We start from the raw sequence: 72,089 nt of genomic DNA on the forward strand, positions 1-72,089 counted from the left end.
CAGCCAATCAGGTGACGGTATTAGACCCTGGATCCTGTGAACCCGGAAAGAAGACCGGGTGAAGATGGAAGCCCTGTCAACAGTGGCAGCGCGCCACTGAAGGGCTTCTTTCTGAAGTAAGTATTTTATAATGTGCTAGTATGCAATGCATTCTAGCACATTATGGCACTGCCCTGCACGGGAATTTTAATTTGCTTTTCATGCTGAGGTTTACTACCACTTTAACCTTTTTCTGACCATAAAACACATACTGTATATGCAGCAGCAAGAAGAGTGTGTCCACAATGGCCTGAGATTGTGTGCTGAGAGCACGCTCCCAGCGGGACAGGCTTCCGAACACGTGACCGCTGTGATAGCCAATCACAGTAATGACATGACAGAGAAGTCATGCCACCTCCTGGGCAATAAGGTTTAATCAAAGGGCGCTGGAAGGTAGCATTAAGGGATAAATGAGGAGCTGAACTTTGGGAGTTGTACCCAAATAAAGGTGGGCAGAAGGTGAAGAACTAGTCACTGGTACTGCCTATGGTCTCCCTGTAGCTATTTTCCCCACTACTCAATTACCATGCCTTGTTCTGCGCTGTGCCCATCAAACGCTGCCACTGTGACATCAAATACTCCCATTGTGCCCATCAAATGCTGCCACTATGCAATATAAAATGCTCCCACGGGGGCCCCATCAAATACTGCCACTGTGCCATCAAATCCTCCCACGGTGCCATCAAATGCTCCCACTGTGCCCATCAAATGCTGCCACTGTGCCATCAAACACTCCCATTGTGCCCATCAAATGCTGCCACTATGCAATATAAAATGCTCCCACGGTGCCCCATCAAATGCTGCCACTGTGCCATCAAATGCTGCCAGTGTGCCCACCCACCGTCTGCCCGGCACTTACCCTGCCTCGATGTGGCAGGAGGTGATGGGGGCGGGCGGCGAGTGGTGTCCTCCATGCTCCTCTATTGCATTCAATACCGCATGTGGCCAGAGGTGGGGGGTGCCGGAGAGACTCAGAAATACTTGGAGACATCTCGGATGCACTCAGAAACCCACGGAAAGGTGTATGGTAATGGAGTATTTCTGAGTGTTTCTGAGCAGTTCCCAACGGCTCTGAGTGTCACTAGCGCCCCCACACCTCTGGCCAAATGCGGTACTGCACACTGTAGAGGCTTAAATCTTGCTTGTTTTGCGCGACAACGAGTCAGGATTTTAACCACTTCCCATCCTGCCTACAGTCAAATGAGGTCCACAAGGTGGCTCTGCCATCCTGGGTGGACGTCATGTGACGTCCTCGGGCCACCCAGCTGCTAGGGGGGGCGCGAGCGCGGTGCTGCCGCGTCACTTGGGCGCCTAAGCGCGTGCCTGGTGGCCTGCGATGTCTGCCAGGTACCCGCGATCGGCAGTTACAGAGCCAGGGATGTGGATCTCTGTGTGTAAACACAGAGATCCACGTCCTGTCAGGGAGAGGAGACCGATGGTGTGTCCCTTGTACATAGGGGCACCGATCGGTCACCTCCCCAGTCAGTCCTCTCCCCCTACAGTTAGAATCACTCTCTAGGGCACACATTTAACCCCTTGATCGCCCCCTAGTGTTAACTCCTTCCCTGCCAGTCACATTTATACAGTAATCGGTGCATTTTTATAGCACTGTTCGCTGTATAAATATGAATTTGTCAAAAGTGTCTGATCTGTCCGCCGCAATATCGCAGGCCTGACAAAAATCGCAGATAACCGCCATTACTAGTAAAAAAAATAAAAAATAATACAGATAAATGTCCGAAATCTATCGCCTATTTTGTAGGCGCTATAACTTTGGCGCAAACCAAAAATATGAAGAAGAATACATATCGGCCTAAACTGAGAAAAAATATATATATTTTTTTAAATTGGGATATTTATTATAGCAAAAATTGACATTTTTTTGGTTTATAGTGCAAAAAATAAAAACCGCAGAGGTGATCAAATACTACCAAAAGAAAGCTTTATTTGTCGGAAAAAGGACGTCAATTTTGTTTGGGAGCCACATCGCACGACCACGCAATTGTCATTCAAAGCGCGACAGTGCTGAAAGCTGAAAATTGGCCTGGGCAGGAAGCTGGTGAAAATTCTCGGTATTGAAGTGGTTAAAAAAAGAATTGCTTGTGTTGCGAAACACATTTGTTAACCGCGTTACTCGCAAATCCAAGGTTCCACTGTACCACTTCATTTGCCAGCTTTTCGTTGCCCTGTCCCAACTTTTTTGAGATGTGTTGCTGCCGTCAGTTTCAAAACGACCTTATTTTTTTCTTTAAATGGTACAAATTCTTGGTTTAAATATTTCATATATTTTCTGTTTTTCTATTGTGAAAAAAATAAGGGTTTATGAGATTCGCAAATCATTGCATTCTGTTTTTATGCAATTCATTTTTAATGGCACCCCACACATCTTGCAAACGCAGACGCATTCGCAGTCACCAAAACATATGGGGCCAGATCCACGAAGCAGTTACGCTGGCGTATCTATTGATACGCCGCGTAACTTCTAGGTTGCTCCGGCATATCTTTGTTTTGTATCCACAAAACAAGATACGCCTGAAGCTGGGCTAGATCCGACTGGCGTACGTCTTAGTACGCCGTCGGATCTAAGGTGCATATTTACGCTGGCCGCTAGGTGGCGCTTCCGTCGATTTCCGCGTCAAGTATGCAAATTAGCTAGATATGCGAATCCACAAACGAATTTTTTTACGTAGTTTGCATTCTGCTTTTTGCGGCGTAAAGTTACCCCTGCTATATGAGGCGTATCCTATGTTAAGTATGGACGTCGGGCCAGCGTCGAATTTTCCGTCGTTTACGTCGTTTGCATAAAACGTTCGCGGATATGGCTTTGCGTAGAATTACGTTCACGTCTAAAGCATTGGCTTGTTGCGGGTTAATTTGGAGCATGCGCACTGGGATACCATGCATCATCCAAAAAAACGTCATTTACGTGGGGTCAAGACGTATTAACGTAAAACACGCCCACAACTTAGTGATTTGAATTGCGCGCCCTTACGCCGACACATTTACACTACATTATTTACATTATTTACATTGTTTATGGTTTGGTCACCTTTTTTCACATACTGCAGCTTTTTACATTTGATTATTAATTGTGTGGTGTAATTTTGGATCTAGTAGCGCTGTAGTTTATATATTATTAATTTTGCACATTTACACTACGCCGCCGTAACTTACGGCGCAAACTCTTTGTGGATACGGGAAATACGCTGTAAGTTACGGCGGCGTAGTGTATCTGAGATACACGACGCCGGACTTACAAATGCGCCGCGTTACGTGGATCTGGGCCGCGGTATTGTAGTACAAAGCGGTTTGGTGCTGAGTGATTTTAAAAGTCGCACCTGCAAAAACTCCCGCCCTCGCTATAGCCGAAAGACATCTACAATGCGGGCACACATTGCCAGGAGGGAGCCCTCCCGTGATCACACTTCCCGCGTGCCCCCTGCGACGTGCATCGGCACAGATCTGTGATCGCTGTGTCCTTCAGCTGATCACGGATCAGGGTAAAGAGCCAATCACAGCAACTCTTTACCTCGTGACCAGCTGTATCCAATCACAGCTGATCACAGTGTAAACAAGATTTGACGGTTATCGGCAGTCCTCTCTTCATGCGGCAAATCCACACAGGGGACATCTACACTGATAATCGGGGGAACTGATCATCAGTGTCCTGATGATCAGTGCAGCCTCAACAGTGCCCACCAGTGCTGCCAATCTGTGCCCACCAGTGCTGCCAATCAGTGTCTATCAGTAATGCCTGGCAGTGCCCATCAGTAGTGCCCATCAGGGCCCTCTATCAATGCCCACAAGTGCAGCCTAATCAGTGCCCATTAGTGTCCATAATCAGTGCACATCAGTAAAGAAGAAACATTTATTATTTACAATAAAATGTTAACAGAAAATAAGATACATTTTTTTTCAAACTTTTTGATTAAATATCACCGAAAGAAAGCTTTATCTATCTTCAAAAAATGATAAAAGTTTAGTTTGGGTACAGTGTTGCACGACTGAGTAATTGTCATTCAAAGTGTGACAGTCCTGAAAGCTGAAAATTGGTCTGAGCAGGAAGGGGGTGAAAGTGCCCGGTAGGCAAGTGGTTAATAACAGAGGGTTTTATAAATGACATGAAGACAGAGCGGAGAAGTGTACCTTGTGACATGGGGGCGGTGAGAGGGGAGGGGCTCTGTGTCTATTGGAGCACAGGCGGAGGGATGCCGGGGATGCCTGCATTCACTGTTCCTCCAATGAGGAGCTCACTTCCTGATGACGCGCCTGTTGTTGGCCTGCTCTGTGCAAGTGAAGGGGGTGTGGATGGCTGTTGTTTGTTGCCGGGGAAGAGCAATGGAGCCGTGCAGGAGTATGAGCTGTGAGGGGCAGAGAGAAGAGGAATGCACGGCGCCCATGTCGGTGCCCAATGTCAGGGATATAAAGAGAGAGCAGGAGAAGCTGTCCGGGGTGGTGAAGAGTGTACACCGGAGTCTGCGGAGGAAGTATCTGGAAGGTATGTGTGGGGCCTTCCTTCATATCACACATCCTCTCATTGGTATAGTGACAGCTCCTGTGCTGGGCCACTGTGCCAGCCCTCCTCTATCACTCTTCTCTATACACTGTGCTCGTCTGCTAGGTGTGTGGGGCTCATAGGAATGAGGTGTGATGTCAGGACTTTACTGATCACCAGATACTCACCATACAATAACCAACGCTGTACTACAAGGACCCCCAACTTTAACATATGAGGACCCCCCTTCTCTCTTCTGTAATAGGAGAACCCCCCCCCCCCTTCTCTCTTCTGTAATAGGAGGACCCCCCCCCTTTCTCTCTTCTGTAATAGGAGAACCCCCCCTTTCTCTCTTCTGTAATAGGAGAACCCCCCTTCTCTCTTCTGTAATAGGAGGACCCCCCCTTTCTCTCTTCTGTAATAGAACCCCCCTTCTCTCTTCTGTAATAGGAGGACCCCCCCTTCTCTCTTCTGTAATAGGAGAACCCCCCCCCCCTTCTCTCTTCTGTAATAGGAGAACCCCCCCCCCCCCTTCTCTCTTCTGTAATAGGAGAACCCCCCCTTTCTCTCTTCTGTAATAGGAGAACCCCCCTTCTCTCTTCTGTAATAGGAGAACCCCCTTTCTCTCTTCTGTAATAGGAGAACCCCCCCCCTTTCTCTCTTCTGTAATAGGAGGACCCCCCTTCTCTCTTCTGTAATAGGAGAACCCCCCTTCTCTCTTCTGTAATAGGAGGACCCCCTTCTCTCTTCTGTAATAGGAGAACCCCCCCTTTCTCTCTTCTGTAATAGGAGAACCCCCCCCTTCTCTCTTCTGTAATAGGAGAACCCCCCCTTTCTCTCTTCTGTAATAGGAGAACCCCCCTTCTCTCTTCTGTAATAGGAGAACCCCCCTTCTCTCTTCTGTAATAGGAGAACCCCCCCCCCTTCTCTCTTCTGTAATAGGAGAACCCCCCCCCTTCTCTCTTCTGTAATAGGAGAACCCCCCCCCCCTTCTCTCTTCTGTAATAGGAGAACCCCCCTTTCTCTCTTCTGTAATAGGAGAACCCCCCTTCTCTCTTCTGTAATAGGAGAACCCCCTTTCTCTCTTCTGTAATAGGAGAACCCCCCCCTTTCTCTCTTCTGTAATAGGAGAACCCCCCCTTTCTCTCTTCTGTAATAGGAGAACCCCCCCCCTTTCTCTCTTCTGTAATAGGAGGACCCCCCTTCTCTCTTCTGTAATAGGAGAACCCCCCTTCTCTCTTCTGTAATAGGAGGACCCCCTTCTCTCTTCTGTAATAGGAGAACCCCCCCCTTTCTCTCTTCTGTAATAGGAGAACCCCCCCCTTCTCTCTTCTGTAATAGGAGAACCCCCCCTTTCTCTCTTCTGTAATAGGAGAACCCCCCTTCTCTCTTCTGTAATAGGAGAACCCCCCTTCTCTCTTCTGTAATAGGAGAACCCCCCCTTTCTCTCTTCTGTAATAGGAGAACCCCCCTTCTCTCTTCTGTAATAGGAGAACCCCCCCTTTCTCTCTTCTGTAATAGGAGGACCCCCCTTCTCTCTTCTGTAATAGGAGAACCCCCCCTTCTCTCTTCTGTAATAGGAGAACCCCCCCTTCTCTCTTCTGTAATAGGAGAACCCCCCTTCTCTCTTCTGTAATAGGAGGACCCCCTTCTCTCTTCTGTAATAGGAGAACCCCCCCTTTCTCTCTTCTGTAATAGGAGTACCCCCCTTTCTCTCTTCTGTAATAGGAGGACCCCCCTTTCTCTCTTCTGTAATAGGAGGACCCCCCCCCTTCTCTCTTCTGTAATAGGAGGACCCCCCCCCTTCTCTCTTCTGTAATAGGAGGACCCCCCCTTTCTCTCTTCTGTAATAGGAGGACCCCCCCTTTCTCTCTTCTGTAATAGGAGGACCCCCCCTTTCTCTCTTCTGTAATAGGAGGACCCCCTCTTCCTCTCTTCTGTAATAGGAGGACCCCCTCTTCCTCTCTTCTGTAATAGGAGGACCCCCTCTTCCTCTCTTCTGTAATAGGAGGACCCCCTCTTCCTCTCTTCTGTAATAGGAGGACCCCCTCTTCCTCTCTTCTGTAATAGGAGGACCCCCTCTTCCTCTCTTCTGTAATAGGAGGACCCCCTCTTCCTCTCTTCTGTAATAGGAGGACCCCCTCTTTCCTCTCTTCTGTAATAGGAGGACCCCCTCCTTCCTCTCTTCTGTAATAGGAGGACCCCCCCCTTCCTCTCTTCTGTAATAGGAGGACCCCCCCTTCTCTACTCTGTAATACGAGGACCCCCCCCCCCCCTCTCTACTCTGTAATACGAGGACCCCCCCCTTCTCTACTATGTAATACGACCCCCCCTTCTCTACTCTGTAATACGAGAAACCCCCCCTTCTCTACTCTGTAATACGACCCCCCCCCCCTCTCTACTCTGTAATACGAGGACCCCCCCAACACACTCTAATATAGTGGCTTCTTGTACTACATAGTAGTTTGTAGCTCTAAAGGGAATTGTACAATCAGATTGTAACGTGTGGTGAGCGTTAAATCTGAGCTCAGCCCTCCAATAGTCCCCTCCTCTCCAGTCTTCTATACTGGTGCTGACATCTTCTGGGTCACAGATTTTCGGCCATCATGATGTAACATTTGCGCACACATATCTCAATGTACGATCTAAAGCAGGGGTAGGTGATCTCAGCACTCCAAGTTGTTTTGGAACTACAAGTCCCATGAGACATTGCAAGACTGGCAGCTAGGCCTACAGAGGCATGATGGGATTTGTAGTTTTATGAGTGCTGCGTTTTTCTACCCCTGTTCTAAAGGGATCATTCACACAGGTACAGAGGTCCATAAAGTACGCAGAAGTGATGTGTCGGCCAATTGAGGTGCTGCGCTGTACAGATTCACCCCCACATACAAGTTTGACAGGTACACAGGGGCGGGTACACGTCTGTCAAAGGGGCGGGTACACGTCTGTCAAAGGGGCGGGTACGCGGCCGCTGCATGTCTGTCAAACTGAAATGAGCAGCCGAGTCTGTACAGCCACCATGTCCTTATTAAAGACGAATTACAGGCTGCTTCAGAAAAAATTTACGTTGACAGCTACAAATACTGTAGCTGCTGGCTTTTAATATTGGGGCACTTACCTGTCCAGAGATCCAGCAGTGCCCTCACCGGAGCCGATAATTCAATCGGGTACTGGTGCTGCCATCCTGACTAAGGTAAATCAGCCATGAAGCTGTGTGGCTTCACGGCTGGTTTCTTTCTGCAATTTGGGAATGGGCCATGGTCTTCTGGGACCTGTGAAATGTCCCAGAAGGCTGCAGGGGAAAAAGGGGAAGGTGAAAATTTACAGCTGAGTTTGCTGTTGTGAAATGAGCTGGAAGGGGGTGTGGTTCCCTGTCAACCAGGTACCCGCCCCCTAAAAGGTGTCAAATTTGGGGGGAGGCAGACGGGTGGAGCTCTGCTTTAGATGCATAAATGGCTCCTGCATGGTATACTGGCCCCTGTGTCTTTGTGAAGGATCTTGTGAGAAGCCTATTGCAGGCATTGTATGTCACATCTGCAATAAAATCCTTTCTACACACAAGTTTTTCAAGTCCCACTTTAAATGATTTGCAGGTTGTGTATTTATGTGAAGTCACACCTCAGTATAGCAGAATAATTGACACACAATAAAGTATAACGCACAAACCTGGTACAAGAAAACCTTCCACTGTAGCCTATTGATTTTATTTGGGATCATCTACCAAAGAGAACCTGTATTATACAGTTAAAAATTGTACGTTTTCGCACTAAAAGTGGCGCCCCAGTGGGAAATCTTGAGTGCTTTCACACTGGAGTGGTACACTGTCAGGACGGGGGAAATAAAGTCCTGCAAGCAGCATCTTTGGGGCGGTGCGGGAGTGGTGTATACACCGCCCTGCCCATTTAAATTAATGGGCATCGCTGGCGAAGCACCCGTAAAGCGATTTGGCAGCGCCGTAACACAGGCGCTATTAACCATTTCTTCGGCCGCTAGAGGGGCGCTTTTAACCCCCACTAGGTCGAAAAGTACAACAAACTAGTGGCGCTTTACCGCTAACACCTGCACCGCCCCAGTGTGAAAGGGGTTTAAAACTTTTTCGACAAATATAAACAAAAAGAGAAAATGCGCCAAACTAAGTGCAGTAAGTGGGTATTTAATTCAAGTAATTTTTACACAATAAGAATGGCTACTCACAAAACCAGTGATAACACAGGCATGTAATGGAAGAAACGGCTGGTCCGGTGTCACAACGTGTCATCAACAGTTACAACAGGCTGGTCTCATATCCTGGATCTGATGAACCAGCGGAGGCTGAGAAACGCGTCATCCCATTGGCTGCCCGAAGTCCCTACGTCACTTCCGGTCGTACGGCGATACGTTGCGTTCCACGCTGGAACGCACGCCGCTTTTGATACAGCATCCACGGCTCCTGTACTCTCTGGGGTTCCCCAAAGGCTCCTGAACACCTTGGACCTCCATTTCCATCGCCCAGGGGACCAGGATATGAGACCAGCCTGTTGTAACTGTTGATGACACGTTGTGACACCGGACCAGCCGTTTCTTCCATTACATGCCTGTGTTATCACTGGTTTTGTGAGTAGCCATTCTTATTGTGTAACAATTACTTGAATTAAATACCCACTTACTGCACTTAGTTTGGCGCATTTTCTCTTTTTGTTTATACATATCTTTCAGAGTCTGCTTCTGCTTCAGGATTTTGCTGCCACTAAAGTGTTATTGGACTATTGATTCATTCATTTTTAGTTATTGACATGGACCTTATGATATACATACTTTTCAATTATTGACTGTGCTCTCCTGGTTATGCGCCATCTACCTATATGTATTAAAACTTTTTCGACCCCTTTCACACTGAGACTGTGCAGGCGTTAGCGGTAAAGCGCCACTAGTTTTAGCAGTGCTTTACCACTGCTATAGCCCGCTAGTGGGATGCTTTTAACTCCCGCTATCGGCCGAAGAAAGGGTTAATGGCACCCATTTCAATGGGCATGGTGGTCTGGAAACTGTGTATACACTGCTCCATACCTCCCCAAAGATGCTGCTTGCAGGAATTTTTTTCCCATCCTGCAAGTTTTCTGTCACCCTGGGACAGAAGGTCCCTTACTAGCAACATGAACAGGTCATGAATGAAAAGTTTGCAGAGAGAAAAGGATACCTTCATCACAGTCTAGGGAGGGTACACTTACTACATAAATGGCGCCAACCTTACATATGCTTATGAGAAAAACATACAGTATATCCTTTGTGACATCTGCCCCTTTTAAGTGTAAAACGCACTAATTATTGCAACCAAACAAGTAAAGTAGGATCTACTCCTCTAAACCTGCATTCATGATTTATGTTAAACATATGCATTCAATATTGCCAAATTTTCATAAAGAACATCAAACTTCTTGAAATGTGAACATGTGTCACAAATAGCAGTGAAAAAATGGTATGTGTATGTGTGTGTGTGTGTGTGTGTGTGTTATATATATATATATATACAAATGGGGGGGGGGGGGGGGGGAACGTCTTTTGTGTTTGGCAACACGGTTCAGTTATTGTGCTCTTAATATCCTTCATCCCATCCTCTGCTCTTGTATAGGTGATTCTAAAATATGCATAATCCAGATTCCAGGGCTCCACCGCTAGTGTTCCTAAGAATGCACTCACCAGAGCCCTGAGGCCACCAGGACCAATCAAGCCTTTAGTGTTATTTTTGGCTTGAAACCAACGTTACTTCTCCTCAGGGCTTTTTTTCAGGGGGAACTTGGGGGAACTCAGTTCCACCACCTCTGGCTCAGACCCTTTGGTGCCTTCTCACCACAATCGCTTGTAAACACAGAAGTCTGGTTTCTGTGTTTACAAGTGACAGCTCTGCACTCTGTGTGTAACCCCCCTGAACTCTGTACTCTGTATGTAATGCAATCCTGGTATTTAATGCCCCTTTAAGACCCTTCTACTGTTTGTGAAATCTGAAGGTTGTGGTTGAGTTCCTGCACCTATTTTCTGAGAAAAAAAGCTCTGCTTCTCCTTAAACACTCCACATAGCCTCCGCCAAAAACAAGTTCTCCCAGGAATAGATGAGCATCAATCCCAAGGAAAATGATCGTGCAACACAGTTTATTAAAATGCCCTTTTCAAATTCCGTCCCACAATCTATTCTCTAGCATATAAAAGTGCTCAGACCAGCACAAAGTTGATTAGCATATCTGGATACAGGGAAACCCAATGCTCTGTCAAACTATTTGGTGTACTCCGCCGTTCCTCTTACCCAGGTGTGGTGTGCGTTGCACTAACAGGGCCGGATGTGTATTCATTCAGCAATCTGAATCTGATCAGGAAGTGACGCTGTAACAGAAAAATGAATAGAGGTCGGAGCACACCAAATGGTTTGACGGAGCATTGGGTTTCCCTGTATCCAGATATGCCAATCACGTTTATGCTGGTCTGAGCACTTTTATATGCAAGAGCATAAATTGTGGGATGGAATTTTTAAAAGGGCATTTTAATAAACTATGTTGCACGATCATTTTGTCATTTTTCCTTTCTGGGGATTGATGCTCCTCTATACTTGGGAGAACTTGTTTTTGGCGGAGTGTTTAAGGAGAAGTAATGTTGGTTTCGAGTAGGGTTGTCCCGACACCACTTTTTTTAGGGCCGAGTACAAGTACCGATACTTTTTTTCATGTACGCGCCGATACCGATTACTTTTTTTTTTTTTTTTTTTTTTTTTTAATGCAGCCTTGTGTCCCCAAAGAGAAAGCCAAGCCCCCCCCCCCCCCGCCACTGCCGTCTAGTTGATTAGCGCTCGGGAACATAACCGCTTTCATTTCAAGCTTTATGGGCAAAAAATAACACTAAAGGCTTGATTGGTCCTGGTGGCCTTAGGGCTCTGGTGAGTGCATTCTTAGCAACACTAGCGGTGGCGACTGGATTATGCTTTTTTTTTTTTTTTTTTTTTTTTTTTAAGGGGAGGTTCACCCTAAAAACAACTTTTTCTTATTACACTGGCCCCCCACATTACAATACGATTATGCCTGTTAGTTTTTTTTTTATGCTGTACATACCTTGATACAGCATATTCACCCGTGGCTTCGGGGTTGCGAGTCCCGCGGGAGTGGGCGTTCCTATCATGCTGGTGATTGACGTTTTGCCAAAAAACGAGCTCCCCCCGTCGCGTAAGCCGCGTCACGATTGTCGAAAGGCGATGCGCAGTATAGCGCCGACTCGCCGTTCGGCTCCTTTCGCCAACCGTGACGCGGCTTACACGACGGGGGGAGCTCGTTTTTGGTCAAAACGTCAATCACAGACATGTTAGGAACGCCTACTCCCGCGGGACTCGCAACCCGGAAGCCACGGGTGAATATGCTGTACAAAGGTATGTACAGCATCAAAAAAAAAACTAATAGCCTTAATCGTATTGTAATGTGGGGGGCCAGTGTAATAAAAAAAAAAAAGTAGTTTTTAGGGTGAACCACCCCTTTTAACTGTCACTCAGGAACGGAGTGGTGCAAGATAGACCCTAAAGTGCTTCATCTTGTTTATGACACAGGAAGCCCCGTTCACTTGAGAAGCGCGATCAGGTCTGCCTATCATTTTCGGACATACCTGATTGGATTCCCCATGTAAAACCTTGTACCCCCGATAAGATTATTGGAAGAATTTTCATCAGTTTCTTGTTGCATGCTAGTCTCAAATTGAAAGAATTTTCGTACAACAGAATTTAACGTCCAAAGTGGCGTAATGTGTTGAATTGTTTTGCATGTGTTCTTTCATTTCTGAGCATGCCTAGTCTTGCTCTTCAGATTTTTTTTTTTTTTTTTTTGGCCGTAAACCATACTAATGAAAAGAAAATGGACGTTGTGGTCGCATCAGACAAAACTTTTGGAGCCTGCACATCCAGTTCTTGTCTGATGAAAATTTGTAATCGGCTGTCAAAAGCGCCGTACTAACGATCAGAAAATTGTCAGATCGTTCATTGGACAAAATTTAACTTCAGATTTTCTGATTGTGAGTACAGCCCTTTAGTATATGTGTCTGTTTTTTATATCCTATTATCTGAGTATAGAATGTCCAAAGAAATATGCCTCCTTTTTTTTTCAACTTATTACAAGTGCTGACTGACCGAGAGCTGTAAAGTCTCAAGGTTTTTCACCTTTAATGCATTAAGGTGAAAAACCTGTGGTACAGTTGCCCCCCAGAGCCCCCTTTTTACTTACCTGAACCCAATCTTTCCAGTGACGAACAAGCCCAGCAGCACCAGCTGCTGTTTCGGGTCCTCATTGATAACCGTGTGAGCCATCGGCTCCCGCTGCTGTCAATCAGATCCAGTGAAATGAGGGAGCGGGGACGAGTCCCGCTGTCTGTGTCAATGGATGCAGCAGCAGGACTCTGGAGCATGAGTGCCCCCATGGAATGTGGCTCTCCATGGGGGCACTCGATAAAGGAGGAGCCAGGTACACTGCCGGGGGAGCCCCAGTAGAGGAGGATCAAGGCCGCTCTGTGCAAAGCCCTTGCAAAGAGGAGGCAAGTATAACAAAAAAAATAATAATTTTACAATCGCTTTCAATATATGGGATCTTGTGACGCAGGCCCCCTTCCAGATAGACGTTTCCTGTCTCAGAGATGTTGTGGAACTTTCCCAGTATGTGTAATTCTAGGTTTAACAACTGGCTGTGAATGTTTAGCTACATTAGCGTACACACATACTAATTCAGCTTGATTATTAAAAGCTGTCATTTGAGGTGATAAATCTCCCTGGCACTTTTCTTCTGCATAGTAAACGATTGTGTAAATGGGTTTCAGAAGTGCGCTAAAAGCAATCGGGTGCTTCGGAGATGTCTGATTTGCAGTTGAGCTGGTTTTGTTTTGTACCCCAGTTGCACCAAGTTGCTTTTTGTGTTCACATTGACTTGTATGGGGTAGAAAACGGCAAAGACACAAACCTCATTAACCTATAGTATACACATACCATTCACACTATGCATCAAGTAAAGGCAACTATAGCAGGAGATTCCAGCAGGCTGGTTGTACCCAAGTTGATCAATTAACTTTGTACATTCAGCCTGCCCATTAACTGTTCGAATCTGTGCCGGTTCCTGCTGAGATTCGAACCGTGTATGCCCGACCTTAGCATGTGTTCCCTGCACAAGTGTAAACTTAACCCCTATTGTTCTATACCGTTAGGCGATCTACTAAATGCAGAGAGTGCAAAATCCTGGTGCAGCTCTGCATAGCAACCAATCGGCTTCCAGGTTTTATTTCCAAAGCTTAATTGAACAAGCTGAAGTTAGAAGCTGATTGACTACCATGCACAGTTGCATTGGGATCTGAGTCTCCCCCAGTGTGTTACACATAAACGCCTTACTCATCTGAGGTTTAACTAATCAGAGAGAGGTCATAGATTAGAGACTGTACTTGGAGTGTTGTAATTATCGCCACACTTGAGAAAATAGGCAAGCTCAGCAAGAAATTTAGGAAATGTAAACAGCTGATTCTGTTCACTGATGACTTCGTATTCTTTAGCCTTCCCGTGTGTGTGAGGCAACAGCTCAGTATGCAGCCAACTGACATTCGTGGTTTCATAAAGAGCTTTGTAAGTTATTTTGCCTGCGTATAGCTCTTTGTCTTATTAAATTAGAGGTGATGAGTTTACATATACATAGAAATGGTATTTCACCGTCTCAATGATACTGTAAAATAATATATAAGGCCACATTTATTTTTTATTTTATTTCTTACATAGCGTAGGAAATCTTTAGCAGACCCAGCCACTATATATATATATATATATATATATATATATAAAAAAATATATTTTATATTTAATATTTCTAGGGACTTGTAGACCCCCCTGATTTCTCCATACAGAGGATCTGTCATGCCCTATTCCAAGGAATGTTTACATTCCTTGTAATAGGAATAAAAGTGATCAAAGGGAAAGTGTAAAGATAATAAAAGTAAAGCGGTTGCACGCATAAGCGAGCGCATACGTAGGTTGCGCCTCAATATGAAAGCGGTCAAACCACACGTGAGGTATCGCCGTGATTGTTTGCGTGAGAGCAATATTTCTAGCACTAGACCTCCTTTACGCAATTTTTAAAGCTTGACATGTTGGGTATCTGTTTACTCTGTATCATATTTTACAAAAAAAGTGGGGTATATATTGTTGTGTGGTGTTTTGCATCGGTCCAGTTCCCCCAGAGGCACTGAGAACCGAGCGATCAAACACAGCTAATCAGCTGTCAGTCGCAGCTCTCTGCTCAGTCCCCCTCCTCGCTAAATTGGAGCGCTGGGCTGTGAAGGGGGGCGGTTCAGGCACCTGGCGCATCCGGACACTATTGCCGTGATGACGTGGCGCTTGGACTGACTTCTGTGACGTCAGCAAAAAGGGAACTTCAGCCCGCTCTCTGCTGAAAATGGGTCACAGGAGTGCAAAACAAATTGCACTCCTCTGATCCATAGAAGTACAGCCAAAAGAGTTTTGGCTGCACTTCTCCTTTTTTTTATTGTTTGAAGAACCGCGTCATATTGCAGCGATCGCCAGTTTGTTCCCTGCTAAAAATATATTATATTTATTTTAGAGGTTTTTAGTAGTTTTCTAGCAAAAAATACTGTTTTAAACCTGTAAACAAAGTGCCAGAAAAGGCTTGGGTCTTCGAGTGGTTAATATAGCTTTTAAGAATCTTGAGATCCCGGGGGGGTTTTATACCTAGTGTATACAGGCTACACTCTGCCGCTATTGAGGGATGGGGGGGGGAAACTGGCATGGCTGTTCTCTGGGTTGGAAATTTACAGATTATAGCTCCGTTTGCTTTCTGTATTCACAGCTGTAAAAAGAAATGTTGCCTTCATCTCTGCTAGTTTTGTTTGTGAAGGAAAAATTAGCTACAGTATCCTGGAATCTGGATGGTATTTAATTCTGCTTACTGCATGCAGAACTCTGCTGCTGCAGTACAAACTGTATAAAATGATTTCTTTGTTTAATGCCAGAGAAAGAGAGTACACAAGTAAATATCGGCTCTAGTGACGTAATAGTTTCAAGCATCCTCCGCATTTAATAAAGGATGGGATGCCGAGTGGAGTCACAATGGAGTGGGCAATGCCACACCTGTGGTGTGGATAATGATGATATCGTAACATTTTGGAATTCTCTGAAATTATTTAGCTGAGCAGTACACTAGAAACAAAAACTGGAACCCCCCATCACTGACAGGCACTGATGAGGTGGCAAGGACAGGCGGCTGTGATGGGCAGCACTGAGGTACTGATTAGTTACCGACAGGTGTTACTACTGGGCACTGGTGGGCACTGTCAATTTTTATTATTGGGGAACTGATTTCTAGATTGGCAGATCTGAGGGGGCTGTGCTGATAATCAGCACAGCCCCCCCCCAACAGGGAGAGCTCCCGATCGGCTTTTCCTGTCAGCGCGAACCGAGGAATGGTTCATGTGATGATCAGCTGTGATTGGTCAATCCATGCTTCTCTCAGGCTAGTACTAATGCAGGTGAGTTCCAAACAGCAATTGGATTTGACAGCACCACAAGCAGGCAGAGCATTCAAGGGCACACAGAGTGCTCACTAGTACAACTGGAAGATGAGGGGTATGTATATATAATTCCTCCTCCTCCTCCGAGAGAGTCGGGACGCCCACTAAGGCTCCATTCACACCTCAGCGTAGGCGATCTGCCGCGTATTGCGGTGACATCAAATAGGCATTTGTCCCGCGATGTGCGGCGACAAAACGCGACGTTTTAAACATTGTTTTTTTGCTGGAGGGGTGATTTTTTACGTGGTCGGCTATGCCCGAACGCCGAAGCCGCCCGAAAAAAAGGGTCCGGGACTTCTTTTGAGCTTCAGGCGTCTCGGCGTGGAGATGTGAACCATCTCCATAGCCGACCATGTAAAATCACCCCTCCAGCGTATGAGGGGCGGCTGCGGCGTCGCGCTTCAGGCGTATATACGCCTAGGTGTGAATGCAGCCTAACACACGGCTCCTTTCTCTATCTGCAACGTAGAGAGTGTCCTGACTCTCCCGTAGTCCAAAGGAGGGGGCGAGCACAACACTCCACACCAGGGAGAAAGCCTTGCATTACTGTGTGGAGTTACAGACAGAAGAACAGGAAGTGAGCATTTCTCAGAAGAAATAAGGACATTTTAAAAGCAAAATAGAAGGATGAAGTAAGTGAAGGAGGACTGCACTAAGGTAAAAGAAGCTATTTAGGGGAAAAAATTGTACCTTTTTTTTACAACCCCTTTAATTCCACTTTAAGGCTGTCAGCAGATCGGCCTCTACAAATTCATCAGTGACTAAAAATTGAGAGCGACTGAGCATGTGCAGAGTGATGCAGTGTATCCTGGATTTTTAACAGTATAGACACTTATTTGTAATGTTTTTACATAGCTATACCTGAAAAATGGGCCAGCCTGAAGTGATCTAGCAGGTCTTAATTTTCTGACTGAAGCTCCACTTTAACAGAACAATCTGTCGGGAAAAAGTAGTACTAGGTAAGATTATTAATAAAAAAAACAATTTAACACTGACAGGGGTGCTTAGACAATGATCGTCTTATTTATTCGTGTTAAACCTTTATCCCAAAAAGTACCGTAAATACAATTACTGTTTGCTGTAACTGCAGAGTGTGCTGGAGTTTAGCTTCAGTTGGTTATAGTTTAAACCTGTTAGTATATCTAACTTTTTTTCTCTCTTTTACTTTTACACTGCCCGCTATTTCCTCCAGCCTGTGATAATCCCTTCCAATTCTCATGGTGGACCACAAACGGGTTTACAGATGTTCACTCACTGTTGAGGCCTACTGGGATTTTGACATTTGCAGCTTTACGCTCTTCTCACACTATTCCCTTGCGAGAGCACGATCACTATATACAACGTTGCCACTTTCTTCAGAGACTTAAGTCTCAACCTACCCCTTATACTTTGACCCCCTTTGAGGGCCTCTGTAGAGCCAGACCCCATTCACCGGGCTTAATATCGCTGATATATTCAGCTGTGATATCCACAAAGACTCCCACTGAGGCCTTACCACCTCCAATGGGAGAAAGAGTTGGGGAAGTGGCTGGGCCCTGAGGACTGGCAGGTGATGACACTAACTTTGTCCAAGTGCTCATGTAATTTGTTAATTTTGGAAAATGCCTAAAAAGTATTGTACAGGTGGTACTACACACGGGCGAGATTGGCTCGCTTTATCCCAAATTATTCTCCGCTTTGTTTGAGGGGGTGCTTCCAGGAGGGCTCCATGGCACATATTTGGTGGTCTTGCCCACGGGCGTGCAGACTGTGGATTAGGGTATACACCCTTCTTCGTAATCTATTTCAGATGAACATTAAAAGAAACCCTTATGTAGCACTTTTTGGTAAGCCTGCAACCAAAAAGGCAACTAGCCCAGCATCTCTTTACTGCAGCTCGGTTGACAATTGCGAGAGCATGGAAAACCCCCTCGCTTAGCTTGGAGGCAGTCAAAAACCGCCTGAACGATGTCATGGTTAATGAAAAACTAACGGCTGTCCTTTCTGACACTCACAAGTTTCTCAGGGTTTGGCAGCCTTGGATCACATACTACCATCCTTCTAAGTTTGACACCGCATTACTATCAATATAGGACTCCTCTTGCGCGCACCCCGTGGACCTTCCACTCCCTTTTTTATTTATTTATTTATTTTTTCTCCCACTTCACCTTCCACTCTTCTCGCTCTGCTCCATTTTCCTTTTTCCATTCCTTTATAGTCTCTTCCCTGGCTGTTGACTCTTTGTACTCTTTCTAGAGGATGCTAACCTTCAGATTCTCTTTTTGTGTATTGCACACTCATTCTACAGGTTTACAGATAGCCGGGCGATGCCCGGGTTATAGACCATCTTGTTTTAAATACTTTTTTCATCTCTCTTCAATTGAGTATAGCATAAGATCCTTCTTCCTTTATGTTGATGTGGGCTTTCGGGTCCGGATTTTCTTTCTTACATTGTATGCTATAACACTGTTGTAAACCTGTACTGTCGATTTGTATGACAATAAAACTTTTGTACAAGAAAGTAAAAGATTCCAAGCTTGGGTATAGACGGTTGCAGCCCCCCTCCCCCCAATGTGCTCCCCAAGAAAAGCTCTGGTGATGTATTAAGAAATGGGGGTGGTGGTGCTACCTCTAACCTGAAGAGTAAAACAGGTCTTGCTTAATATGACTATATGTAGTAACAAGCTACATGGGGTCGCATATATAAAAAAATCCCAAAGTGAAAATAGTATGATAGTGCCGAAAGAGAGTTGCCCCCTGTGCCAAAAAAGAGAGTTGGTTGTGTCAAGTAAAAATAGTGTGGCAAATAAAGATTCCAAAACTATGGGGACAAATATTCCTAAGTGGACAGTCCTAAATAGCACAGGTCCCTAACTTCGTGATCAGTTGGTCTCCCAGTGCTACAGAAGAGCACTCCTGAAAACAGTGACTGAGTGTGCCTACTTGTACAGAATATGTTAGTTACCAGACCTCAATATTGGCACATGAGAGGTCAGTGCCCTGAATTGCATGTTTTGTTGTCCCCTTCATGGAGATCAAGCTGATCGTCTCTTCTAGCCACACACTTTGTCAGTGTGAGGCAAGGAGCACCATTTACCGGCATCTCCGTGAGGCCACTCTGGGATGCCGTCATATGATGAGAGCTGTACCGCTCCGCCGTCATTTGACGGTGGGCGGCAACTGGTTAAAGGAGTTTCAAAGGCAGAAGGGGTGGGTTTTTTTTCTTGATGCATTCTATGCATTTTGAATAAAAAGCCTTAAAAGCCTCCTGTGTGCAGCAGCCTCCCTCAGCCCCGTGATGTCCAGGAATGTCTTGGCCATCCAAGACTCTCCCTCCTGATTGGCTGAGACACAGCAGCGGTGCCATTGGCTCCTGCAGGCTGTCGATCAGGAGAGAGAGGTAGATGGGGCTAAACGGCAGCTCCATGTCTGAATGCACATTTATTACTTTATTTTATGTGCGCGATGTGACACTTTATTTTGGTCTCCACACAGCAGCTCAGTGGATTGCTGTGCCTGCCTGTGCTCTGCAGTAAAATGTCTACATTTTGCCTCCGCTTAATCCATTGCACATCTGGTGTGTGTTGCAATGCTGACGGGGCACAAAGAAAGACGTTATTTTGTTTCTTCAATATTGGTGACTGATGTTTATCTATTGCGCTGCACTATGTATGAACAAGCCTTTAACCACTTCAGCCTGGAAGGATTTACCCCCCTCCCTGACCGTGAATTTTTTTGCGATGTGGCACTGCATCACTTTAAAGCGGAGGTTCACACACAAAGTGAACCTCTGCTTTTTGGATCCCCCCCCCCCCCCCCCGGTGTCACATTTGCCACCTTTCAGGGGGGTGCAGAAACCTGTCTGACAGGTATTTGCACCTCTTCCGGGTTCTGACTCCGCGGGAGTCCAGCCTCCTCATGTCACCCCCTACCTGTCTTGTGGGAAAAACTGTTCCCAGGAGTGAGCGGGGACCAGTGACTGTGTGCCGCGATCCTTGCGCATGCTTCACTTCCTGATTCCCTCAGAGGATGGCGGTGGAAGCAGCCGAGGACCGACCGATTGCTCAGCCTCGTCTGCTGACATCGCGGGCGCGCTGGACAGGTAAGTGTCCATTTTTTAAAAGTCAGCGGCTGCAGTATTTTGTAACTGCTGGCTTTAAAAAAAAAAAAAACGGGTGCACCTCTGCTGTAACTGACCGTTGTACGGTCATGCAATGCTGTACCCAAACAAAATGTGTCCTGTTTGAAAAAAAAAAAAAAGAACTCTCTCTTTTGGTGGTATTTGATCACCTCTGCAATCAATTTTTTTTTGCGCTATAAACAAAAAAGGCCACTTTAAAAAAATGTTTTTACTTCCTGCTGTAATACATATCCCCAAACAAAAATCCCAATAAGCATATACAGATTGGTTTGCACAAAAGTTATAGCACCTACAATATTCATTTTTTTTTTTTTTGCATGATTGCAGCGGACAAATCTGATACGGAGCCCTGGTTCACACTGGTGCATTTTGACATGAGATTTGACATGTCAAATCCAATGTTAAATCTGCGGCATTTGCCGGCAATGGCACTGTCCTAATCGGTGCAAAGCTGCATCTGCGGTACTGCACCGACCAAGTAGTTTCTGTACTACTTTTTGAGATTTTGGGCCACACTTTACATTTGACATCTGTGCAGAAACATCAGATTTCTCTGAAAACACAGCCGAAATCGGGACTGATAAGCGGAAGTCAAATCGTGCGAGTTCAGCTGAACTCGCACAGCTTTATTCCCTCAGCCCAGTGTGAACCTGGGCTAAGTGACACTTTTTGGGAATCGGTGAGACCAATACAGCGATCAGTGCTGTATAAATGACACTGGTAGGGATTGGGTTAACACTAGGGGGCGATCAAGGGGGTTAAATGTGTTCCCTGGGAGGTGTTTCTAACTGGGGGGAGAGTGGATTCACTGGAGGAAAATAAATTGCAATTTCAGCTTGGCTGAAACACGATCTCTCACTCTTTCTTCCTGACAGATGTGGTGTGTTTTTTATTTACATCGGCACAAAGCTGATCTGTCTCTCTCCTGTGAATAATCGGCGGGTAGTGTTCCCACTGTGTCCAATCACAGCGGGAGCTGCACGTCTGACATCACGCGCACCCCGTAAACCGCATTCACAAAATCACGTACAGGTATGTGATTTTGCGCACCCGGGCTATCCTGCCACAGTAAATGTATGTGGGTCAGACCGGAAGCGGTTAATCTAAGTCTACCCCCCTTATACCCTCTTTGATTGAAACATAAAATTGCTTCATATAGAAGATGGGCATTCTAGCTGCAGACTGTTTTTTCCCATGTTTTATAGGACTAAAGATCGACCGATATATCGGCCGATATTTGGCCTTTTTTAAGAAATTGCTTTGGCCGTTTATTGTGCAAATTTGGTCGTTTACTAACTGTACTCCTCCCTTCCCCACACTCCACTGGCAGTTTTACACACTGAGCGGCTCTGCCGCTCAGTGTGTGAAACTGACGTTTGTAACTGAATGCAGAGAGAGAGAGAGAGAGAGAGAGAGAAGCAGCTGTCAGAATTCAGTGGTAATGTCGGGGTGGGCGGGACCCATCAGCTATCAAACACCAGCCAATGGAATGGGATCTGGGCGGGCCGCTACGTGTATGTGGCCCTGTCCCCTTAAGCAGCCCAATCATTGGCTGGTGTTTTGATACCTGCAGGGCCCTGCCCACCCCCGACATCACCGCTGAATTTTGACAGCTGGGCTCTCTGCAATCAGTTACATATAGTGAAACTGACAAATCGGCTCACTGTGAAACCTGCCAGTTCCACCTACCAATGCCAATCGGCAACCAGTGCCACCTGCCAAAGACAGGAAAAATCGGCCTAAAATATTGGCTGCAAAAATCGGCATCATATAATCGACCACCGGCCACCCCGATTTCTAAATATGTGCGTCAGCCAGAGAAAAACCCATATCGGTCAACCTCTATATAGGACTTGTACGGTTTGCTCTAAACACACAGGATAACTGCAAAATGCAGCTTTAGGCATGTTTTTTACACCGCTTTTTCCTCCCCTGGAGCATAGGCATCCTGGGGAGGTAAAAGGGGGGGGGGGGAATCCTGTTTGCATGAGGCCTAAAGTGTGTACAAAATGTTCATAGTTGCCATAGATTTTACCACCCCCCTCCTATTTCATTGCTTAGCAAACTGCATGACCAAAGTGATTTTATAAACATGTTTGCAGTTAGCAAGCGATGCCATTGTGACTGGTTTAATTGACGTCTTTTAAAAGGAAAATGCTTGGAGATCAGTAGTGTATATAATAAAATGAATTTATACTCCTAATCACCGAGGCATTTTGTTCTCCCACACACAATGGTGCAGATTCTTGAAAATCATAGGAAAAGAGGCTCGGATAACCATAATTCTGCATCAGAAGGATTGTTTCTGAGTGTACACTTTGCTGGAAAGAACTTATGTTTTTTTTTCTATTTCTCTGTTCCTCAGTGATTACCAAAAAAAAAAAACCCCTTGCTTTCATCAAAATGCACCTTCCATAGGGATAAATGGTAATGCTTGAAAAACCTACCGAATCTAAAACACCCCTGCATCATTCATGTACCGTTACATTGCAGATTGGCCAAATGCAGGCGCTCCCATGTGTCTGCAAATCTCCCTTCCTTTTTATTAAAAAAAATAAATCTTTAGGAGTCCCTTGAGAGCCTCAAGACTCTTATGCCGCATACACACCATCACTTTATGTGATGAAAAAAAACGACACTTTCTGTGAAGTAAAAAATGACGTTTTTGAAACTTCAATTTTCAAAGACGAAGTTGCCTACACACCATCGTTTTTCTCACAATGTTCTTGCAAAGTGAGGTTACGTTCCACCACGTTTTACCATTGAAGCTTGCTTCATAAGTAGCTTCTGGGCATGCGTGGATGAAAAAACGTCTTAGAAAACGACATTTTTTGCTACACACGGTCAATTTCTGTGAAGTAAAAAGTGCACTTTTGAAAAACGACACATAAAATTGAAGCATGCTTGAATTTTTTTTGGTCGTTTTTTACAAGACATAAAATGACGTTTTCCCCCACACACGGTCAATTAAAGTGACGTTTTTGAAAACGTCATTTTTTTCCATCACATAAAGTGATGGTGTGTACGCGGCATTAGAGCCGGTTCACACAGGGGTGACCTGGGATCCGACTTCAAGTTGCTCCAGGTCGTGCGGTCGAGAAAATGAATGGAGCCGTCCTAATGTACACTACTGAAGTCGCTCCGACTTCAGAAAAGGTTCATGTACTACTTCATTCCGACTTCTAGGCGACCTGTACCCATTGATTTCAATGGAAGTCGCCTCCAAGTAGGATTCCCGTTCACAGTGAGGCAACTTTACAGGAAGTCGCCCCAGTGTAAATCTGTTCGAAGGCAAGACCTCCCTCCCACAGGGGAATTCCACACCAAATTTTAAATAAAAACCGGTATGGGTTCCCCCTCTAGGAGCATACCAGGCCCTTAGGTCTGGTATGGATTTCAAGGGGAAACCCCTACGCCGAAAAAACAGCGTTGGGTTCCCCCTTATCCGAGCATGCAGACCAGCCGGTCAGAAAAGGGGGTAGGGATGGGTGAGCGGGGGGGGGGGGGGCCTTCGAGGGTGGTCTTCTCTGCTCTCTTCTTCGGTTCTTCTTTTGGCTCTTTCACCAGCGGGGGCCCGGTTTTCTGCGTCCTCTTTTCTTCTTCTCCTCTTCGATGTTGACTCAACGCTCCCTCCTGCAGTAATGCCGGGTGTGCGGTGCACAGGGTTTTATATAGGCCTCTTATGATGTCACAGTACCAGCATGGTTCAGGTGGTGTCTCCACCCGGAGCATGCTGGGACTGTGACGTCATAAGAGGCCTATATAAATCAATGCGCACCGCACACCCGGCATTACAGCGGGAGGAAGCGTCGAGTCAACATAGAAGAGGACGCAGAAGACCGGGCCCCCACTGGTGAAAGAGCTGAAAGAAGACAGCGGTGGTGCCCGGCAGAAGGGAGACGTCGGAAGACCCCCGGAGCTGCCTAATAAACTACTTTTAAAAACCTGTGTAGTGTGTGTTGGTTTTTTTTTTTTTTGACATTCTTCTACCACCAGGTGAATGGGTAGGGGTACGATGTACCCCATACTCATTCACATAGGGTGGGGGGCCGGGATCTGGGAGCCCCCTTAAAGGGAGCTCCCAGATTCCGATAAGCCCCCCCCGCGCCCGCAGACCCCGACAACAAATGACCAGGGTTGTCGGGAAGAGGCCCTTGTCCCCATCAACATTGGGGCAAGGTGCTTTGGGGCCCCAAAGCACCCCCCCCCATGTTGAGGGCATGCCGCCTGGTACGGCTCATTGGGGCGGGGGTGCTCGCCCGTCCCCGCCCCCTTTCCTGACCAGCCGGTCTGCATGCTCGGATAAGGGTCTGGTATGGATTTGGGGGGAACCTCACGCTGTTTTTTCGGTGCAGGGGTTTCCCCTTGAAATCCATACCAGACCTAAGGGCCTGGTATGCTCAGAGGGGGAACCCATGCCGTTTTTTTTATTTAAAATTTAGAGGCGACTTTAAGTCGTGTTGTGGGTCGCGTTGTGATTCATACTCAAGTCGTGTTCAAGTTGCCTCACAGTCGCGCTGAAAGTCGTGTTGCCCCTGTGTGAACCGCCTCTTACAGTTTTCTGATATACAAGTGGTTATTTGTAACAAGAACTGTAACTGCTCCTCCCACCTCTCCCATCTCCTTACCACTTCTAAACATACAGTGGATATAAAAAAAAAAAAGTCTACACACCCCTGTTTAAAAATCTCTGTGATGTACACAAATGAGACAAAGATAAATCCTTTTAGAACTTTTTCCACTTTTTTTTTTTTTTAACCACTTGAGCACCGGGCCATCGTCAAATGACAGCTCCACGGTGACTCTGAAAATTCCACAGGACGTCAATTGACGTCCTGTATTCTTGCGGCCACTGGGGGGCGCGCGAGCGCGCCCCCGAGATGCCGATGCGCGTGCCTGGCGGTCGCGATGTCCGCCAGGCACTCGGAATCGGCGGCTACAGGGATAAGACGTGGAGCTCTGTGTGTAAACACAGAGCTCCACGTCCTGTCAGGGGAGAGAGGAGACCGATCTGTGTCCCTTGTACATAGGGACATAGATCGGTCACCCCCCTTCCCCCACAGTTAGAACACAATTTAGGTATACATATTAACCCCTCCCTCACCCCTTAGTGTTAACCCCTTGAATGCCAGTCACATTTATACAGTAATTAGTGCATATTTATCGCATTAATCGCTGTATAAATGTGAATGGCGCCAAAAACGTGTCAAAAGTGTCCGATGTGTTCGCCGCAATGTCACGGTGACAGTAAAAAAATCGCAAATCGCCGCCAATACTAGTAAAAAAATTAATAAAATAAAAATGCCATAAATCTATCAGCTATTTTGTAAACGCTATAACTTTTGCGCAAACCAATCAATATATGATCATTGCGATTTTTTTTTTTTTTTTTTTTTTTTTACCAAAAATATGTAGAAGAATACATATCTGCCTAAACCGAGGAAAAAAAATGTTTTTTTTTTTTAAAATTGTGATATTTATTAAATAAAAAAGTAAAAAATAGTGTTTTTTTTTTAAATTGTCACTCTTCTTTTGTTTATAGCGCAAAAAATAAAAACCGCAGAGGTGATCAAATACCACCAAAAGAAAGCTCTATTTGTGGGAACAAAATGATAAAAAAAATTTTTGGGTACAGTGTAGCATGACCGCGCAATTGTCATTCAAAGTGCGACAGTGCTGAAAGCTGAAAATTGGCTTGGGCAGGAAGGGGCGTAAGTGCCCGGTATGGAAGTGGTTAATGTAACTTTTTTTAAAACTGTACAGCTCAGTTGAACAACAAACTCAAATCTTTTAGGCGGATCGAAGTAAAAAAAACAAAATATGGTTGCATAAGTTTACATACCCTTAAACTAATACTTTTGAAGCACCTTTTGATTTTATTACAGCACTCAGTCTTTTGGAGTATGAGTCCATTCGCATGGCACATCTTGACTTGGCAATATTTGCCCACTCTTCTTTGCAAAAACACTCCAAATCTGTCAATGTGAGGGCATCTCATGTGCACAGCCCTCTTCAGATCACCACACAGATTTTCAATGGGATTCGTGTCTGGGCCATTCCAAAACTTTAATCTTCTTCTGGTGAAGCCATTCCTTTGTTGATTTGGATGTATGCTTTGGGCCATTGTTATGCTGAAAGATGAAGTTCCTCATCTTCAGCTTTCTAGCAGAAGCCTGGAGGCTGTGTGCCAATATTGACTGGTATTTGGAACTGTTCATAATTCCCTCTACCTTAACTAAGGCCTCTGTTCCATAGGCCTATTGAGAAAGACGTACTGACGAAACACGTCTAGGCATGGCCTGATTGGAACTGTCAGATGTTAACGATCTCGACCTAGGATTTTCCTGCAGACGAGCACTTCTTCGGCTGATGAGCGAATATTGTTATAGGCTGCAAATGACACGAATATTATGAGATGCTATTTAACTTTTTATTTGATGTAAGCATATTCCTTAAAAGGGGGAATTGTTTAAAATAAACTGTTTTACGCTATGAGGATTGCTTCTTTGTTTCCTTATGGTTTGTGAGAAACAAGACCACAAATAAACACCCCTCTCTGAATGAGTAGTCCTTGTATGCTGACTGACGATGTGAACTGGCTACAGGCTAATGATACATCATTATAACAAGGTGTCTTTATAACCGTGTTCTGGTGAGTGCATTTTTTAAGGGGAGCGGTCTCACATGGTGCGGTCAAGGTTTCCAATTCTTTGGGAAAACACCATATGAATAACTTTTTAGGGTCACCTGATGTACTTTGGACTTGCTCTTCAGAGGGCTTATCATCACCACTGGACTTTGTTTTTATTTCTAGAGCGCTGCTATAGCTTGTGAATTGCATCTATGGACTTCTAGAGCTTTGTGTTTACATTTCTATTAGAGATCATCTTTCCATAAGCGCCGGATGATTTTTGTTTTGCTTAAAGGTTTCTTTATGACATTTTCCCACATGCTTTTGGGAGACTTCAGGTGTGTTTTTGCAAAATTTAGCCTGGCTTGGATGTTTTTCTTGGTAAGAAAAGGCTTCCGTCTTGTCGCTCTACACTATAGCCCGGACATATGAACAATACGGGAGATTGTTGTCACATTTACCACACAGCCAGTACATGTTAGATGTTCCTGCAGCATCTTTAATGTTGCTGTAGGGCTCTTGGCAGCCTCCCTGACCAATTTTCATCAATTTTGGAGGGATGTCCGGTTCTTGGTAATGTGGTGGAATTATTATTTTATTTTATTTTTTTCACTTGATGACTGTCTTCACTGTGTTCCCTTCTGACTGCTACCTTTTAACAATGAGATCTTTCTGATGCTTTGGAAGCTCTGAGGACCATGGCTTTTGCTGTAGGATGTAACTAAGAAAATGTCAGGAAGGACCTAGTAGAACAGCTGAACTTTATTTGGGGTTAATCGGAGGCATGCAGGTTTGTACTGACTCCTATTTAACATGAGTTTGAATGTAATTGTTTAAATCTGAACACAGCTACATCCCCAGTTATAAGAGGGTGTGCACACTTATGCAACCACATTTTATTTTATTTCTAAAAGATTTGTTTGTTTTTTTCAACTGAAATGTACAGTTTCTAGGTCATATTAAAGGTGGTAAAAGATCTGAAATCAGTTGGCTTTTTAGTTTGTTTTTTGCATCACAGAATCCTGGCATTTTAACAGGGGTGTGTAGACTTTTTATATCCACTGTATTAGCCAGCCTTAATATCCAAACTTACCATACACTCCTCAAATTTCATCCTATTTCTGCAAAATTATCCAAATTTCGATCCATAGGTGGCTCTCTTGGCACCACCCCGCTCAATAAGTCAGATGCAGTCACTGTTTGGCTACTTGGGCGACTGCAAGAGCTGCAGTTGTCTATACACTAGTCAGCAGTGTAGATTCCTCCATCCATGCTTTTTAGTGAGGATGAGGTAATCTATTTCTTTCATTGATCTGCCTGGCTGAATGAGAGAGAAATCAAAGTGTGGTATGGAGATGGCTTCAGAGCTTTAATTAAATATTTTGCTATCTATAGGCTATCTTTAATTTACAGATAAAACCTTTTAATATGCACATTCTGGGTTGTTTTAAGAAGGTGCACAACCCAGGACTGTGCTTTTTGTATTTTTTTTTTTTTTTTTTTTTTTTTTATGTAATGTTTTTGAGATACTGAATTTTGGGTTTTCACTGTAAGCCATATTCATCAAAATTAAAAAGAAAGATGCTAGAAATATCACTGTGTGTAATGCATCCTATATAAGAGCCGGTTCACACAGGGGCAACTCGTCGGGCGACTCAGCCACCTGACAAGTTGTGCTCCGCTCTATTCAATGGAATCATTCTAATAGGAGCGACTCAAGTCAACCCCCACTTAAAAGAAGGTTCTTGTATGACTTTGGGGGCGACTTGCATTGACTTCAATACAGAAGTCATTTTGCAAGTCGTCTTGAGATCGCCTTGCCGAGTCGCGCCCCCGCCAAGTCGTGCCGCCCCTGTGTGAACCGGCTCTTAAGAGCTGCACCTGTATATCTGTAGTGTTTACTTATCTCTCCAAAGCCCGATCGTGCTCTTCTGGGGTCCCACGGTGGCTCCTCCCCACAATGGATAACCCCCTCTGGGAAGCTCTCTTTCGCGAGGGGGTTACCTTGCGGGCATGCTCAAAAGAAGGCTCTAAGGTTCATTTTTTTTTTTTTTTCTAATTATTAATGGTTCAAATCCTTCTCGTTGCTGTGGTCAACAACAAAAGTCAAAGGAGCAGGATGAAAAAAAAATTCTCGAGCAAACCATTTTCTAACCGAGTATGAGGTTTTCATTCAGTAAAGTTTCCGAAAAACAAAAACGAATCTTTCGAGTGACATTCAAATGTTCAGAGAATTTTCCTACGACTTTTACTAGGAATTTGTTAAACATTCTATCCATCCATGGCCAGCTTTAGTTGAACTGCCACAGGTAAATTTGAGATTAACGGGTATTTTAGCTAACTGCCTTTTTCATTTTGGATCTGCTGATTATTATGATGGGCAGGTTTCACTGACATTTAATCTCTGCCTGTGTATGTTTTCATCATGCAATCTGTTTTTGTCCAGGACTGTCAGAGATTCACTTTTTATATGTCAAATGATTGAGAGTTTTTCCCACATTTCATTCAGAAATGTTTGGTAACGGATTTCATGTTGTGATGTCTTTTTGTTTTACCTGTATTGTTGCATTGCACAGTACTCTGAACATTAGCTTGTAAGATAAGGGTTATTATCTTTTTGTTTTGCGTATTCATTTGAAAGCATCTGTTAGTAATTTGGCAGCCATTTTAGTATTATCCATGCATCGCTGACTTCATTAATTAGTCATTTGCAAAGCAGTCTGTACCCTGATAAGACAGCAGACTTCTTTGTTGGACTGTGTTTTCTACCACAATATCATGTGATACAAAGGTCTGAATTCTGTTTTGCTATTCACTGAAACCTGAAATTGATATAATCCTTTTTTTTTATGGCCGTAATTTTGTTTTTATTCATTTTTTATAGAAAAAAATTACATGACATAACATTCAAAATCACATATACCGGTATATGTAGTACTCCTTTTGAGTATGCATACCACAAAACGTTTTAAATACACCTTAATACACATATAATTCCAGAATTCTCTCAAATCTAAAAAAAATAAAATAAATAAAAACTCCCCTTAAGGCTGCTTTCACACTGGGGCAGCATCAGCGGTAAACTGCTGCTATTTTTAGTGGCATTTTTAACCCCTGCTAGATGCCGAAAAAGGGGTTACAAACCACCCGCAAAGCCCAAAGATTTCAATGGGCAGGAGCAGTGAAGAAGCGGTGTACTCCAAAGATGCTGCTTGCAGGATTTTTTTTTTTTTTACGTCCTGCCAGCGCATCGAGACCGCAGGGGAGTTGTTTTTCAGGTGCTTTACAGACCCTATCTTTAGCCCAAAGGTGCCTGAAAAACGCCTCCAGTGCGAAAGGGGTCTAAGAGGGCTTTCACACGCTGCTCGTTTTTGCGATGTTTTAGTGGTGTTTTTTTGGACGCCAGCGGGGCTGTTTTTCCCCTTTTTTTTTTTTTTTAAGTCAAATTTTGCAGCGCTTTCGAATCGCTTTGGAAGAACTGCCTATTCAGTGCAATGAGCAGGGGTGTTTTGGGAGTGCTAAGTACAGCTCTCCAAAGATGCTGCTGGCAGGACTTTACCCAACGTCCTGCAAGTGCCCAGGTGTGAAAGACCTGAAAACCGCCTCTGTGTGAAAGGGGTCTTGATAACCAAAAATAAACTTTGGACGTATAGTAGATAATGGCCGTAATTGTGACATATTTCTGAATTGTTGCTTTTGGTATGATTTGTCTGTTAAATGTTGCACCTGTGCAAAAGCATACAGAACTGTGTAAATGTCCAGCCCAGTGTTTTTTTGTTTAAAGTAGAACTACAGTAAAACCTTGGATTGTGAGCAGAATTCGTTCCAGAAACATGCTTGTAATCCAAAACGCTTGTATATCAAATCAAATTTCTCCATAAGAAATAATGCAAACTCAAATGATTCGTTCCACAGCCATTCATAGGTCCTTCAGTTTTTTTATAGTCCATATAAAAAGATTATGGCAATGTGATTGGTCGTGTAAACATAAAATGTCCATCCACAAATGGAAGCCTCCCCAAGGGGATTAGAAGCAAAATCCAGCAGGAGCTACAGAGGATAAGGCCTCATTCACATGCATCCCTATGGAGCGTCGGATGTCAGCGGAGACATGTCCGCTGACATCCGATCCGCTAAAAACAGACGTATGGGGACACGTCCCCATCTGTCCATGCGGATCGGATCGGGTAAGATCTGATGAAAACGGACATGCTGTCCATTTTCATCAGATCGCTCCATAGGAGACAGCGGTGCCCGACAGGTCCCTCCCCGCTCAGTGAGCAGAGAGGAGCTTGTCATCCGTCGGCTCAGCGGAGATCTGCGGACAGATCTCCCACTGAGCAGGCGGACTCCGTATCGACGGAGTCCGCCTCGTGTGAATGGGGCCTTAAAGAAGAGAGGTGCCTCCTAAGTGTAGCATTATGTTGCTAAATGTTGTACCTTCATTAAATGTAATCATATTTCTACACTTAGAGGCACCTCTCTTATCTTTTATACTCGGTTGTGACATGACGCTACTTGTATATCAAGACATCGCTTGTATATCAAGTCAAAATGTATTAAAACATTTTCCTTGTCTTGCAAAACACTTTCAAACCAAGTTACTCTCAAACCAAGGTTTTACTGTAGTAGTTACTAATTTAGCACTTATTCCTTTTTATTGTGGATTTTTGATATTTGCACATTGAGTATATTGATGGCACAAAGTACTGTGTCTCACAGATTGATTATAGTGTATCAAAAATAGTCTTTGATACTCACACAGCAGCTGTCAAGTTTATTTCAACACATTTAGCACATTTCTATTTTAGCACGGACTTCTCATGTATATTTGGATGCAGCTAATTGTGCTTATGATGTATTAGTTAAATTTGGTAGCAGTACATAATCATTTTGAAGTTTGCCATAGCTTTCCCTGGGAGAACACCCAGCATTTGGCTGTATCTGTTGGCTTTTTAGGACTGTGCAGGTTTGTTTTGGAAACTCAAGGTGTTGAGAGAAAATATATATATATATATATATATATATATATATATATATATATATATATATATATATATATATATATATATATATATATATATATATATATATATATATATATATATATATATATATTTATTTTTGAACATACCCCTCCCCATTTATTTTTCTGTTCACAGCTTCTACTGTTCAGATTGTGTAGTGCGACAGCTTTCCTATGCACTGATTGGCTAATTGTCAAACTAGGCCCTTGGGTTACTATAGTTACTCCTTTTTACAGTATCTGTTAAGAGTCTTCATTTAATCAATGTATTATTCATTGTCATATCAAACTTTTTATTTATTTTGTCTTTTGTAGCTGGTGATTTTGACAAAATATGGAAAGAACATTGCCAAGATGAAGAGAAACTTTTCGAATATGCTGCTGCAATGAAAAACTTGGCAGGTTGTCACTGGGCTAAGAAGTGTGAAGGAGAAGGCCGCATCGAATGGTGTCTTGGGTAATTATTTAATCTGCACATTCTTTCGCATTATTGCAATGAGGAAATCTGAGAATCTCTCTTGTAAATTTTACATTCTTATGTTAATCTCCGACATTGGATCTTTCACCAAGTTAGCCATACATGGATCAAAATTTGGCCAGTTCAGCAGGGACCGGACAGATTTGATCCATGTATGGGTAGGCTGATTTGATCAACTTGGATAAAAACAGCCTGTTCGATGGATGTGTGTTTGTTTTTTATAACGTATGATTTAACATATGATTTAAAAATAGCGCTGCTATTCCGCCTGGCTTTCACACTGAAGCGGTGCGCTAGCAGGACCGCTCCAAAAGTCCTGCTAGCTGCATCTTTGGAGCGGTGTGTTTACCGCTCCTTCCCATTGAAATCAGTGGGAAACCGCGGTAATACGCTAGCGGCGGTTAAAACCACACCTCTAGCGGCCGAATATCACAGTAAATACATCGGTATTGTGCCGCTATACCTCCTGTGCCCAGTGTGAAAGGGGCCTTACAATAATGTTCTGACGGCTGGGAAGGCTCTCACCTGGTGGAAGGATAGAAAATTTGAATCATCTATGGGCTGCCTTAGTTTGCTCTGATTCACTTATATTCTTTGGACTTGTTTACATGGGTGTACTAGAGCATACCCCCATACAATTGGCGTGTTTACCTGCATGGGGATGTACAGGTTGTTCTGTGCCTTCCTGTTCAGGCAGTGCCATTAATGTTGGTGCCGTGCACCTGCAGGGATGTCTGACTGGGGGCAGCATCTGTCCATGCAGCTGCCGTGTCCCAAATGACCTGATCGGAACTGCCTGTACGAGGATTCATAGAACACCCGTGCATATTCCCGTGGGTAAACACTCCCCTCGCACGGGCATATGCTGTAGTAAGTCCTTTTCCTGTCATAGCACAAATGCCACTTGGCTCTAAGGCCCCAATGGAGGTTTACCCCCCCCCCCTATTTTCGGGTAGGCAGCCTAGCGCTGGAGCTCATTGGCATGCGATGCTGTGGTCAGTAAGGCCTGCAGGCAGTATTAAGATTAGAGAATAGCAGGTTAGGCACTTCCTAATGGCCCGGTCCCTAGGAACAATAATGGACATTGGACAACAAGCCCTCTTACCAGACCCAGTAAAACTGCCGAAGTGATCTAATTTCTCAAAAAATGATTATGCAGTATTTACCGCAAAATGAAAAATGTGTCGGTAAATATCGTTAATAAAACCCCCTTTAGTCCAAATCCCAAACGAACCAGATTTAAAAAAAAAAAACATGCGCTAGATATGCCACCAGGGTTTTGCTGGCGGTATCGCATGTGGTATTTGTCAAAAAATAGCATGGGGGGACCCCCCACACTGTTTTTTGACAAATGGCTGGTTGCTAAGGAGTAGGTCGAGAACAGTGTCCTTAACAGTTGACTCGTCGGCATGAATGTAAAAAAATAACATGCCGACAATTTAAATGATAAAAAGTAAAACGGTGTGAGGTCGTCCCGTCCCCCCACAATGCATACCACGCCTTGCCCCCAAAAACTATATAAGACCCTTATTTGAGCATGCACCCCCAGCAGATAGGGAACCCTGTCCGGTGGTTGTGGGGGTCTGCAGGCAGGGGCTTATCTAATCTGGAAGCCACCTTTTTAACAAGTGGGTCCCCAGATCCCAGCCCCCCCCAATGTGAATGAGTTTTGGGTACCCCTACCTATTCAGCAAAAAAGTAAAATGATAGTAAAAACATTTTTTCCCGGTGATGTCGCCATGTGGCCCTGCCCTTGCCTAACTGTCAAATGGTCGAGGAGGCATTCGGTGGCCTTCCTTCATTCATTCCTTCCTTCCTTCCTATTATTTTCTTTTTTTTTTCTTTTTCCTTTTATTTAATTATTTTTCCGTTTTTTTATTTAACTCCAAATTAATTTTCTTCTTTCGCCAGTCGCCAAAGTACCATTGTTTGAAAGGGGACTGCCGTCTGTCTCTACATGAGCTTGGATCCAGCTCTGGGTTTCTTCTTACAGAATGGCTGTTGCAGCACAAATCGAGACCCACCAGTGCACATAAATGTACCTTTATGCAGTTTGTTGCATCTCAGATATTTTTATATATAACAATTTGGCGTTTTGCAGTGTCCTAAACCTCATTTACAAATAGGGATCCAAAATTTCTCATAGCATCCACTGCAGTTCTGTGTTTTTTTTTTTTTTTTGGCGCAGCCCAAAATCAGATGTCATTGGTGTAAAAATTCATTCCCCCCTGTGAAATACTTGCAAATAAGTCAGTCAAAAGGGAGAAAAGACTTCTGGGTAAATGCCGTCGATGAAAAGAAGGATGTGATTGATGTGGGCAAAACTGACACCGTTCTCTCCATTAGCTGTTATCATGGTCACACATACTTTTCACTTTTTTTTTTTTTTTTTTTTTTTTTAGTTCAGACAATATGCAAGCCGTAAGAATCTTTTAAATGCACTTTTCACCGGACTAACCACAGAACACCGCATCTAATTGCTGTGGCTTGCTGAATTATACGAAGCATAATTGTTCTTTGCACTGATGAGGGTCTGTATAGCTAATGCCCTGTGTTCACGCGTGTATTGTAATTTTCATGTGTTTTAAAGATTGCTTGTTATATTTTTTTGGTTGCCAAGATCACCCATTATAAGTGGGAGGGAAAAGTGATTTATGGCCAGCGATATGCAATCACTGCTAGAAAATGTGTGAGGATGGCGAGAAGACTCTCAAAGTGCAGTCACTTCTGTTTATCAGTCCTAGAATTAACATACAGTATCTGAGCTAAAAACATACTGAAAACCCATACCTCACATTATGAAAAATAAAAAAAATGTAGGTTGCAGTTTCAATTTTGTGCTATTTTAGTCAGTTTCCCCACTGACAGCAGAATGTAAATAAAACGGCTGACATAAGAAATAAACACACAATGGCATGCATGCACGTCGGGTCTGGTATGGATTTTGGGGGGACCTTGCAAAAAAGTCTGTTTTCTGTTTCACATGGGAAGATTCCAATAAGGGATCCTGGGTTAGGGTATGTGGCCTGGTATGGTTCGGGGGGAGGACCCATGCTCATTCATACAAAACCCCCTTTGCTTTTTTTTCCTACATTCTGCTGTCAGCAGGGATTCCCGGCAACGGATGAGAAACGGACAGATGAAGTGCCGGTGTGAAAGGGCCATAAAACTACAGCCATATTTGTATAAAAAAACACAACATAGAATGACAAGCCTGAACAATTGCAATATTGTGTTTATAGGGTTTGTCAAGAATATTTCTTCAATGGAGGAAAGAGAAAAGCGCTTGAAAAAGATGCAAGGAGAACGGTATTAAACAATCATCAGTCTGCTGCTTGTGAACAAATGCTTGCTTCTGGCCTGAGCATTTCAAATGGCAACATGCCAAATCAAGAGTAAGTATGTTTACATGTTCGCCTTCATTCATTTCTTATTTATGATTTCATCAAACCACTCTATAAAAAATGAATAGGTATTAAAGATATAGCATAGTGAACAGTACGTTTTGGCTTTCACATTTTAATTTGCTGCTGTGTTTTTTTTTTTTTTTTTTTTTTTTTTTTTTAACCACTTGCTTACTGGGCACATATACCCTCTTCCTGACCAGAGGACTTTTTGCGAATCGGCACTGGGTCGCTTTAACTGACAATTGCGCAGTCGTGCGACGTGGCTCCCAAACAAAATTGACGTCCTTTTTTTTCCCACAAATAGAGCTTTCTTTTGGTGGTATTTGATTACCTCTGCGGTTTTTATTTTTTGCGCTATAAACAAAAATAGAGCGACAATTTTGAAAAAAAGTTTTTTTACTTGTAGCTCATTTTTTTATTTTTTTTTTATTTATTTTTTTCTCAGTCTAGGCCGATACGTATTCTACATATTTTTGGTAAAAAAAAAAAAATATCGCAATAAGCGACTGGTTTGCGCAAAAGTTATGCAAAATAAAAAAAATTAGGTTGCAGTTTCAATTTTGTGCTATTTTTGTGACAGCAGAATGTAAATAAAACGGCTGACATAAAAAATAATTATCCCTCCAGAGCAGATTTTTATGCAATAGCTGATTGTGAAGTTTTCAGTCCAAGAGAAAAAATAAATATTATATGCAAATGTTTGCGTATGGTACAATGTGTAATTGATGATTGCACCACACACGTGATGTCTCTACTAATTTTGGAGTGAGAGCAATAATTCTAGGGCCACAATTTGCAATTCAAAGTTTTGTTCTAAAGTCAAAACTTTTTTTATCGTCTAGCATTAAGGTACAAACCGTTTTACAGTTTGCTGTCCTCCCCTACCTCCCTAATACTTACCTGAGTCCTCAATGGATCCAGCATTGTGTATGACTGGATCTCTTCTCTCCACTCTTCCCCTTCACACAGGGGCTCGGGCCAATTGCTCCTACTGCTGTCAATCAAATGCTGTGAGTAGGAAGTGGGGGCAGGGCCCAGCTGCATTATGTTGATGCGTTGGCCTAAAAAATTGCAACAGCTACCATATTTATTCTCTTGGGCCTCTGTCATCAGAAAATGTTGAGAGATTCTAAAACCGGCCATAGATTGATCGAAGTTTGGCAGGGACTGGCCGAGATTCGATGCATGTATAGACAGGCTGGTTGTACTGAAGTCAATCCATCTATCGATGACTTCAGTACTGTAAGGTTTCTGGCACTCGATTAGTCTTTAGCAGTGATAATTGTGTTCTCCCAGCTGGGAAGGCTCCCCCTCGTGAGACGGATTCCCCCATCAATCATCTATTGACCTCTTAAAATTATACCAAAGACTTTGTTTTAGTTTTTAAAAGAAAAAAAAAATGTACTTGGCAGCTCTCTGCAGTGGTTTTGCATAGAGCAGCCCAGATCCTCCTCTTCTTGGGTCCCTCATCGGCGCTCCTGGCCCCTCCCTCCTGTTGAGTTCCTCCACAGCAAGCAACTTGCTATGGGATACCCAAGCCGAGGAGCCAATGGTGCCGCTACTGTGCCTAAGCCAATCAAGAGGTAGAGTTCCTGGATGGCAGAGGCACTTGTGGACATCACTGGATTGAGATGGGGCTCAGGTAAGTGTTAGGGGGAATATGGGGGCTGCTGCACACAGGCTTTTTATTGAATGCATTAAGATAAAATACCTTCTGCCTTTTACAACCACTTAAAGCGGTAGTAACCCGGAGGGGGGGGGGGGGAAATAACCTGCAAGAGAAAGACATAATGGGCTAGTACTAGCTCATTATGTGGCACTTACCCGAGATCGAAGCCCCGGAAGTCCTCCCCATTCCCGTCCGCCGCCAGGTCTCCTTGCATCTTCCTGTTATCACCGCTCTGGCACTGTGATTGGCCAGAGCGGCAAAGACGTCACTCCCGCGAAATCACGGCATTAACCCTGATAATGCCATTGACAAAAACTGCACTTTCAGTGTGCCTGCGCCTGTCATTTCTGCAAATATCTCCTAAAACCTTTTAGGTTTGGGAGATATTTGTTGCACCTACAGTTAAGCCTTAATCTAGGCTAACCTGTAGGTTTAAGAAAAAGGGGGTTCCCCTGGGTGGACTTTTAAGACACTAAAAGTATTCCAAAGTATACAGGATATTAAGAATGAAAAAATTGTTTTAATCACAATTGTACATATTTATCAAAAATTGTACATATTTATCAAAAAATGCAATATTGAATTAAAACACAGTTCCAATGATTGTCACCATATAAGAACCTTCTTTACACCCGACGCATTTCGGGGTAACCGTCTTCAGGGGTGTGTAGAGAAGGACAATTAGTTCATCTAAGCATAAGAAAACAAAGTTAATTGCATGCATTTAGAACATTATTAAACATATACAAAACGTTTTCTTTATATGTGATGTATATACATGTAATCATTCACTTACGTATTCTAAAGGATGATGAATATTTTTTTTTTTTAAAAGAATTGAAAATATAAACGGCACGAGGGTTCAATCAATGAGGTTGCCAGTCAAACAAGAAATGGGTATCGGGATATACAATTAATGCAAGTTTGAGACAAACATTTATAAGGAACAGATGTTCATCCCATTAGGGAGAAATTTATTCTAAAGATCGAGGAGCCGGTGGATCAGCCAGAAGAGATATACTGGGATGGAGGTCCCTAAAAATATATAAGATAATACAAATAATAGATTGTACCCAAATAGGGCTAAATGGTCTATATATTATATAGAAAGAGTAATAATTTGCTACAATAACCGTTTATATGTTAATAAAGGATAATGCAAGGTTATATATGTACCTGATTATATGAGATCCACAACAGACCTAATAATGTCCGCTGTCAAACAGTACACTGTATTACTACAGGGATAGAAAAAGAGGTGACATTACTATAGGAATTAATCTAGCCTTAATTTTAACCTCTAATTTTTTTAAGAATTTGTAGAACTATTTAAATATTATATAAAAAAAGGAAGAGGGAGGGGGGCTAGATCAAATATATACACGATATCATCATTGGATTGAATGATGTGAAGGAACAAAAATATATATCAATATGATATTTTCTGTTTAGTATTTGTTCATATAGAGGATAACATAAACAAATACATTTAAGTAACTAAATCCAAACTAGGGAGTATCCGAGCTTAGAGGTGATGGTTTAGTAAACGTAAAAGCTATATCTATAGTATTCCACTAAAGGATAGTGTTGCATAATATTATTAAAGCAGGTAATATAGACATGGACTTACTTGACAGGATCAGCTTGACAGTCCAGCAAAGAGTGCTGGTGTGAAGGTGTGGGTGCTCTATATTTATAGCAAAACCCTCCCATCAGCTTTCACAGTTAACTGCAAACAGCTGACTGCAAGAAACAAAGATAGTGCCCTGAATCAGGTGGATGTGAGCATAGGGGTAATGGTTTAGTAAACCTGTAGAAACCATATCTATAGAGGTCCACTAGAGGCTAGTGTTGCATAAAATCATTAAAGCAGATAATCTAGACATGGAACTTGCACCACAGCAAACAATGCTGCTATGGAGGTGTGGGTGCTCTGTATTTATATCAAGTCTCTCCCATCAACTATTGCAGTAAACTGCAGACAGCTGACTGCAAGAAACAAAGATAGTAGAGAGATCCTAATTAATCCCCTGGATATAGTGAATATTAATATAATTGGTATTTTTTCTGTTATTTAATATTTGTTCGTTAAATGATAACATAGACCAATAAGTTTGAATAACTAAATCCAAACTAGGGAGTACCCAAGCATAAAGTTGATGGTTTAGTAAAAAACCCTATCTGTAAAGATCCACTAGAGGGTAGTGTTGCATAATATCATTGAGGCAGGTAATGTGGACATGAAACTTTATTTAATAACAGATTTGACCTCACACCATAACAATCCAACAAGGAATGCTGGTGTAGAGGTATGGGTTCTCTGTGTTTATATCAAGTCCCTCGCATCAGCTATCGCTGACCGCGAGAAACAAAGATAGTAGGGAACTCCTAGTTAGTCCCCTGGATCTGATGTGCGCGGCAAAGCCCCCACCGCGCATGCACAAGGTCATCGCGTCGGGGTGGCGTCACGCACACCACATCCACAATAAGCCTCAACTGCCGACTAGGCATATCCGCTAGGAGTGGCAAAATAGAGTGGGCGGAGATGGAAGATCAAACCAGAGTCTCTAGCGCCGCCCAGGTTAGAAGAACCGGCGGCTTTGTGTGCCGGGCAATCCCTTCGATCAACCACCGCAAATAATCTCGGAAAACCTGCTAAAAGTAAAAGAAATAGTAATACCCAAATATTACATATCAGTTTTATCAATAATAAGAATGTTCAATATAAAGTTGACTGGCATACCCCAAAGATGTTAAATATGACCCAACTAGAAGATGGCAAAGTTCCATAAGCAGATACATTAATCATAAATTGTCAATTATATAAGATTTAGTGGTATTAAAAGGCAAACCAGCAGATATTCTTAAATTGCACTTACGTTAGTGGCTGATTTTTCTATGCCACCTGAGGAGAAGCCCTCCAGAAAAGGTTTAAAGCAAATAACCTGGAGGTTAAAGGGGTTTACAACCACTTGAAGTAATTTTCTAGAAAAAAATATCTATTTTACCATGTATGTGAAACATGTCAAAATTGCCCCAGACAGCTAGTTGGTTAACAAAAGTAGCAAAATGGTCCATTGTAGTAATATCTGTGGAATATATTCTTGATGATTGATTTATTATTTGGAATATAATATTGAAAATATAGAAAGATTGAGATGTTACCCACTTAAATCCCGAGCCTGTTTTTCAGACTCTGGGCCAGATTCAGGTAGAAGTGCGGCGGCGTAACGTATCGTAGATACGTTACAGCGCCGCAAGTTTTCATCGCAAGTGCCTGATTCACAAAGCACTAGCGATGAAAACTACGCCGGCGTACGCCCACGTAATTTTAAATGGGCGTGTGCCATTTAAATTAGGCGCGCTCCCACGCCGGACCTACTGCGCATGCTCCGTTTCAAAATTCCCGCCGTGCTTTGCGCGCAGTGACGTCATTTTTTCGAACGGCGACGCGCGTAATTCCGTATTCCCGGACGGCTTACGCAAACGACGTGAATTTTTAAATTTCGCCGCGGGAACAACTGCCATACTTTATACAGCAATACGATTGCTGTGTAAAGTTAAGGCACCAAAAACGACGACTAACTTTGCGACGGGAAACTAGACTAGCGGCGACGTAGCGAACGCGAAAATCCGTTGTGGATCGCCGTAACTCCTAATTTGCATACCCGACGCTGGTTTACGACGCAAACTCCCCCCAGCGGCGGCCGCGGTACTGCATCCTAAGATCCGACAAGTAGAAAACAATTACACCTGTCGGATCTTATGGATATCTATGCGTAACTGATTCTATGAATCAGTCGCATAGATACTCTGAGAGATACGACGGAGTATCTGAGATACTCCGTCGTATCTCCGCTGTGAATCTGGCCCTCTGTGTTTACAGGATAAAAACTTTTTTTTTTTTTTTGCTAGAAAATTACTACTATATATAATGTTTGGGGGTTCTAACACCCGAGTGAATAAAATGGCAGTCATTGCAATACTTTTTGTCACACCGTATTTGTGCAGCGGTCTTGCAAGTGCACTTTTTTTTTTTTTTTTTTTTGGAAAAAAAATCACTTTTTTAAATTAAAAAATAAGACAACAGTAAAGCTAGCCCAATTTTTTTTTTATTATTGTGTGAAAGATAATGTTACGCTGAGTAAATTGATACCCAACATGTCATGCTTCAAAATTGCGCCTGCTCATGGAATGGCGTCAAACTTTTACCCTTAATCTCCATAGATGACATTTAAAAAAATTCTACAGGTTGCATCTTTTGAGTTAGAGGAGATCTAGGGCTAAAATTATTGCTCTCGCTCTACTAATCACGACGATACCCCGCTTGTATGGTTTGAACACCGTTTTTATATGCGGGCGCTACTCACGTATGCGTTCGCTTCTGCGCGCGAGCTCGTCGTGTAGGGGCGCTTTAAAAAATCTATATATATTTTTTTGTTTTCTTATTTATTTTACTTGATTTTATTTATTTTTACACTGTTTAAAAAAAAAAAATGGGTCACTTTTTTTATTCCTATTACAAGGAATGTAAACATCCCTTGTAATAGAAAAAGCATGACAGGTCCTCTTAAATATGAGATCTGGGGTCAAAAAGACTAAAATGCAATAATAGAAAAAAAAAATGTTGTCATTTGAAAAAATTACAACAAAATGTGCCTTTTTAAGAAGCATGGGCGGAAGTGACGTTTTGACGTTGCTTCCGCCCTGCTATGCTATGGGGACGGGTGGGGGCCATCTTGCTCTGACTCGTATCCATGGCAAGCAGGGACACAGGACCCGATCGCCTCCGCTGCTGGCAACGGCTCCAGGAAGCGGCGGAGGGGGGGTGCCATCTCGCGCCGCCGATGATCTTGTGGCGATCCGCCGCACAGACCACCATTTATCGTTTACAGCCCCGTCGCCTGAAGAGGTGGATATCGGTTGTGGCAGCAGCTGCTGCCGTTACCGAGATATCCCTCTTCAAAAAGAGGACGTATATCTGCGTGCGGCGGGGCTTAAGTGGTTAAATGATTACGGAATCATCAGAAATGTATTTTGCTGTTAAAGTGGAGTTCCACCCATAAATATAACATTACATCAGTAGTTTTAAAAAAATGTCATTAGTCCTTTACGAAAAAAATTTTTTTTTTTAGATGCCTTCAAAGTGTTGTTGCTAGGCAGAATAGTTAATCTTCCCACTTCCTGCACCTAGGTGCTTAATGCTTCCTAACCTACACCGCACAGACTCCTGGGAATGTAGTGGGTGTAACTTTCCAGGAGTCTGTGCATTTCCCAGTCTCAAAGAATCATGTGACTTGGACAGCACAGGTGCTGAAACCGGATCTGACACTGCTTGTGCAGCACTGAGCATGTGCGAGATCTGCAAGGCTGAAATCCAGGAAGTCATACAGTCTGGCTTCATGATGCCCACACTTAAGATGGCCCCAGTCAATTTCTATTTTATAAAGTGTCTAAATGCTGTAACAACCTAACAAAACGGACCTTAGTTTACAGACTAACTTTACTAGAATACATTAAGCTTGTGTATTACAGGGGTATTCATATTTAAAAAGTGAAATTGTGGCCGGAACTCCGCTTTAAGTTGATACCTTTTTTTTTCAATTATTTTTCCAACAGATTTCACCTTCCTGGGAAGATCAGATTACTTGATGTAGGAAGCTGCTATAATCCATTTGTAAAATATGAAGATTTTCTTGCTGTTGGTATCGATATTGTGCCTGCTGTTGAGGTAAAAACTAATTTTAGTGTTTAGGTGACCGTGATGTGTACAAAAAAATTGCATGTTTATTAAAAATGCATAAACTTAATGTAAAGTATATATGTAATGGTGTAATTCATAGACTTTATTTTACAAAATTATTGGGGGTTACTTACTAAAACTACATGGTGCAAAATCTGGTGCAGCTCTGCATAGAAGCCAATCGGCTTCCAGGTTTTATTGTCAAAGTGTAACTGAACAAGCTGAAGTTAAAGCTGATTGGCCACCATGCACAGCTGCACCAGATTCTGAGTGTACTCATTTTAGTAAATCTACCCCATGGCGTCATTGACATCATGACATTTGACAATGCATACCAAAACCTGGGCATTTGCAGCATTTTATTGTTATAATTTGAAACTTATTGTGGTATTCGTAGTTTACCCAAAACGAGGGGGGAAAAAACAACTTTTTAACCGCTTGCCGCCCGCATTTATACGTCTGCAGCATGGCACGGGCAGGCATAATATGTCCCCTTTTAAGATGGCGGCATTGTGGACACGTGCGCCCGCCATAAGCTCCGTGACTCCGACCGCGGGTCCCGCAGACTCGATGTCCGCAGGCATACGCGCGATCGTGTCATGGTGAGGGGGGGGGGTGAAATGCTGATGTAAACAAGCATTTCCCCAGTCTTCCTAGTGACAAGACAGTGATCACAGCCTCCTGTAATCGGAAGCTGTGATCACCATCGTGTCACACAAAGCCCATCCCCCCCTACAGTTAGAATCACTCACTAGGGAGTACTTAACCCCTTCAGCGCCACCTAGTGGTTAACCCCTTCACTGCCAGTGTCATTTTCACAGTAATCGGTGCATTTTTTTATAGCACTGATCGCTGTAAAAATGACTGGTCCCAAAAAATTGGTCGAAAGTGTCCGATGTGTCCGTCATAATGTCGCAGTCACGACACGTGCTGCTGTCGCTCTATTTTTGTTTATAGCACAAAAAATAAAAACCGCAGAGGTGATCAAATACCACCAAAAGAAAGCTCTATTTGTGGGGGGGGAGAAGGGCATCAATTTTGTTTGGGAGCCACATTGCAGGGCCGCAAAATTGTTCGTTAAAGCAACGCAGTGCTGAATTGCAAAAAGTGGCCTGGTCTTTGGCCAGCAAAATGGTCCGGGGCTTAAGTGGTTAATAGCACAGAAAATAGTTGAGTATCCTGTCTGGATTTTTTTTTTTTTGTCTGTCTCAACAGGGAGAAATCTCTTGAAAGTGAGGAGATATCCCTTCCAAGACAGTTGTCACCAGAACAGGATTCCCCTCACCTCCAATTCCTTGTGACTCGGGTGGTTTGGAATTTACATCACTTTCTGTACCAGAGAAATGGTCACCAGGATCAATCTTCATGTTGTACCTCAGTGGGAACACAGCATAAATATCCTAGCTGAGGTTTTACCCCCTTCCACAATGTTTATCTATATCTTCACTTTTTCACATTTGTGTGTGGTGTGTTTTTTTTTTTTTGTGCAAGCCTATAATTAGAAAATAAACATTGTTGATGGCAATTAAAGGTTTATTAACTATATTGCCAAATGAGTTTTGCTATCTGCAAAACAATATATAATCATCAGTGCAAGGGGGAAATATATGAATAAATAATTTTTTTATATATATATATATATATATATATATATATATATATATATATATATATAATTAGTACAGACCAAAAGTTTGGACACACCTTCTCATTCAAAGAGTTTTCTTTATTTTCATGACTATGAAAATTGTAGATTCACACTGAAGGCATCAAAACTATGAATTAACACATGTGGAATTATACATAACAAAAAAGTGTGAAAAAAAATAAATATATTTCATATTCTAGGTTCTTCAAAGTAGCCACCTTTTGCTTTGATTACTGCTTGGCACACTCTTGGCATTCTCTTGATGAGCTTCAAGAGGTAGTCACCTAGCGCAGCACCCCCTCACTCTCCTTCTGGGTCAAATAGCCCTTACACAGCCTGGAGGTGTGTTTGGGGTCATTGTCCTGTTAAAAAATAAACGATGGTCCAACTAAACGCAAACCGGATGGAATAGCATGCTGCTGCAAGATGCTGTGGTAGCCATGCTGGTTCAGTATGCCTTCAATTTTGATTAAATCCCCAACAGTGTCACCAGCAAAGCACCCTCACACCATCACACCTCCTCCTCCATGCTTCACAGTGGGAACCAGGCATGTAGAGTCCATCCGTTCACCTTTTCTGCGTCGCACAAAGACACAAGGGTTGGAACCAAAGATCTCAAGTTTGGACTCATCAGACCAAAGCACAGATTTTCACTGGTCTAATGTCCATTCCTTGTGTTCATTAGCCCAAACAAGTCTCTTCTGCTTGTTGCCTTTCTTTAGCAGTGGTTTTCTAGCAGATATTCTACCATGAAGGCCTGATTCACACAGTCTCCTCTTAACAGTTCTAGAGATGTGTCTGCTGCAAAAGGTGGCTACTTTGAAGAACCTAGAATATGAAATATATTTTCAGTTGTTTCACACTTTTTTGTTATGTTTTATAATTCCACATGTTTTAATACATAGTTTTGATGCCTTCAGTGTGAATCTACGATTTTCATAGTCATGAAAATAAAGAAAACTCTTTGAATGAGAAGGTGTGTCCAAACTTTTGGTTTGTAGTGTGTGTGTGTGTGTGTGTGTGTGTGTGTGTGTGTGTGTAATATATATGGGGATCGAAAGTTTGGGCACCCCAGGTAAAAATTTGTATTAATGTGCATAACGAAGCCAAGGAAAGATGGAAAAATCTCCCAAAAGGCATCAAATTACAGATTAGACATTCTTATAATATATCAAAAAAAAGTTAGATTTTATTTCCATCATTTACACTTTAAAAAACAAAAAAATTGCATCTGCAAAAGTTTGGCCACCCTGCAGAGTTAATATCTTGTACTGCCCCCTTTGGCAAGTATCACAGCTTGTAAACGCTTTTTGTAGCCAGCCAAGTGTCTTTCAATTCTTATTTGAGGTATCTTTGCCCATTCTTCCTTACAAAAGTCTTCCAGTTCTTTGAGATTTCTGGGCTGTATGTCACGCACTGCTCTTTTAAGGTCTATCCATAGATTTTCAATTATGTTGAGGTCAGGAGATTGTGAAGGCCATGGCAAAACCTTCAGTTTACGCCTCTTCATGTAATCTCCCCCCCCCCCCCTGTGGATTTTGAGGTGTGTTTAGGATCATTATCCATTTGTAGTTGCCATCCTCTCTTTAACTTTAGCTTTTTCACAGATGGCATCAAGTTGCCATCCAAAATTTGCTAAAATTTTATTAAATCCATTTTTCCTACTCGTGAAATGTGCCACTGGCTGCAATACAACCCCAAAGCATGATTGATCCACCCCCATGCTTAACAGTTGGACAGAGGTTCTTTTCATTAAATTCTGTGCCCTTTCTTCTCCAAACGTACCTTTGCTCATTCCAGCCAAAAAGTTCTATTTTGACCTCATCGGTCCACAGAACTTGTTTCCAAAATGCATCAGGCTTGTCTATATGTTCATTTGCAAAGTTCAAACGCTGATTTTTGGGGTGAGGACATATAAGGGTTTTTCTTCTGATGACTCTTCAATGAAGACCATATTTGTACAAGTATCTCTTTATAGTGGAATAGTGTACCACAACTCCAGTGTCTGCCAGATCTTGCTTTAACTTCCACTGTTCCTGATGACTGCCATTTCCTAATTACATTCCGAACATATGACATATTATAAGAATGTCTAATCTGTAATTTGATGCCTTTTGGAGATTTTTCCATCTTTCCTTGGCTTCGTTATGCACATTAATACAAATTTTTACCTGGGGTGGCCAAACTTTCGATCCCCACTGTGTATGTGTGTGTGTGTGTGTGTGTGTGTGTATATGTGAATATATATATATATATATATATATATATATATATGTATGTGTGTGTGTGTGTGTGTGTGTGTGTGTGTGTGTGTATGCATATATGTGTGTGTGTGTGTGTGTGTGTGTGTGTGTGTGTGTGTGTGTGTATGTTATATTGCATTAACCACTCGGACCAAGCCCATTTTTGACACTTGTTTACAAGTTAAAATTTGTATTTTTTGCTAGAAAATTACGTGCAACCCCCCAAACATTATATACATTTTTTTTCTTTTTTTTTTTTTCTTTTAGCAAAGACTCCTGGAGAATAAAATGGCAGTCGTTGCAATATTTTGTCGCATGTTATTTGCGCAGCGGCCTTTCAAACGCAATTTTATTGGGGTGGTGGAGAAATACACTTTTTTGAATAGAAAAAAAATAAGAAAACCAGTAAAGTTAGCCCAATTTTGTGTTGTTGTGAAAGTAGATGTTACGCTGAATTAATGGATCTCAATCATGCTACGGTTAAAAATTGCGCACATTTGTGGAATGGCGACAAACTATGGTACATTACTCACACTCTGATCGTGGCGATACCTCACGTGTGATTTGAACAACATTTGCGTGCGTGACTTACGTATGCGTTTTCTTTGCTGCCAGAGCATGCAGCGATTTTTTTTTACTTTTTTTTTTCTGTCCTTTTTAAAACAAATAAAAAATCTGATCACTTTTATTGCTGTCACAAGGAATGTAAACATCCATTCTGACAGTAATAGGCGGTGACAGGTACTCTTTATGGATTGATCAGGGGTCTCAAAGATCCCAAATCCCTCCTTTGCACTTCAAAGTATTCCGATCTGCAAAATTGGCGATTCTAAACTGTTTTTTTTTTTTTTTTTTAATTGGCGCCATTTGGCAACCGTGTAAACCGGATGCAACGTCTTGACATTGCGTCCGGAATTTTATGACCGAGACCGAATCCAGCTTAGTTTGGGTGACAGCCTAGCGGTGGATGTGTCGGTTCGGGGTTCTCCTGGTGGGACGGGAAACCTGGGAAGTGCAGCTTGTGATAACAGCCAAGTGGAAAGCTGACCATCCACTCTAAAAGGCATCACCCCGGTACAACCACTTCCTCAAAATAACGTATAGGTATGTCCGTTTTGCGGGAAGTGGTTAAGGTGTATTTTTTTTTTTCCCCCCTAAAATTTTCAATTCAAAAGCCCCCTGCGCAAATACTGTCTGACATAAAAAATTGCAATGGTCGCCATTTTATTCTCTAGGGTCTCTGCTAAAAAAATATATATAATTGTTGGGTGTTCTAAGTAATTTTTAGATTTTTATCTATATGAGAGAAGTGTCAGAATTGGCCCAGTTGGCAAGTGGATAAAGCAACAAGCCCTTTCACAAGCTTGAAGAATTCATACTTCACTTATTAGAATAAACTGCATATCAGTGGAATTTTTTAGTAAACGTACATGACAAGTAAAAGGGGAAAGCCGCTGCAGGCAGCTAGAGTTTGGTCCTACACTTGTCAAGTCCCAAGCCTTATTAATATTTTAGTCAGTCCATCTCTGAAAGGGACAGATGGGGAGAATTTAGAGGTGGCAGATGCATTTTTATATCATTCTCTGAATTGCTCAGCTTGTGACAGGTTTAATTTAGAGTTCATTCTTGCTGTAATGCAAATAGAAATGCATTCTGCCATTTATTTTCACACGTGTTGTACTGTTTCAGAAGGATTGCCCATGAATGACAAAATGGGGCACAATACATACAAAGGCATCTTGCACTGCAGGCCTTGTTAGCAGTGTCCTCCCATACTTGTGTTTTGTGAAATGCATGACAGGGCAGGCGGTAAAGACAAATGCCTTGGTATAATTTTTATTTATTTTTTTCTACATTTTTATAGACGGTCTACAAATGCGACTTCCTGAACTTGCAAATCCAGAGACCTCTTCAGCTTGCACCTGATGCCATTGAGGCCTTCCTGAGGCAGCTGAAAAATCCCATAGATTATCTACCTGCTGAACTGTTCCATGTAGTTGTCTTTTCCCTTCTACTGTCTTATTTCCCATCACGTTACCAGCGATGGATTTGCTGTAAGAAAGCTCATGAACTACTTGCACTGAATGGCTTGCTGCTCATTATCACCCCAGATTCTTCTCATCAGAATCGTCATGCAATGATGATGAAGAGCTGGAAAATTGCCATTGAATCTCTTGGTTTCAAGCGTATGACGTACTCCAAATTTTCCCACATGCATCTCATGGCATTTAGAAAAACATCACTAAAAACTACAAGTGATCTGATTACAAGGAACTATCCGGATATGCTTTACATCCCTCAAGACTTCAATTATGTTGGAGAAGAGGAATACTCCAGCCCTTCATGTGCCAGATCTGAAATGGAAGAAGAACAATTAGCCTACACATTCTCCGAGCTGCCAGACGCTCCTTACGATTCTGATTCCGGAGAGAGTCAAACCAGCTCAATGTCTTTCTACGAGTTTGAAGATCCTATTCTCCTCCTAAGCTAAACTGGTCCTAAATATTTCCAATGCCAATATGGCTGTATTGCCAATAGCAAGATACAGACTTGAACCAGAAAAAAAATTAAAACGTTTACAAAGTTTGCTATTTTCTTACTCCCTGTATTTTAGAAATTTTTACTGCTGCGGAAAACTGGATGATACTTTGTAGTAATGGTTAAACCGTTTTTATTTTGTTTTTTTGTTTTTTTCATTTCTGTCTTTAGGGCCCATTCACACCTGAGCATTTCGTAGCCTGAAGCTACAAAACGCTAGAGGGGAAAAAATCCATTATTCAAAATGGAGATGGTTCACATCTCCACTCCAAAACGCCTGAAGCTCAAACAAGTTCTGGACCCTTTTTTGTCGCTCGAATTGGGCTGATTTGGGTGTTTTTGAACGTTTGTATTCCCATAGAAACTAATGGAAACGCTCGATTCAAGGGTCTAGCACGACAACAAGCGTTTTGTCGCTTTAATCTGTTCTGTGAAATAGAATATTCACCCAGGAAGAAGATAAAAAAAAAATCTACTAACATGGCAACAAATGATGAAGGAGATGATAATTTTTCCTATTGGCTAAAATAAAAAAAACAACGAAGTTCAAAAACGTCAGACAACGCTGTATGCTAACGTGCGAATACGCGCATCGTAACATATGACAAAATGCCGGAAAAAAACGCTTAAACCCTATGCTCAGGTGTGAATGGGGCCTTCAGGTACCAACTGTATATCTAATTAATCTTTGGAGTAGTGTTGAAGACTAGTATTTTGCAAAAACCTTTTGCATCCCCTTTTTTTTTTTTTTTTTTTTTTGCACCATTATTTTTGTACATTGTATGTGCACTATTCAGTTTTGGAGTAAAAGCAATATTTTGACTATCCTTTTGGGTAATGCCTTTGATGGAAGGAAATTCCACAGTATCAAAAACAATGTTTCTTTTTTTTCTTTTTTTTTCTACACAATAACTTGTGTAAGTTTCTATCAATAATAATAATAATAATATTGCACAACTAGTAACTGTAACAGTTTTTGGGAGAAATGTATTGCACATAAGGTTTTATCTGTTTTTTTTTTTTGTCCTAATACCTCGTTATGAGATTTTTGCACTGAATATAGGTTGGTCTGTTCTTCTAAGCTAAATAACTTATTAATTTTATTATTGGTATGATAATTTTTTTTTTTTTTCTCGGTTGAAGTACATGTGGCGAACAATTATTGTAAATGCTTGATATTTCCTGGTATGAAAACATCAAGTATTGACACCACAATCCAGATATATTTCAAATCACTTTATTTTGTTTATGCCAGTATTATGCTTTGCAGAAATGTTTTTGTCTTCCTAATAAACTGTAGGCCATGTTAAACAATTGTCGTGTGGTGTGTGTTTTTTTTTTTTGTTTTTTTTTGTTTCATTGAAAAAAATAAAAAAACATTTTTTGGAGTGGTTCGGAAATTAGAAACAAGTGCTTGCCTTTTTTACTTGTTGTCTAATTGCTGGAAGTAATATGTTAATTGTCAGACGCTTATAACAATTTGATAAAATTTTTACTGCGTGTGTTTTATGTTGGCATGCATTTTAAATTGTGATCTGTAATATGGCAAGGAATAATTTTAATATTCTACAATAATTTCATGAAAATATATAAATATTTTCATTTAAAGATTTTTTGTTTAAAATAGTGAATAACAACGATTACAGTATATAGTAATAGTGAGATATAATAAAACTATTAAGAGTCAAAATTATTTACAATTTGCAATTGGGAAGTTTGGTTCTGACATAAGCTAGGGTAGTCTTAAACCTAACTATTTAAAAATTTAATTTACCCAAACCAAAGCCATAACTTCGATTTGTAAAGTGAAAATATAAAAAAAAGATGAGATAAGCTAGAAGTACACAAAGGTGTACAGTAGGGGAGAAAATGATGTACAGGTGTACAGTAGGGGATAGGGCCTAATGGGGGAAGGTTGCAACACAATTCCGGAGGCAAATTCCATGTATATTATTAGTATTTGGGGATCCATGAAGAAGTATAAATCACCATGACAAGAGAATTTGTGAATCAAAATTGGCTGGTAAGTAGTATATGATCCATGGTTTCCATATACTATCAAATTTATTCAATTTATTTTTATCTAGTGCATCAGTTTTAGCATGTATAAAGGCTTGATTTTTTTTTCGCTTCTGCCAGGTTCACAACAGGTGTTTTCCAAGGGCTAGCTATTGTCTGTTTTGCGGCTATCACAAACGTAAGGAAGATCAGGTGCCCACGCGAAAAAATGGATAAGATTAGGGAAATATTACAGTTAGCCAATCTCCCAAAATTAGAAGAAGAGGAGGTAGAAGGGATGGAAGGTTCAATAATGGAGCAGGAAATAAGGGAGGCCTTAAAAAATACTCCTAAGGGGAAAAGTCCCGGGCCAGATGGCTTTACATCTGCCTACCTACAAAAATTCAGCACCATCTTAATCCCCAGACTCTGCCAATACTTTAATGGCCTTGGAACTGACTATGAAATGAGTAGAGAGGCTTTAACAGCAACGATTACAGTGATCAAAAAAGAGGGAAAGGACAATACGATTTGCTCGGGTTATCGACCGATCTCACTCCTGAACGCAGATACGAAACTTTATGCAAAAATTTTAGCGGAAAGAATGAAGGGAGCGATGACAGCCATTGTCCACCCAGACCAGGTAGGCTTTATACCTGGGAGGGAGGGAAAAGACAATGGTGTGAGGGCGCTCCTTCTCCTTGAGCAGATCAAAGAAAGTGGGACCCCTGGTCTATTCCTGTCGGTTGATGCTGAAAAAGCTTTCGACAGGGTAGACTGGGGATTCCTGATACAAACTCTAGAATTCATAGGAATAGGGCCAGGGATGATAAGGAGGATCAAAACCCTATATTTCCACCCGTGTGCAAGGATCAAAATTAACGGATCCTTATCCGCACCTTTTGAGATGAAAAATGGGACTAGGCAAGGATGCCCCCTATCCCCCCTCCTCTTTGTCCTATCATTGGAACCCCTTCTGGCAATGGTCCGACAAAACCCAGAAATCTATGGGGTAGAAGTAGGTGAAGACGAGCACAAACTGTCAGCCTTCGCAGATGATTTATTATTCTATATAAGCAGCCCAAGAGTCACTCTCCCAAAGTTAATAGATACCTTAAAACAATATGGTGAGGTCTCAAACTTTAAAATGAATACAACAAAAACTGAGATTTTGAATATTAATATCCATAAAGACGAAGAACTATATTTGCGGAAGAAATACAATTTCTCCTGGCAAAGAGAGATAAAGTATCTGGGTATAAAAATGGCAAATACTTTGAAAAAAATATATAGAATAAACTTTATCCCCCTTCTTGACGAAATTAAAAGAGAAATTAAAACTATATATAATAGACCAATATCGTGGTTTGGGAGGATAAATGTGGTAAAAATGGTACTTATCCCCAAAATTTTGTACAAATTCCAAATGGTCCCAATTTATTTGCCTCCGTCATATATCAAAATAATTAACTCCCTTCTAATGAAATACATATGGAACAATAAAAAACACAGAATCTCTGCACAAACTCTAAAACGAACCAAGAAAAAAGGTGGCCTGGCTGTACCTGACATTAGATTATATTATAACGCTTCGGTCCTCACACGGGTCATAGAATGGGCTAAAGAGTCACAGGATAAAAGGTGGATAAGTATAGAATGCACTTTAGCGAGGGCACAATTAGGGAGATTAATCTGGAACCCCCCACATTGTAGAACCCTACACACGTCAACACACGCAATCACACATAATGCTTTAAGGATATGGGATCGATTACACAAACAATTAAAAACTAAATTCAACTCACCCCTTATAGATTTGAAAGAAAACAAATATTTTGCACCCGGGACTAAAGAGGTAGGTGGTAATTGGATTAAAAATAGAACACAGTTAAAAGACATAACATTAAAGGGCAAAATTATGACCCTTCACGAAATTAGGATTGTAATGGAGGCACTCAGCGAGTGGAGGTACCTGCAGTTGGTGTCATTCGTTAAGTGCCTCCCACACCCACTGAGGTCACGAGAGGAGTACACTACACTGGAACATATGTGCAGCACCGAAAGCTCAAAAGGAAATATTTCCAAAGTATATAAATATTTGCAGAAAATAGACGAGTCGGATACGCTAAATTATATACAAAAATGGGAGAGAGACCTAGGAGTTCCCAGGGGGAAGACGACCATAGGGAGAATCCTTAATTTGACTCATACTTCGGCGGTTGATGTAAAAACCGCCGAGATGAACTTCAAGTGTCTGACAGGATGGTACACTACCCCAGATAAAATTGCCAAATTCGGAGTAGGAGAGTCAGAGGAATGTTGGAGAGGATGTGAGGCAAGAGGAACGATGGCCCACCTGTGGTGGGACTGTGTAAAAATCAAAACGTTCTGGGGAAAAGTTTTGGCTTTGATAAAAGAGATAACTAAAAAAGAACTGGAAGATAACCCTTGGGTAGTCCTCTTTCATGGGGGAGATACGCCAGTCAACGAATATAGGGGATCACTAATTCCGCATTTGTTGAACTCTGCGAAACGATTGATACCCCTTAAAATGGAGAAACCCGGTAAGCCCGCAAATATGGGAGTGGATCGACTCTGTAGAGGGCACTTATAGGAGGGAGAAAGTAAAATACGGTGTCGAAAAGAACAAGGCAGGAAATAAGGATATCTGGGAAACATGGACTGAATTCAAAAAATCTCGGAAATACGCAGAAAATATGAGAGCGGAATAAGAATGCAGCAGTACAGGAAATAAAAATACTAGGTGGAATCGGGGGATGGTCCGGGAGGGGTAGGAAGGGTAGTTGGGGGGGGGGGGGGGAGGGATAAGGGTGGGGTGCTGCGCCACGTCAACACGTAAGGATAGCATGTTGGACCTTGTTTATATGAGGAACGCTCTAGCCCGTCTAAATTGTTAAAGAGATGAAAGAAGTTATGTCAAGGAAAGGGGAAGAAAAAGAAAAAAAAAATTTTTTTTTTAACTATATGCAAAAGCAGAATAACAAATATAGAATCAAGCAAAAAAAAAAAAAAAAAACACAAATGATGCTATACCCGAAATAGAGACGGAATTATGAATAAAATCATGAGCAGGTCTCTTACTGTGGTTATGTCTGACGTGGAAAAAAAAAAAAAAACAAAAAAAAAAAAACAAACGTAAGGAATAGTATTGTATTGATTTTGTGAAAGTGATATTGGATTAATATTACCAATCACACTATAGTAAGAGTCTCACTCTCTACATTTTAGGGGAGCAGCTTAGATTTATAGAGATAACATAACATTTTTTTTTTTTTTTTAATAATTAATTTGTCACGTGGCACGGATTTATTTTTACTATTAATATTGAGAAGAGCTGCCATTGGATCTGGTAAAATAGTAGTCAAATAATTTGGAAGCAATTCGGAAAATCTTTTTCCAGAATATATGCACGAGTGGACATTGCCACCAGATGTGCAAGTATGTACCTTTATCCGGACAACCGCGAAAGCAGAGATCAGAGCAGTTTATTGCAAATTTGGATAACCTGGCAGGAACCAAGGGCCTGATTCTCAAAAGAGATACGCAGACTTAACTGCTGTTCAGCCTGCGTATCCCTGTGCCTAACTTTGGAAACGATTCTCAAAAGGCTTTTTCCAAAGTTAGGCAGAAAATCTGACATGTGTAAGACACTTACACGGTCAGATTTTAGGATGCAGTACCGCATCCGCCACTGGGGGCATTTCTCATTGAAATGCAGCTTTGCGTATGCAAATGAGGACTTAAAGCGGGGGTTCACCCTTAGAGGGCACTTTTTCCCCTTAGCTTCCTGCTCGTTTTCTCTAAGGGAATCGGCTATTTGTATTAAAATATGTGCAGTACTTACCCGTTTTCGAGCTGCATCTTCTTCCGTCGCTTCCGGGTATGGGCTTCGGGAATGGGCGTTCCTTCTTGAGTGACAGTCTTCCGAGAGGCTTCCGACGGTCGCATCCATCGCGTCACGATTTTCCGAAAGAAGCCGAACGTCGGTGCGCAGGCGCAGTATAGAGCCGCACCGACGTTCGGCTTCTTTCGGCTACGAGTGACGCGATGGATGCGACCGTCGGAAGCCTCTCGGAAGAATGTCAATCAAGAAGGAACGCCCGCTCCCGAAGACCCATACCCGGAAGCGACGGAAGAAGATGCAGCTCGAAAACGGGTAAGTACTGATCATATTTTAATACAAATAGCCGATTCCCCTAGACCGAACGAGCAGGAATCTAGGGGAAGAAAAATTTTTTTTTTAGAAATGGGTGAACTCCCGCTTTAAGCAGATTTTCAAAGCATTTCATCACTGTGATTTCTGCGTAAATTCCGAATTTGCCTGCGCAAAACTAGGGCTGGTTTTATAATGTGGAAAGTTAGTCACACATTGTAAAGGCCCATTCCAGCGACGGCATTTGGTATGCATTCCCGAGGGAGAACTCCACGGCAATTTTAAAATTCAAAACCGGCATGGGTTCCCCCCCAGGAGCATACCAGGCCCTTAGGTCTGGTATGGGTTGTAAGGAGACCCCCCCCACGCCGAAAAATTGACGTAGGGGGTCCCCCTACAATCCATACCAGACCCGTATCCAAAGCACGCTACCCGGCCGGTCAGGAAGGGAGTGGGGACGAGCGAGCGCCCCCCCCCCCTCCTGAGCCGTGCCAGGCCGCATGCCCTCAACATGGGGGGGTTGGGTGCTCTGGGGCAGGGGGGCGCACTGCGGGCCCCCCCACCCCAGAGCACCCTGTCCCCATGTTGATGAGGACAGGACCTCTTCCCGACAACCCTTGCCGTTGGGTCTGCGGGCGGGGGCTTATCGGAATCTGGGAGTCCCCTTTAATAAGGGGGCCCCCAGATACCGGCCCCCCACCCTAAGTGAATGAGTATGGGGTACATCGTACCCCTATCCATTCACCTGGAGGCAAAAAGTAAAAGTTAGTAAACACACAACACAAGGCTTTTTAAAATAATTTATTATTCTGCTCCGGATGCCCCCCCTGTCTTCTTTATTAGCTCTATTTCCAGGGGGGGCTTCTTCTTCCGCTCTCCGGGGGGGGGGGCTTCTCCGCTCTCCGGGGGGCTTCTTCCATCTACCGGTAGGTACCCACGTGGTGGGTGCCTACCCACGTGCACCCACCACGTGGGTACCTGCCGGAGCATGATGGGACGGTGATGCCTATATAAATGGGATGCAAGGCACGCTTCCATCATTACAGCGACAAGATGCGACGAGTCAACATCGGAAGAGGGGAGAAGAACAGAAGACCCTGACATCACAGAAGACCGTGCCGGCTGCCTGTTACTAATTGAGCTAACACAAACATAGCAGGCAGCCAGCGCTGAAGAAGAAGGCACCGGACAGCTGGAGAAGAACCGGGGTTCGCCGAGTCAACAGCGGAAGAGGGGAGAAGATGGAAGAAGCCCCCCGGAGAGCGGAGAAGCCCCCCCCCGGAGAGCGGAAGAAGAAGCCCCCCCTGGAAATAGAGCTAATAAAGAAGACAGGGGGGGCATCCGGAGCAGAATAATAAATTATTTTAAAAAGCCTTGTGTTGTGTGTTTACTAACTTTTACTTTTTGCCTCCAGGTGAATGGATAGGGGTACGATGTACCCCATATCCATTCACTTAGGGTGGGGGGCCGGTATCTGGGGGCCCCCTTATTAAAGGGGACTCCCAGATTCCGATAAGCCCCCGCCCGCAGACCCCGACAACCAACGGCAAGGGTTGTCGGGAAGAGGTCCTGTCCTCATCAAATTAAATTAAATTAAATTTTGCGTGGCGGACCATCTGTTTTTTTGGGAGTGAGGGCTCTATGCACCCTATCCAACTCAAGGCGTTCTACCGGAATTCCTGGTTGCAGTTACTGAAAAAGCTGTCATTGTGGCGCATAAGTCTGTTGTGGATTCGGGGGATTCCTCTAATGTGTATATTGGACCGTCTCGCCCGATTTTCGGAATCTTCCAATCTTGATTGTAGGATCATATTTTCCTCTTTTGAGGTTGTCAATTTCTGTAGAGAAATTTTCTGTATTTTACTCCATATCGTCAACTTTTATTTCAAGTGCTGAAGTACACTTTCCCAATACCCTAATTTCCCTGGTGAGGCTTGTAGTAATATGATCTGAGATAGTCTTTAATGATTTTTGGAGTAGCTGTTCTATTGGCTTCAGCGTTATATGCGGTGACAGTTCCTTATGTGGAGAATTATTAGTGTTCTTCATTTTTACTACAATATTCTCAGGGAGGGAATTGGACTGGCCATGTGCCTTTTTAATGGAGACGTCTCCTTGTGTGATGAAACAGAAGGGGCTGGCTGCAGTTTCTCCCTGCCTGTCACCTCAGAGTAGGACGGCTTCAGCGCCATTACAGTCACACTTTGGCACTGTGAGGCAGCGCTCGTTTTCTGTTTTTTGGCATTAACCACTTACCCCCCGGACCATACAGTATTGCTGCCCAAAGACCAGAGTAGTTTTTGCGATTCGGGACTGCGTCGCTTTAACAGACAATTGCGCGGTCGTGCGACGTGGCTCCCAAACAAAATTGGCGTCCTTTTTTTCCCACAAATAGAGCTTTCTTTTGGTGGTATTTGATCATCTCTGCGTTTTTTATTTTTTGCGCTATAAACAAAAATAGAACGACAATTTTGAAAAAAAATTAATATTTTTTACTTTTTGCTGTAATAAATATCCCCCAAAAATATATAAAAAAACATTTTTTTTTCCTCAGTTTAGGCCGATACGTATTCTTCTACATATTTTTCGTAAAAAAAAAATCGCAATAAGCGTTTATTGATTGGTTTGCGCAAAAGTTATAGCGTTTACAAAATAGGGGGTATTTTTATGGCATTTTTATTAATATTTTTTTTTACTAGTAATGGCGGCGATCAGCGATTTTTTTTTTCGGTATTGCGACATTATGGCGGACACTTCGGACATTTTTGACACATTTTTGGGACCATTGGCATTTTTATAGCGATCAGTGCTATAAAAATGCATTAGATTACTATAAAAATGCCAATGGCAGTGAAGGGGTTAAGTATGCCTGGGTGTGTTCTTACTGTGGGGGGGGGGGGGGGGGCCTCACTAGGGGAAACACTGATCTTCTGTTCATACAGTGTATGAACAGAAAATCAGCATTTCCCCTGCTGACAGGAACGAGAGCTGTGTGTTTACACACACAGCTCCCCGCTCTGTACCGAGCGATCGCGTGTGCCCGGCGGCGATCGCGCCCGCCGGGCACACGCACGGGAGTCGGGGGCGAGCGGGGGGCGCGCGCGCCCCTAGTGGCGGCTTTTAGGCAGGACGTCATATTACGTGCTCTCGCCTAGGAGAGCCACCTTGTGGACGTATTTTGACGGTGCGGCGACGGCAAGTGGTTAAAGCACAAAAATCCCCCCCAAAAAATGTAATTGTAAAGTTACTGGGCTATGTTTTATATAGTATGTCTGTCGGTGGGCGAATTACCTCCGCCGTTATTAGGCTCAGCCGTCCCATGGGATACGGAGCTCTAAGCCGGCATTGCCTCACGGCTCTGCCCCCCGGAAATATTTTCATTACTTCAAAATTGTACTGTAACAATCATTGAATATTCAGAGCAATGTTTTAACAAATGGAATGTGTTCCTTCAAAAAAGCAGTCTGCTGGCTGAAAAAAAAGTATTGCATTAAAAACACTTGCCTTTTAATTTTCTTCATTTGAGTACAGAATAGGTTTCATTATCTCATGGTGTTCACATTACACCTTTTATGTTTACAAAGTCAAAATCCTAACTTAAAGTGGAACTCCAGGCTACAACTAACAGAGCTTAAAATTGCCCCCCCCCCCCCCCTCTTAACTTCTATTCTACTGTCCCTGTAGAAGGAATAGGCTTAAACTTACCTTTTTCTCATAGCTCACAGCAGCCAGCTTCAGGGAAGAGCAGAGAGCGCTGACAATGGATGGCCCATAGTAAAGCTATGGGTGACATCACCACCCATGCATTACATCTGATGTCAACGCTCTCTTCTGAAGCTTGCTACTGGGGAGATCACGTAACCAGACTGGAGCACTCTGAGAATAGGCAAGTATGTGGATTTTCTTTCTGCAGGGTAGTTGGTATAGGAAAAAAAAAAGAGGGCACACCAGCCTAGTGCGTTATCCTTTTAGATGGATTGGATGGATCTGCTATCGTAGTTGGAAAGGGGGAGCAGTTTTAGGCTGTTTTCACATATGTGCAGTGCGCAACACCACATGTGATTCGGATAGGAATTGCACCACATTCCTATTCAAATCGCATGCGATGTGTGTGCGGTGTGATTTGAGCCATTTATGAAGGCTCCAATCATACTGCATCCACACAAAAGGTGCAGGACCCCTTCTTTTTTTTTCTTTTTTTTTCTCCTCTGCACTGGAATTCACTTTGATCCAATTCTGTCAATCGCACTGAGTTTTGTAAACTGTTATAGGATGTCATTAATTTAACATTGACAACTGCTGCGGTTCGCATGAATGCCGTGCGATTTCATTGCAGTGCAGAAAAAATGTATTCAACAGGTAAACAGGTTGTAAACCTCCGAATTTTTTTCCCAAAAAAAAACAACCTGCGAGACAAAGTCATAATAAGGTAGTCATTATGAAATACTTGCCTTAGAACCATGCCCTCCAGCGCCGCCCACACTCTGTGCACAAGTCGGACATCTTTCTCAGAGTTACTTCTGGGTTTGTGGGCTCCGGCGCTGTGATTGGCCAGAGCAGCGATGACGTTACTCCTGTGCATGCCGCTAGTCACAGCACGGGTCCTGTAGAAACGGCACGAGCATTCAGTGCGCATGCGCCGATGATGCTGTGGCAGCGTATATAGTAAATATATCCTAAACTATGTAAGTTAAGGAGATATTTAAAGTAGCTACACGTAAGCCTTACCTCTAGGTATAATTAAAGAGGAAGACTTTACTTTGGCTTTAGCATTGAATTCCACTTTATGACATATCTATACATTTTGGTGTAAAATGTGTTAGACCTTTTAGAAGTAATGAGACAAACTCAAATTACTGGAAAGTACACATGGCAGAACAGAATGGTGTCAAATAGAATTCCCAGCTGATGGAGAATGTAATAAACTTAAAGGGGTTGTAAAGGTACAATTTATTTTTTCCTAAACCTTCCCTTACCTTAGTGCAGTCCTCCTTCACTTACCTCATCCTTCAATTTTGCTTTTAAATATCCTTATTTCTTCTGAGAAATCCTCACTTCCTGTTCTTCTGTCTGTAACTCCACACAGTAATGCAAGGCTTTCTCCCTGGTGTGGAGTGTCGTGCTTGCCCCCTCCCTTGGACTACAGGAGAGTCGGGACGCCCACTAACACGCAGCTCCTTTCTCTATCTGCAACGTAGAGAGCGTCCTGACTCTCCTGTAAGCCAAGGGAGGGGGCGAGCACGACACTCCACACCAGGGAGAAAGCCTTGCATTACTTTGTGGAGTTACAGACAGAAGAACAGGAAGTGAGGATTTTTCAGAAGAAATAAGGACATGTAAAAGCAAAATCGAAGGATGAGATAAGTAAAGGAGGACTGCACTAAGGTAAAGGAAGCCATTTAGGAAAAAAAATTGTACCTTTACAACCCCTTTAAGCTTTATAGACTGCCTACATGAGGATTTTTTTTTCCTTTTCTTTAAATCGGGTGTGTTGGCTTAAGTTTATCACACACAGAAGAAGGTCTTGCGATATTGCAGTCACTCGCACGAAAGCACAATTTGTTTTCCCCCTCTTAAATAATGCAAATTTTCTACACACTTGCGGCAAAAAAAAAAGAATTACTAAATTTCCTCTTCTAAGATAAGGAGGAGCCCCTTCTTAATTTGAATTTTCAGTTGCACAGGCATTGAAGATCAAAGCTACCTAATTCAGGATAAAAATATAATACTTTGCATTCAAACAGCAATTCTTCCAGGTGTCAGCAGACACCTCAGCTGAGTTAAGTACTACTATTTACATACATTTTCAAGGCCTCTTAGTTTTGTATATACAAAATGTAGTACAGATACTGTAAAACCAGAAGATATATAATACATCTTAAAGATTTTTTTTTTCTTTTTAGCAAGAATGTTCTTTTTTTTTTATTCAGTCTAGCTTTAAATGCTTCTATTTTTAATGTGCTTCACACCTGTGGCGACTTGGGATTCGAGTTGTGAGCCCCCAAGTCAAGAGAAGAGAGATCCAAATTGAAGCAATATTTGGTGTGACCACCCTTTGCCTTCAAAACAGCATCAATTCTTCTAGGTACACTTTCACACAGTTTTTGAAGGAACTCAGCAGGTAGGTTTTTTCCAAACATCTTCGAGAACCTCTGTTTCCCCGAAAATAAGCCCTAGCATGATTATCGGGGAGGGCTGCAATATAAGCCCTAGTACAGTTCATAAAAAAAAAAGTAATCTGCTTTGTAAAACGACCACACTGGCATAAGGTGCAGTGTGTGTGTGTGTGTGTGTGTGTGTGTGTGTGTGTGTGTGTGTGTCTCTCTACATCTATCGTGCAAAATACCCCATCTGCCGCTGACCCACTGGATGTCTTCTCTTCTCCTCCTGGCTGATATCTGTGGCCCCTCCCGCTTCAGTGCTCAGAGCAGGCTGAGCCCCCAGGGGAGCTGTAAAAAAAGGGGTACTTCTCATAAAACAGCCACAAAGGGAGACACACTGCACCCTACACCAGCACAATCCTCCCACAAAATGGACTACATAATCCTAAAAGTACTTTAGCCTCCCTGGCGGTAATCCCAAGTGTGGCTCGGGGTTACATTTTAGTACCATTGGTGGTAACCCCGGGATTGCTTGGCAGAATCCAGGTACACGTTGCTTACCTTGTCACTAGGATCCTGCGATGGCCCCCCAAACCCCCCCCCCCCTCCCCCGTGCCTGCGAGCTGTGTCCTTCTCCCGATGCTCTGTATGCCTCCGTTCCCTGCGAATTCCTCGACGCATGGGGGCAGAGCCTGGCGGCAAATTCTAAAAGTACACAAAACATAACACATACAGTACACTGTAAGCTTACAGATTACATTACTGTATCAAATAATTTCACATCCCTTTAGTCCCTAGTGCTTTGTCCAGTGCCCTGCTTGTAGTTTTATATTATATATATATATATACTGTTCTTTCTGCCTGGAAACTTGAGATTGTCAATGGCAACCAAAAAGTGTCCCTTAAACGTCAAAAGTGCTTTTAGACCAGCTAGAAAACAGCGATAGTAATTTAGAATCACTTGCAAAATTAAGCGATAGTGATTCGTGGTGACATTTTATTAATTATAATATTTTTTATAATTATTTTAAATATTATAATTTATGATTTTGTGTTTCAAACTTTATCATACCCGGGATGTCTACTAGACTCTTGTTTGGACAGATTTAAGTGTGTTATTACTAGGAATAACAGTCCTACAATATAAAACACCAAATTTCTATGCAAAACAATGTACCGCTTTGAGATTCAAAAATCTGACGTAATCATACCGACAGGGTGGCTAACCAAGATGTTTTTTGGAGGATTAAAATTACCGGTATGTCAATATATTGATCCTAAAAGTTTTTTTCTATGTACTTGTTGCTGATCTCCTACCTTCACCAACTGTGGCATCCATCTTCTTCTGAGCTCAGTAGTTCGTCTGTAATAGCCTGCTGATTTTAAAGAAAAAATGTTATCCCCAGGGCTTTCCTGTTTGTAAGGCCAGTGCCTTTGTTTCCTCCTGTACTCCCAGCCACCAGTATTGGCACTTCCCATTTCTTGTCCTATCTACAGCAAGCAGGGTTGTACTTCTGTCCCTGCTTGCTGTAGTGGGTGAAGGGGTCTCATAGACCCTTGGTCTGTACCGCCATAGAGGTGGTGTCCTCCTCCTCTGCTCCCTGCCAGCACCGCCCCCAACACTGCCCGCCATCCATCCATCCACCCACCTGTCACTGCTGCGCAGGATCGTTAGGAGACACTAGCCGGGTGACACAAACCGATGATCTCCCATTGTGACAAATCTTGTAGGTGAAACTCTGGCCGCTGTAAAGTCCTGCCTCCTGGACCGGCATTGGACCAGTGTGCTGTCTATCATGGGAGCTGGTTCAAGGGATTTTACAGTGGCTGAAGTTTTACCTACAAGATTTGTCACCACGGGAGATTATCGGTCTGTGTCATTTGGCTGGCTCTCCTAACAATCCCTGCTGCGCTGGTGGGCACGGATGAGGCTGCACTTATGGGCACTGATAAGCTGCACTGATAAACTGCACTGATGGACAATGAGGCTGCACTTATGGGCACTGATGGGCAATGAGGTGGCACTAATAAGGCTGTATTTATGGGCACTGACTGATAAGCTGCACTGATGAGGCAGCACTGATATACTGCACTGATGGTCACTGAGGCGGCACTGATGAGGCTGAACTGAGGCAGCTGCACTTATGGGCACTGATAAGGCAGCACTGATAGACACAATTAGCCGGATTCTTAAAGACTTACGACGGCGTATCAGTAGATACGCCGTCGTAAGTCCGAATGCGCGCCGTTGTATCTTTAAGCGTATTCTCAAACTGAGATACGCTTCTCTGTTGCTAAGATACGACCGGCGTAAGTCTCCTACGCCGTCGTATCTTAGCTGCATATTTACGCTGGCCGCTAGGGGCGTGTACGTTGATTTACGCCTAGAATATGTAAATGAGCAAGATACGCATATTCACGAACATACTTGCGCCCGATACGCTGTTTACGTAAGGCATTTTTCCGGCATAAAGATAAACCACCAAAAAGATGGCGCAGCCCATGCAAGGTATGGACGTCGGAACAGCCGTCGTATTTTACGTCGGCATAGTGCAAATGGGATGCGCTACGCCGGCATAAAGATACGCGCCTCTATGTGAATCTGACCATGTGTGTTTATCTCCTGTTGTGGCTGAAGGGGTGGAGCACAAACATGCGTTGCATTTATAAGACTGTAACCTATCTATCCTGCTGTGTGTTACTGAGTAGTATGGCTGGCTGATTGAGGGGCGTGATTTATGTTGAAGTGGGCTTGTTCACATTTAACATGTACAGACCCAGTACCACATTCACTGCAATTCACAAAGCATGATGGGAAGTGTAGTTTGATTGTACTGTAGAGAGAGAGAGGAGAGGATATGATGGAATCCCTGTTGTAACACCTCCTGACTTTTCTCTTCAATGGTAAGGAATTTCACAAATGTAATAATTGTTTAGGGGTTGTACTTATGGGGGATTTTTTTCTATGGTTTAACTAATAGAAAAAGCATATACCAATGATTTAATATTCCTAATACATTTTATGGAAGTGTTTGCAATGAGGTGCCAGTGAAAGTGCTTTGAACGGTTATCGTACCATGTCAAACAGAAACAAAGGGGTAGCTTCAGCAAGCAATTACGCCTGTGTATCCATAGATACGCAGCGTAATTGCTAAGTAGCGCCGACGTATCAACTTTCTGTATTTAGAAAGCTCGATACGCCGACTGTAGCCTAAGATACGACTGGCATAAGGCTCTTATGCCGTCGTATCTTAGGGTGCATTCTGCCGCTGGCCGCTAGGTGGCGTTCCCGTAGTTGTCAGCGTAGAGTATGCAAATTGCATACTCACGCCGATTCACAAACGTACGTGCGCCCGGCGGTCGTGTTTTACGTCGTTTGCGTTCGTCGCTTTCGCCGTAAGGCTGCTCCTGCTATTAGGAGGCGCAGCCAATGGTAAGTATGGACGTCGTTCCCGCGTCGCGATTTTCGAAATTGACGTCGTGGATCGTGAATGGCGCTGGACGCCATTTACGTTCACGTCGAAGCAAATGACGTCCTTGCGACGTCATTTACCGCAATGCACGTCGGGAAATTTTCCCGACGGAGCATGCGCAGTACGTTCGGTGCGGGAACGCGCCTAATTTAAATGATCCACGCCCGGAGCTGCGGTGGCTCAACGCAATTGGCACTACACTGACAAGCCATTCACCTCTGCAGCTAGGGGTTCGGATCCCGGTCTCAGCTACATGTGAATTGAGTTTGGTGGTCTTAGCCCGACTCCCGGTGGGTGTGCTATGCGAGGTAAGCCGGCGCATAGTACGCCCACCCCCCTCCCACAAAAACCACCACACTTACACGCACTCGACATTGGGTTAACATGCACGCACTTTGACCACACGGTCTCTAAAAAGAGAGGCAAAGGACTAACAGGGCTGGTTGAGCGGGCTAGATCCTCTCACTCCCTTCCCTTATAGGAAGTTCCTCTGCCCCGTTGGGCTTCAAAGCAGAGCAGGTAGGGCGGGCTGTGTGGGAGGACCCCCTCACACACCCACCATTGCCATCCGGGGCATGGAGAAAGGTGGCAGATTGCCTCTGGGGGAGGCCTGCCTACTCCCAACTCCTGCAGTCCGGCTCCTCTCTCGAGTACACGCACAAAATACACTTAAAAAAAAAAAAAAGATCCACGCCCCCTACGGGATCATTTAAATTACGCGCGCTTACGCCGGCCCCTTTTACGATACGCCTCCGCAAATTACGGAGCAAATGCTTCCTAAATGAAGCGTAGCTCAAGTCATTTACGGAGGCGTAGCATAAAAACGATACGCTGCGCCGCCGTATCAGTGTGCGCCCGTACCTGAATCTGGGCCAAAGACTTTAATAAAAAAATACACTTAATTTTTTTTTTGTGATTAGCAGATTTATCAAAACTATCTATTCTCAGGAAGGCAGTGCTGTTCTTAGATTAATTTCTCTAAAACTATTAATTGAACATGAATTTAATGGCAATTTTATTCTGGATAGTATAGAAGCTTAGATGGTGGAGACAGTCCTTGGAGACCCATAACCATGGATCAACGCAATTCATGGGACCACCCATTTCCTCGGGACCATTGATGTCCAACAATAGGATTAGTACTTCAATTAAAAAAATAATAAGGAGAAATGTGTGTATACAGGGTTCTAGCCCCCGAGGTTTAAATGTGAATACACATTTAACATGAAGGAAAGCAGGCTGTAAACATTCAACACGCATGCTTGGCTTCCCACATGTTCCTCCAAAACATGGGGTGCAAGTGTACAACGTGTGCAAGTGTAAGAATTGATGCTGGTTTGAAGCCAAAGGATAGTCACACCAAAATTTCAATTTTTATTTTTATTTTTCTTCGGTTTGCTCACTTTGCCTTTTGGAAATTGATAAAAATAAACAATTAAAAAATATATTTTTGAAAGCATTCTTACTTTACAGCATTTCCCCCCCACCTTGCACAGTACTGTATATATCGACTGGAAGAGAATCATATATATCAGTCGTGGTTGAAAGCAGCTTACAGAGACATTATATAGTGTACCTGATTTCAGACTTTTTTGTAATGTGTAATAATTATTTTTGATTAAAATGTATCGCAGACATAGTTACCATAACATTAACACAGTCACATAGGAGTAATAATCAAAAAAAATATAGTTTGCTACAAAAATAAAGTATAAATTTAGTGTGGCGTTTAAGAGATTTGTTTTCTCATTTGTATTGGGTGACGATAACACAAAACGGCTTATAGTGTTATGTAGCAGTTGTTCTGCCTGAAATGTCTCTCCTACGGAGTATATAATGAGGGCAATCATTTTTATGCACAGTCTAATGATATCAGACTTTTCTAATTAAGGATGAGCTATCAACCTTTTGTTTTCTGCCTGATTTCCATGGTAACAAAGCACAGATATTTTAAATTTTTAATGGATTTAGATACATAACTCTCCTATATTTAGAGAGCGCAAATGATATTTTCACATTTCTTTCTAAATTGTTTGACCCTTTTTGCTGACAAGGGAATACTACAAAATCTAAAGCTACTTACCAAAACAAAAGGTTTTGAGATCTGCAACCAAGGCAAACCACATCAGCACCTCTTGATCAGACACCAGATGGGCTCTTTTTGTGTCATGTCTGACTTAATTAGATGTGCAGAGTTTAAACTCTAACAAATGTACTTGCAATTATTACAACATAATATGACTTTCTGGTGAATTGAGCCAAAAAAAAATGTTGCATGCATCTTTTAGCAGAGCCTTTCTCACACTTATAATAGTGATTAACATGCCTTCATATAGTTGACATAATAGTGACATAAGCCATGATGATGGCAACATTCATTCAAAGGCATAGTTAAAAGAGAAGTATGTTTGTTTTTTGCCTATTTATACTTACCTAGGTGGATGCAGCTTCAGACCGATGCTGCATCTGTCACCCATTGACTCTTCACTGAGAACCGAGCCACTGAATAACACTGATGTCTTTGTTCTCTCACCTCCCAGAGCGGAGAGCTGCTGCCTGTCAGTCAGCATCTCTCCTGCTCTGCTGCTCCACGCTCATTGGTGTGCTGAGCTGTGCAGGGGCAGGGATTGACTGTCTCAGCAGCAGTCCAGGCAAGCTGGCGGATCCAGACTTCTTAAGTCGGGATGATGCACTGCCTGGACTGAACTTGGTGACGTCAGTGGAGAGCAGACTTCAGACTCCTCGCCGCTGAAAACAGGTCACAGGTGTGCAAAACAAATTGCACTCCTGTGACCCATAGGAGAAGCCTAGCCTAAAAAGCTCAGGCTGGACTTTTGCTTTAAGGTGTACTAATCCCACAGAGCCACCAGAGCATCCAATATGTTTGCTAGGATTACTTTACCTAGAAACAAACCTGTCCTTATTGAACCTGAGGGCCAACAGGTCGACATTTGGCACCCACCTTTTTACTTTTTGCTGTAATAAATATCCCCAAAAATATATATAAAAAAACATTTTTTTTCCTCAGTTTAGGCCGATACGTATTCTTCTACATATTTTTCATTAAAAAAAATCGCAATAAGCGTTTATTGATTGGTTTGCGCAAAAGTTATAGCGTCTACAAAATAGGGCATAGTTTTATGGAGTTTTTATTAATATTTTTTTTTTACTAGTAATGGCAGGATCAGCGATTTTTATCGGTACTGCGACCTTATGGCGGGCACTTCGGACACTTTTGACACATCTTTGGGACCATTGGCATTTTTATAGCGATCAGTGCTATAAAAATGCATTGATTACTATAAAAATGCCACTGGCAGGGAAGGGGTTAACACTAGGGGGCAAGGAAGGGGTTAATTATGTTCCCTGTGTGTGTTCTAACTGAAGGGGGTGGTGGGACTGACTTGGGAAAATGACAGATCGCTGTTCACGCACGCGCCCCTATTGGCTGAATCGCAAGATGACGTATAGCTACGTGATCTCACACAGCCGAGCCGACCTGCCCGCCGTATAATGATTTGTCATAATTGTGATGATTATGGCTTACAGCTCATGAAAACCCCAAATCCACAATCTTAGAATATTGGGAAAAGGTGCAATATTCTAGGTTTAAAGTGTCCCACTATAATCAGCGTATTAAGCCATAACACCTGCAAAAGAAGTTGGATGTACTCAAAGTGCTGTATCAAAGCATATTAATAGAAAGTTATGTGGAAGGGAAAAGTGTGGAAGAAAAAGGTGCACAAACAGCAGGGATGACCGCCGCCTGGAGAGGATTGTCAGGAAAAGGTCATTCAAAAGTGTTGGGGACTTTCACAAGGAGTGGACTGAGGCTGGAGTCGGTGCATCAAGAGCCCAACACACACAGACGGATCCTGAACATGGGCTTCAAATGTCGTATTCCTCTTGTCAAAGCCACTCCTGACCAACAAACAATGTCAGAAGCGTCTTACCTGGGCTAAAGAAAAACACACCTGGTCTGGTGCTCGGTGGTCCAAAGTCCTCTTTTATACATATGCAAATAAAATGGTGCTGATAAGCCACTCCTGGCTTATTGCTGTGCAAAAATCATGTGATCTGTATGTATATAAATAATTTAAATAAATCCAGTGATCTACATTTTTGCCTTATGCCTGCACTGATCCTTTGCCTGTTTGCTGAGTCTTTGCCTACCGCCTGTACTGACCCCATCTGCACATGCCACTGACTATGTTCCTGCAAAACACCAGTCCCAGTCATCCTATGTGGACAACTGCATTACTGGTTCGCAGGTACTCTTTTGTTCACCATTTTTTTTACCCTACTTGAATTTTTTTCTAGTGAAGATAGCACAATTCCTGGAGGCAGTCACATACCTGTAGACTAGGCTTGCTTGGCTTATAGGAACAGGGATGGCTAGAATCAAGCTACACTAAGCTAAATTTCCTGACCACTCATACAAAGGTGAGCATTATAGTACAATGTTTTTGATACAATGTTAGAGGATTTTTGTGACACACAAGATACAATATCGGACACAAAATCAGTGATCACTGAAAAAAATGGTATCCCCATACTCATAAGGAGTAGCAGAATGTTTTATTTTAAAGCGGTAGTTCACCCTCCTTTCCATCATTAGACCATTAAATTCGGCATCGTAGCGCGAGCTACGGTATGCCGGTCTTAAATTTTTAATCCCCGTACTCACTGTGCTATCGATGATTGAAGAATCCGACTCCCGCGGGGAATGGGCGTGCCTATGGAGAGGGAGGATGATTGACGGCCGGCTCTGGCACGTCACGCTCCCCGAAGACAGCCGGAGTAGGTCTCGGCTATTCACGGCGCCTGCGCACAGGCTATGCGCAGGCGCCGTGAATAGCCAAGCCTATTTCGGCTATTTCCGGAGAAGCGTGACGTGCCAGGGCCGGCCGTCAATCACCTTCTCTCACCATAGGAACGCCCATTCCCCGGATTCTTCAATCATCGATAGCAGAGTGAGTACGGGCATAAAAAATGTAAGACCGGCATACCGTAGCTCGCGCTACGATGCCGAATTTAATGGTCTAATAAAAAAAAACTTTTTTTTTTTTTTTTTAACAGGGTGAACCCCCGCTTTAAGTATACACATTCTGTGTTTGGGAAATATCTTATTAAATTGACAACTTTGTGTAAAAAAATAAATTCAAATTTCCCTTCCGCATCTTCCAAAAACTTGTGGCAAAAAAAGAAATCTCCAAAACACTTAGAAAATACCCTGGGGTATTTCCTTTCCAAAATTGAGTCATTTTATAGGTGTTTCTACTGGCCTGGTGTCATAGGGCCTTCATAATTGTCAAAAGTATTTAGAAAATGAAATGCTTATTCCTCTTGAAAGCCTGAATGGGCTGCTTAGATTTTGAATCCCTCTATGCTTCTAGGATGCACAAAAAGTCTCACATGTGGTATGCCCATATTCGGAAGAAGTAGCAGAATGTGTTATGGGGTGTAATTCTAAGTATGCCTATGCTGTGTGTTAGAAATACTTTTTTAATTGACAACTTTGTGTAACAAAAAATACATTTTTCATTTTTTTTTCAGAAAACTCACTATGCCTCTTAGAAAACACCTTGGAGTGTTTGTTTTTCAAAGTATGGCAATTTTGTGGATGTTTCTACTGTCCTCGCATTTCAAGGCCTCCAAAAAAGCAATCAAGAAATTGGATGTGTAGTTTAAGCCCCAAGAAAGCCTGAAGGTTCTCCTTAGATTTTGGTCCCCTATGTATGGTTAGGCTGCTAAAAAGACCCACTCATGCGGTATCACCATTCTCATGAGGAGTAGGAGAATATGTTTTGGGGTGTAACTCTAAGGCCCCGTACACACGGTCGGACAAAACCGATGAGAATGGACCGAGGTTAAGTTTCATCGGTCCAAACCGACCGTGTGTATAGCCCATTGGGTCTGTTTTCCTTCGGTCCAAAATTTTAAAACATGCTTCAAAACCGAACCGATGGACCACTGCCCGATCGGTCCAAACCAATGGTTAGTACAGAAAAGCATTGGTTCAAAACCCGCGCATGCTTAGAATCAAGTCGACGAATGCTTAGAAGCATTGAACTTCGTTTTATTCAGCACGTCGTGTGTTTTGGAACGATGGTGTGTACGCACATCAGACCATCAGGCCACTTCAGCGGTGAACCGATGAAAACGGTCCGTCGGACCATTCTCATCAGTTTGGAACGACCATGTGTACAAGGCCTCAGTATGCTCATATTGTGTTTTAGAAATTTCTTAATAATTGACAAAAAAATATTATTTTCCTTTTTGTATTTTCTGAAAACGTGTTGCAAAAAAATAGATTCTTCAAAAGACCGCTATGCCTCATAGAAAATACATTGGGGGTTTTTCTTTCTAAAATGTGGTAATCTTTTTGTGATTGGGATTCAGAAAATTAGATGCGTAATTTATGCCGTTTGAAAAAAATGTTCCTTGGATTTTGGGCTGTAAAAAGTCTCATGCATGCAAAATACTGCTCTCCAAGACAGACTTTGAGGGAATATTGTCATTGAAGAACACAAAACAGAAATGGGAATACTTCAAAACAACTGTAAACACACTGCAAAATATATTTCCATGGGCAATAGGATTAAAAGGCTAAAAATAAAACCTATGTGGCTCATGGCCAAGGTTAAAAAAACTATAAATAATAGGAAAAGAGCTTTAAAAAATATTAAAATTAAGAAACACTATCATCATTTAAGGCTTGGTTCACACCAGTCAGGTGCGAATTCCAGC

General features: G+C 42.8%; 1 protein-coding gene across 1 annotated transcript; it reads left to right on the forward strand.

Annotated features, from left to right (window-relative positions):
• Positions 1–4,259: 4,259 nt before the first annotated feature.
• BMT2 (base methyltransferase of 25S rRNA 2 homolog) lies at positions 4,260–49,790 on the forward strand. The gene is made up of 5 exons (XM_040343809.1): positions 4,260–4,537; positions 32,183–32,324; positions 35,588–35,740; positions 43,041–43,152; positions 48,920–49,790. Exons 1-5 carry the CDS (start codon positions 4,300–4,302, stop codon positions 49,544–49,546), a joined length of 1,272 nt encoding a protein of 423 aa, XP_040199743.1. The 5' UTR covers positions 4,260–4,299; the 3' UTR covers positions 49,547–49,790.
• The last annotated feature ends 22,299 nt before the right edge of the window (positions 49,791–72,089 follow it).

This window comes from Rana temporaria, chromosome 3, assembly GCF_905171775.1.
Source record: "Rana temporaria chromosome 3, aRanTem1.1, whole genome shotgun sequence".
NCBI lineage: Eukaryota > Metazoa > Chordata > Amphibia > Anura > Ranidae > Rana > Rana temporaria.

Excerpts from the sequence above, each read along its gene's own strand:
- BMT2 (XM_040343809.1), top strand. The coding sequence starts at position 4,300 with ATGACGCGCCTGTTGTTGGCCTGCTCTGTGCAAGTGAAGGGGGTGTGG. Across the intron at positions 35,741-43,040 it reads GGCAACATGCCAAATCAAGA|ATTTCACCTTCCTGGGAAGA; the intron begins GTAAGTATGTTT and ends TTTTTCCAACAG. Across the intron at positions 43,153-48,919 it reads ATATTGTGCCTGCTGTTGAG|ACGGTCTACAAATGCGACTT; the intron begins GTAAAAACTAAT and ends ACATTTTTATAG.